We start from the raw sequence: 70,299 nt of genomic DNA, 5'->3' as shown, positions 1-70,299 counted from the left end.
GTAGTAAACGTGTGTAAACCTGGCACTTTGGGAAATACAGGCCAGAAAATCAGGAGTTTAAGGCCATGTTATAGTGGGGCCAACCTGAGCTACATGGAGACGTTGGCTAAAAAAAAAAAAGGCTGAATATGGTAGCACACTCATGAAATCCAGCTTTTGGGAAGTAGAGGCAAAAGGATAAGAGTTCAAGGCCATCCTTGGTTACACAGCAGGTTGGATGTCAGCTTGGGCTACATGAGACCCTGCCTCAAAAAACAAAAACAAACCCCAAAACCTCTACTCTATATTTCTATGAGTTCTATGGAATTTAGATCTCAGAACTTTCAGATTGGTATAGTCAGTAGACTAGTTGTTGGAGACATGACACATGTCTATTCACAGCAGATAAGGGCCAACCACAAACCAAAGAAACTATTCCACCTGTTTCAGTCCCTCTGTCCACGAGATAAAGCACTTGAACAAAAGCAGCTGGTGGGAAGAAACAGTTTACTTTGGCTTACATTGTTGAGCAGAGCTCCATGATGGCAGGGGACAGCATGGCATGAGCAGACGCTGGACATCACCTCTGCCAAGCAGGTGGACAACAGTGCAGAGAGTGAGCCAAAGTCTAGCAAAGGGGGAGCTGGCTATGACACCTCTCAGCCTGCCCCTGACAACACACCTCCTTCAGCAAGGCTCCTTCCAAGTTGCCATCAGCTGGGAACCAAGCATTGGAAACACACGAGTTAAAGGGGGACATAGAATTCAAACCACCATACCATCCAAGTCTAGCCCAAACTATGAACCAAGAAGTTTACTGGAGTTACGTACATGAGCAGTGAGGAGTTACTTACCAGAGCATGGGTGACAGTTCACCGGCCCTTCATTCCTAGAGTACCTTGTCCTCTTCTTCAGAAATTGTTTACTACTTCTAGTAACTGGATACCAGCTTTGTGAATCATAACTTTCTGAGCCTCCTGAGTTTAGGTGTCTTCCTGAGTCGTGTGTGTGTGTGTGTGTGTGTGTGTGTGTGTGTGTGTGTGTGTGTTGTATGCATATGTGTGTACACATGCATGCACCCTGTGTGCACACACGTGGAGGCCAGAGGAGAATGTCAGATGTCCTCATCTACATTGTTCCCTAAGATGGAGTTTCTCACTGAACCCAGAGCTTCCAGTTTTGGTCAGACTAACCAGTGAGCCCCAGAAATTACCTGGTCTCTGCTCTCCACAAGACTGGGTTATAAGCATGCACAGCCAGCCATGCCCAGATGTTTATGTGGGTGCTGGGAAATCAAACTCAGGGTGAATCAGGCTTTCATGTTTCCACAGCAATGGCTCCTGCCCACTGAGGCATCTCTCCGGCCCCTTCCTGAGTCTCATGAACCTCCATCTTTCCTCTATGAGAGAGTGTTTCAATTCGGAGGAAAGAGCTACATGACATTATTGAACATTCATTTGTGGAAGTCCCCCAGTCACTTCAAATCCAATATGCCCAAAGCTAACCTCATCTCATGACAAATCTCCTTTCTCAGATTTATTAACTCTGAACTGCAACCTCTTTATAGCCATTTGCCTGGAAACCTTTTTCTCTTTGTCATTGTTTGAAAAATAATAGCCTGTGTGTAACTGCTAATACCAAAGCATTACAAATTATATCACTTACAGATTAACCAGGCTGAAGAGAATAGAAAGATAAGGACAAGTTAAGCGCTTGCCGGTGAAGCCTAAGGACCCTGGTTCGAGGCTTGATTTCCCAGGACCCATGTTAGCCAGATGCACAAGGTGGAGCACGCATCTGGAGTTCATTTGCAGCGGCTGGAGGCCCTGGCATGCCCATTCTATCTCTCTCTCTCAATCTCTCTCTCTCTCTTTACCTCTTTCTCTGTCACTCTCAAATAAATAAACAAAAATAAGTTTAAAGAAAAGAAAAGAAAGATAAGGACTAAACCTCATGGATAACAGGACAGTGGTGGCTCATGCCTTTGATCCCAGCACTTGGGAGGCAGAGGTAGGAGGGACACTGAGTTCGAGGCCAGCCTGAGACTATAGAGTGAGTTCCAAGTCAGCCTGGGCTACAGTGAGACTCTACCTCAATTTTTTTTTTTTTTTTTTGCTGGGGGTGGTAGCACATGCCTTTAGTCCCAGAACTTGTGAGGCAGAAGCAAGAGCCTTAGAAGAAGGCCAACCTTGGCTACATAGTGAGTTCCACACCAGCATGAACTACCCGAGATGACCCTATCTGAAGAAAACAAAGCTGTAACAACGATAAATTTAAGCACCAAATGTTAAGAGTCTTTATTTCAGGATCAGAGTGATTGTCAGGGCAGAAGTGGGTACTTCTTCAGAAAGGTGGGCATCCGGACATGCCAAGAGGTGGGCAACAGCTAACATGGTACCCTCTGGGCATCTCATGGTTCTCCTGGCAGCTGTATTACTATTATTTTGGGGGGGCTTCTGGGACCCATGGGCAGCGGAGTGATGTGTGGATCCTGCACCTGGCTCTCTAAGGGGTGGCTATTAATTCTCCAGTCTATTCCCAGTGGCAATGATGGCATTACTCTACCCTAGCCATTTGCCCCAATTTAAGTTTAGAAATTACCGGTTTGGGGGCTGGAGAGATGGCTTAGTGTTTAAGGCTCTTGCCTACAAAGCTTAAGGCCCCATGTTCAGCTCTTTAGGTTCCATGGAAGCCAGACGCACAATGTGATACAAGGGCACAAGGTAGCACACACATCTGGAGTTCAATAGTAGTGGCTGGAGGCCCTGGCAGGCTAATTCCCTCTCTCTCTCTCTTAAAAAAAATTACAAAAACAAGGGCTGATAAGATGGCTTAGCGGTTAAGTGCTTGCCTGTGAAGCCTAAGGACCCCAGTTCAAGGCTCCATTCCCCAAGACCCACATAAGCCAGTTGTACAAGGTGGTGCATGTATCTGGAGTTCGTTTGCAGTGGCTAGAGACCCTGGTGCACCCATTCTCTCTCTCTCTCTCTCTCTCTCTCTCTCTCTCTCTCTCTCTCTGTTGCTCTCAAATAAATAAATAGATGAAAATAAACAAATTTTTAAAAAAATTACAGAAAAAGAAATGACCAGTTTCCATGATAGCTGAACCTGTGTTCAAAATGTTAATAAAGCCAGACATGGTGATGCACACCTTTAATCCCAGCACTTGGGAGACAAAGGTAAGATGATCACCATGAGTTCAAGACTACATGAGACTATTTGGTGCATTATAGGAGAAAAGAAAGAATCCCAGTTTCATAAAGTAAATACTATTCGAGCTGGGTGTGGTGGCACACACTTTAATACCCGCACTTGGGAGGCTGAGGTAGGAAGGTCACGGAGTTTGAAGCCAATCTGGAACTACAGAGTGAGCACCAAGTCAGCCTGGGCCAGAGCGAGAACCTACCTCGAAAAAAATAATAATAAAAATTATTTAAAAAAAGAATAAAACCAAGGAGGAGAAGGAACAAGAGGAGGATGAGGAGGAAGAAGAAGAGGAAGAGGGAGGAGGAAAAGAAAGGGCTAGAGAGATGGTGAAGCAGTTTTTAACCTGTGCTTGCTCTGCAAAAGCCTGATGGCTTGGGTTCAATTCCCCACGTAAAGCCAGATGCCCAAAGAAGCATGTGTGCTGGAGTTTGTCTAAAGAGGCAGGAGGCTCTGGTGCACCCAGTTTTTCTCTCTCCCTCTCTCTCTCGTTACCTGGCGGGATTCCCCAGTACCCACATACAGCCAGGTGCACAAAGTAGGGCAGCTCTTTTTCCTTGCAAATAATTAAATAATTTTTAAAAGCGGCTAGGCATGGTAGCACAAACCTTTAATCACAGCACATCAAGTTGGGAGTTTTGGGTGAATAAGAGTACAAAGAGAGGATTTTGTAGGCACATCCCTTGCATGCAGTGATCCATTTTCCCCACCAGAGGACTGTCTAGCCCAGCCTTTTCAGTCATTAAATATGAGGAGTTGTATGTGGCCTTTTGGTGTTTTGTTTGTTTTTCCAGGTAGAGTCTCACTCTAGCCCAGGCTGACCTGGAATTCACTCTGTAGTCTCAGGGTGGCCCCCAACTCATGGCGATCCTTCTGCCTCTGCCTCCCTGGGATTAAAGGCGTGCGCCACTGGGTCTGGCTGCATGTGGTCTTTTAAACCTAGGAGCAAAATGTTTGGTAAGAGATTTTTTTTTTTTCTGAGGAGTCCTAATCTGCAAGTACTTTGGATCTTGTTCATAACAAGAAAAAGGTCTTAGCGTGGCATGATAGCACACACATTTAATCCCAGCATTTGGGAGGCAGAGGTAGGAGGACTGCTGTGAGTTCGAGGCCACCGTGAAACTACATAGCAAATTCCAGGTCAGCCTGAGCTACAGTGTAACTCTACCTCAGAAAACAAACAAACAAAAAAAAAAAAAAAGGAAAGAAGAAAAAGTTCTATTATTGTGTTTCTATTATTTTCCTGGCTATGAAGCAATAATATGCCTTGCATTGTCTCCTAAGACACCCCAACCCCCAACATACACACAATACTAGGACTGAACCCAGGTTCTCATACATGCTAGGCAGACATACTATCTCCTAGTTGTTTTGTTTCTCGAGGTAGGGTCTTATCTAGCTCAGGCTGACCTGGAATTCACTCTGTAGTCTCAGGGTGGCCTCCACTCATGACCATCCTCCTACCTCTGCCTCCCAAGTGCTGGGATTAAAGGCGTGCGCCACCACATCCAGCAAACACTACTTCTTGTATTACATGAAAGATTTCCAGTATCTAGAGCCCTGACCTGCTAGTTGGAGCTCCTAGCTGTGAATGGGAAAGGCATGATCAACTCATAGCTTGGTGATTATTCTAGACTTTGCCAGGAGTCAGCAGTCAGCAAAGCATAACCAGAGAAAGAGAAAGAAGGGGGGCGGGGACTCAGAAGCTAGCCAAAGGGGCTGCTGGGCTGGCTTGTGCTATGTTGGGGCCTTTGTCCTACTGAAATTGTCCACACAATGCAGCGTGGCTACATGCTGACCTGGCATTCTGAATGTGGGGCTGGGATAGACATTTTACATGATGGAAACAGAGATGGAGGGCCACCTGTCCATGGGGCCCATATTTCCATTCATTTACATTGAAATCATTAGAGACAATGTCCAATAGATGATAATAAACCATGTTTTATATGTGATTAACTTACAAATCATCTCATTTATGCTGTAAGGCAGATAATTTCCATGTATATATTGGGCTACAGGTGTGGCTCAACCTGCAGAGTGCCTGCCTAGCATGCATGAGGACCTGGGTTCAGTCCCAAGCACTGTAGATCCCAAGCACAGTGACATATGCCTATAATCCCAGAACTCAGAAAGTGGAGGCAGGAGGATCAGAAGTTCAAAGCCATTCGCTGCTAGACATTATAAGTTTAAGGCCAGACTGAGATACATGAGATCCTGGCTACAAAAGATGATAAATGGATGAATAGATAGGTAGGTAGGTAAATAGGTAGGTAGATAGATAGATAATAAAAAGTTACTTAACTTTTGGGCTGGAGAGATAACTTAGTGGTTAAGCGCTTGCCTGTGAAGCCTACGACCCTGGTTCGAGGCTTGATTTCCCCAGGACCCACGTTAGCCAGATGCACAAGGGGGCACACACATCAGGAGTTCATTTGCAGTGGCTGGAGGCCCTGGCATGCCCATTCTCTCTCTCTCTCTATTTGCCTCTTTCTTTCTCTGTCTGTCGCTCTCAAATAAATAAAAATAAACAAAAATAAATTTAAAAGTTACTTAACTTTTTATTGAGAACCTCCACACATATACACAATATTCCATGATCATAACCCCTTCCCACCATCCCCCTTTGTCCTCACCTAGCCCAGGCTGACTTGGAATTCACTATGTAGTCTCAGGCTGGCCTCAAACTCCTTGAGATTCTCCTACGTCTGCCTCCTGAGTGCAGGGATTAAAGATGAGCACCACCACACCTGGCTCCCCAGCTGTATTATGATGTCATTGTTTCCCCCTCCTGTTATGTAGGTCTCAGCCACTGAGAGGTTATAAGTGCCAGGGCTACTTTGTGTATGGAAGACAGTCTTGCAAAGCTCTCCTCCAGGGATAGAGATGTCTCAGTGTGGAATATTCCATGTTTTCTTCTTCTTAGCACTTTGGTGAATTTTCAATCTTCCCAGTGGTCACTTCCACCTGAAAAGAGAAACTTCTTTAACCAAAAGTGAGAGTAGTATTAATATGTGGGTGCAAATATAAATAGAGGGCAGTTTGGTGGGCATAATATACTCATTTAGTCAGATCACAGTAGCAGCTTCCCCCCTAGGATTTACGACCTCCCCAGCAATAGCCTTTGATTATTATTTTTAAACATTTTTTGTTTGAGAGAGATTCAGAGAATGAATGGGCGTACCAGGGCCTCCAGCCACAGCAAATGAACTCCAGATGCATGTACCACCTATGCATTTGGCTTATGTGGGTACTGGAAAATTGGAGGCATGCACTTTATCTTTCAAGCCATCTCTCCAGCCCAGCCATAGTCTTTTTTAAAAAAATTAATTAGTTTATTTTTTCAAGGTAGGGTCTTAACTCTTAGTCCAGGCTGACCTGGAATTCACTATGCAGTCTCAGGATGGCCTTGAATTCATGGTGATCCTCCTACCTCTACCTCCTGAGTGCTTTATTTATTTATTTTTAATTTTTATTTATTTATTTATTTTGTTTTTTTCAAGGTAAGGTCTCACTCTAGCCCAGGCTGACCTGGAATTCACTATGGAGTCTCAAGGTGGCCTCAAGCTCACAACAACCCTCTTACCTCTGCCTCCCAAGTGCTGGGATTAAAGGCTTGCGCCACCACACCCTGCTTCCAAGTGCTTTTTAAATTTACTTGCAAGGAGGAAGAGACAGGGAGGGAATGGGTACTCCAGGGCTTTTAGCTGTTGCAAATGAACTCCATGTGCATGCAATACTTTGTGCATCTGGCTTTATGTGACTACTCAGAAATCGAACTCAGGTCATTAGGTTTTACAGACCAGCATCTTAACTGCTGAGTCATCTTTCCAATTCCCCATTATAGGCTTTTGACTAGGTTTTCAGTACTAGCAGGAATTCCCTCCCCTGGAGTGAGCCTGAAATCCAAAACGGACCTTTTTAATTGAAGTAAACTTTGGATCATTGGCCCAGGAATATCCAGAGTTTGAAAGGTTGATCATTAGTCATCAAAAGATCATGCTGGCTGGAAAGATGGCTCAGTGGTTAAGACTTGCCTGCAAAGCCTAATGACCTGAGTTTGATTCCCCAATACCCACATAAAACCAGATACACAAAATAGTGCACATACCTGGAGTTTGTTTGCAGGGGCTAAAAGCCCTGACATGCCCATTCTCACAGTCTGTCTCTCTTCTTTCCCTCTCTTTCTCTTTCTCTCTTTCTGCTTGCAAATAAAAAAATTTTTTAAATATTTTTTTAAAGCCAGGTGTGGTGGCACACACCTTTAATCCCAGCACTCAGGAGGCAGAGATAGGAGGATTGCTGTGAGTTTGAGGCCACCCTGAGTTTACATAGTGGATTCCAGGTCAGCCTGAGTTAGAGTGAGACCCTGCATCTAAAAACCAAAAACTAAAAAAAATTAAGCTGAGTGTGGTGATGCACGCCTTTAATCCCAGAATTTGGGAGGCAGAGGTAGAAGGATCACCGTGAGTTCAAGGCCACCCTGAGACTCCATAGTGAACTCCAGGTCAGGCTGGACTAGAGTGAAACCTACCTCAAGGAAAAAAAAGATTCATGGGAGCTGGGTAGATGGCTTAGTGGTTAAGACCCTTGACTACAAAGCCAAAGGACCTAGGCTCGATCCCCAGGACCCACGCAAGCCAGGTGCACAAGGTGGTGCATGCATCTGGACTTTGTTTGCATTGGCTGGAGGCCCTGGTATGCTCATTCTCTTTCTTTCTCTCTCTCTTTCTCTCTATTTGCCTGCTTTTTTTTTTTTTTTTTCTCGCTTTCTCAAATAAAATAATTTAGCCAGGCATGGTGGCTCACGCCTTTCATCCCAGCACTTGGGAGGCAGAGGTAGGAGGATAGCCATGAATTCAATGCCACCTTGAGACTACATAGTGAATTCCAGGTCAGCCTAGGCTAGAGTGAAACTCTACCTGGAAAAACAAACAAACAAACAAAATGTTTAGCTGGGCATGGTGGTGCACACCTTTAATTGCCATGAGTCTGGACTTACAGGATGAGTTCCAGGTCAGCCTGGTCTGGAGTAAGACCCCGCCTCTGAAAAAAAAAAAACACCTAGTAGATAAAAATATTACAAGGAGCATGGTGTGGGGGCGCACGCCTTCAGTCCCAGCACTCGGGAGGCAGAGGTAGGAGGATCACCGTGAGTTCGAGGCCACCCTGAGACTCCATAGTGAATTCCAGGTCAGCCTAAGCTAGAGTGAGACCCTACCTCGAAAAAACAACAACAAAAAATGTTGGAATGCCTAGAAAGAACCCCAACTATAAGAGTGGAGGGGGGGGTCGCGGTTAAGGTGCTTGCCTGCAAAGCCAAAGGACACAGGCTCAACTCACCAGGACCCACGTAAACCAGATGCATAAGGTGGTGCATGTTTCTGGAGTTTGTTTGCAGTGGTGGGGGTGCTGGCATGCCCATTCTCTCTCTGTGTCTGTATCTCTCTACTTGCAAATAAATAAAGAATAGATACATATACATATATATATTTAGTTTTTCAGGGTAAGGTTTCATCAGGCTGACCCTGACACACCCATTCTCTCTCTCTCCCTCTCTTTCTCAAATAAATTAATAAAAAAGAATGGAGTGAGGGCTGAGGAGATGGCTCAGTAATTGAAGGCATTTACTTTGTAAAGTCTGCCATACCAGGTTTAATTACCCAGTACCCATGTAAAGCTGGCTGCACAAAATTATGTATATGGGGCTGGAGAGGGCTCAAGAGTTAAGGTGCTTGCCTGTAATGTCTAATGACCTGGGTTCGATTCCACAGTACCCATGTAAAGCCAGATGCACAAAGTAGCACATGCATCTGGAGTTCATTTGCAGTGGCAGGAGGCTCTGGCAGGCCCATTCTCTCTCTCTTTCTCTCTGTCTGTATCTCTCTACATATATTCTTCATATATATATATTAGTTTTTCAAGGTAAGGTTTCATCAGGCTGACCTGGAATTCACTATGTAGTCTCAGGGTGGCATTCAACTCATAGCGATCTTATTACCTCTGCCTCCCGAGTGCTGGGATTAAAGGCATATGAGAAAATATTTTTGTTTGTCTGTTCGTTTTGTTTTGTTTTTTTGAGGTAGGGTCTCATCTAGTCCAGGCTGACCTGGAATTCACTATGTAGTCTCAGGGTGAGAGAAAAAAACATATACATATATATGTGTGTGTGTGTGTGTGTGTGTGTGTGTAATTTGTTTTGTTTTGTTTTTTTCAAGGTAGGGTCTCACTCTAGCCCAGGCTGACCTGGAATTCACTATGTACTCTCAGGGTGGCCTCGAACTCCTGGTGATCCTCCTACCTCTGCTTCCCGAGTGCTGGGATTAAAGGTGTATGCTACCATGACCAACAAATATTTTTTAAAATAATGCATATGGGGACTGGAGAGATGGCTTAGTGGTGAAGGTGCCTGCCTGTAAAGCCTCAGGACCCAAGTTGGATTTGCTTTCCTAGTACCCACATAAACCAGACACACAAGGTGGTACATGTGTTTGAAGATGGTTTGCAGTGGCTAAAGGCCCTTGTGTGCCCATTCTCTCAACCTGCCTCTTTCTTTCTCTCTCTCTCAAATAAATAATTTTTTTTTTTTGAGGTAGGGTCTCACTCTAGCCCAGGCTGACCTGGACTTCACTCTGTATTCTCAGGGTGGCCTTGAACTCATGGCAATCCTATCTCTGCCTCCCGAGTGCTGGGATTAAAGACATGCACCACCACGCTCTGCTTAAATATGTTTTTTAAATGTGCCAGGCATGGTGGCACATGTCTTTAGTCCCAGCCCTTGGGAGGCAGAGGTAGGAGGATCGTTGTGCGTTTGAGGCCACCCTGAGATGACATAATGAATTCCAGGTGAGTGTGGGCTAGAGTAAAACTCTACCTCAAAAAACAAAAACAAAACAAAACAAAACAAAATGCATATATCTGGAGTTTGTTTGTAATGGCAAGAGCCTCTGGTGCACCAATACTCTTTCTCTCTCCTTCACGCTCCACCCCTTTTTCTCTCACATAAATAAATAATTTTTTGGAGGGCGGTGTTTGAGGTAGGGTCTCACTCTAGCTCAGGCTGACCTGGAATTCACTATGTAGTCTCAGGGTGGCCTCAAACTCAGCAATCCTCCTACGTCTGACTCCTGAGTACTGGGATTAAAGGTGTGTGCCACCACGCCCAGCATAAATATTTTTTTAAAAAAGGGACTGGAGGGCTGGAGAGAAGGCTTAGCACTTTAAGCACTTGCCTGCAAAGCCAAAGGACCCAAGTTTGATTCCCCAGAACCCATGTAGGCCAGATGCACAAGGTGGCACATGCATCTGGGGTTTGTTTGCAGCAATTGGAGGCCCTGGCATGCCTATTCTATCTGCCTCTTTCTCTCTCTCTCTCCCTCTTTCTCTCTCAAACAAATAAATAATTTTTTCAAAAAAGGAACGGATTGAAGCCGGGCATGGTGACGCATGCCTTTAATCCCAGCACTCAGGAGGCAGAGGTCGGAGGATTGCTGTGAGTTTGAGGCCACCCTGAGACTCCTTAGTGAATTCTAGGTCAGCCTGGGCTACAGTGAGACCCTACCTCGTAAAACCAAAAAAAAAAAAAAAAAAAAAAAGAATGGACTGGAGTTTTACCAAATAGAGAACAAAGTAACAAGAAAAACAAAGACTATTGAGCATGGTGGCTCATGCCTGTAATCCCAGCACTTGGTAGGTGAGGTTGGCATATTGCTGTGAGTTTGAGACCAGCCTTGTCTAAAGTGAGTTCTAGGTCAGTCTGGGCTACAGTGAGACCCGGCCTGGAAACAACACAAAGAACATTGATGTGTGTCCTGAGTGACCCAGAAATTCCCCACGAACATGTTCCTTTGCAGGTTCCAGTGGCCCAGCCAGCACTCATAGCGTCAGTTATTCACTGTTTCTGGCAAAGGATTAGAATGCCTTCATCCTTCCTTCTCAGCAATCCGTCTGGTCATCTTCTAGAATTGTACTTATTTATTTATTTATTTATTTAAGAGCAACACAGAGAGAGAGAAAGAGGCAGAGCGAGAGAGAATGGGCGCGCCAGGGTCTCCAGCCACTGCAAACGAACTCCAGATGTGTGCGCCCCCTTGTGCATCTGGCTAACGTGGGTCCTGGGGAGTCGAGCCTCGAACTGGGGTCCTTAGGCTTCACAGGCCAGCGCTTAACCGCTAAGCCACCTCTCCAGCCCTAGAGTTGTACTTTAGCTCTTCTCTTAACCATTGGCTTCTGAAAGCAGTCTTCATGAGATGAGATACAGCAAGTGGAAGGATAGGTTTCTTGATTGATGGGCGGCATCATCAGACCATGCCCCTGGCTCAGGGAGCCTGGCTTAAAAGGACTAACGCAGAAGAAAACGTGGTAGGTGGGAGAACCAAGCAGGAGGAGTGGATGTCTGCGTGTGGGAATGAGTGAGAACAAGGGTTTAAGGCTCGGGGGGGAAGGACTGTGCCTGGGGCTGCAGATGAGGTGGAGGGTGAGGGTGCCCCTGTTGGAAAAAGAAGGAGACAAGCGGTGTTCCTCACCTCTCAGTGCCTCTTAGCCAGAAAAGCAATCTCAAACTGGAGGAGGCTGTCCAACAGACTGGAGACCATGCTAGCACAATACTGACTTGGGAGGTAAGAGTCCTGAGAATAGAAGCCGCCATTTCTCTTTGAGTTCATCCTTCTCATATTGAAAATCCAGACCTTCCCTTTCTTGTTTCATTGCTAAATAAATTCCAGTTTAGCACCTGGGAGGCAGAGGTAGGAGGATCACCATGAGTTTGAGGCCACCGTGAGACTGCAGAGTGAGTTCCAGGTCAGCCTGGACCCTACCTTGAAAAAAAAAAAAAATCCCAGTTTAACCAAGTAGTGGCTCATCCTCTCACGTCTTCCTTATTCTCATCTTCATTCCGTCTTCCTTCCGTGGTCCCAACTCAGATACTTGAGGGTCAAAAGACGTAGAATTAAGAGGCAGAGGCCTGGCTGGTAGCTTTGTTTTGCTGTATGGAGTTGCCCAAATCCAGGGCTTCCTGCATGCTATGCAAGTGTGCGCTACCACTTAGCTGCATCCTCTCCCCCCCCCCTTCTATTGTATTTTATTTTTTTCGAGGTAGGGTCTCACTCTAGCCCAGGCTGACCTGGAATTCACTCTGTATCCTCTGGGTGGTCTCGAACTCATGGTGATCCTCCTACCTCTGCCTCCCCAGTGCTGGGATTAAAGGCATGCGCCACCACACTCGGCTTAGTTTTTATTTACATGTGCTGCTGCTGGATTTTCGTTTTCAGTGTGTGTACTTGGTGCATGCACATGCGTGTTTGCAGGTACACACACTGTGTGTACGTGTGCTGAGGCCAGAGAAGAACATGGGTATCCCCTTCAGTCATGGAGTCTCTCACTGAACCCAGAGTGGACATTTTTGGTTAGGCTGATTGACCAGTTGACCAGTTAGCCCAGCCATTCTCCTATCTCAGTCCCCCCCTAGCACTGGGGTTATTAGTGCATGTGACCACGCCCAGCTTTGTGCGTAGTGTTAGGGATTGCTCAAATCCCTATGTTTCCACAGCAAGTGTTCTCTCCTGAGTCCTCTTCCCAGCAACCAGTGCTTGTTTTTTCTTAATTTTATTCATTTTTATTTTATTTATTTTTGGTTTTATTAATTGACAACTTCCATGATTGTAAACAATATCCCATGGTTCCTTCTGGGTCATCTCAAGGTTACTGCCATCTGAAAAGAGAAGCTTCTCTAACCAAAAGTGAGAGAAGCATTAATATATGGGTATGAACAGTAGAGAAGTACTTACTGGGCAGTTTGGTGAGCATAGTATATACTTTCAGCCAGACAGCAGCAGACATTAGACCCCTAGGGCTCATGACTACCCCTGTTGTAGGTTTTCAGTATCAGGGATGTGTTCCCTCTTATTTATTTTTGTTGTTGTTGTTGTTTAGGTAGGGTTTGACTCTAGCCCAGGCTGACCTGGAATTCACTATGTAGTCTCAGGGTGGCCTCAAACTCATGGCAATCCTCCTACCTTGACCTCCTGAGCGCTGGGATTAAATGCGTGCGCCACCATGCCTGGCTTCAGGATGGCCTCAAACTCACAACAATCCTCCTACTTCAGCCTCCTGAGTGCTGGGATTAAGGTATGTGCCGCCATGCTCAGCTATGATGCTGGGTTTTTTTAGGGGACAGCGGGAATGAAAAAGCATAAATAGAAAAGTGAAGATGACAGTGGTCACTGGAACAGACAGCCTGATCTTACCCTTCCCCTTCTTTGCCAGGCATGCAGAGGTGGTTTTGTTTGTGTTTTCTTTTGTTATTTTGTTTTTCTTTCTCTTTTTTTTTTTTTTTTTTGAGGTAGGGTCTCCCTCTAGCCCAGGCTGACCTGGAATTCACTATGTAGTCTCAGGGTGGCCTGGAACTCACGGCGATCCTCCTACCTCTGCCTCCCAAGTGCTAGGATTAAAGGCATGTGCCACCACGCCTGGCTCTCAATTTTTAAAAATATTTTATTTATTTATTTGACATAGAAAGAGGGAGAAGGAGAGAGAGAGAGAGACAGAGAGAGAGAGAGAATGGGTGCACCAGGGCCTCTAGCCACTGCAAACAAACTCCAGACGCATGCGCCTCCTTGGGCATCTGGCTAACATGGGTTCTGGGAAATTGAGCCTGGGTCCTTTGGCTTTGCAGATAAATGCATTAACTGCTAAGCCATCTCTCCAGCCCCCGGCTCTCATTTCTTTAGGCAGGGTCTCACTCTAACCCAGGTTGACCTGGAACTCTATGGCCTAGGATGGTCTTGAACTCATGGCAATCCTCCCACCTCTGCCTCTTCCTGAGTGTTGGGATTAAAGGCATGCACCACCACATCTGGCATCTCTCCCTCCCTCTCTCTCCCTCTCCCTTTCCTTCTCCCTCTCCCTCCCTCCCTCTCTCTCTCTCTCTCTCTCTCTCTCTCTCTCTCTCTCTCTCTATATATATATATATATATATATATATATATATTTTTTTTTTTTTTTTTTTTTTTTTAGTTTTTCAAGGTAGGGTCTCACCCTAGTTCAGGCTGACCTGGAGTCCACTATGTAGTCTCAGGGTGGCCTCGAACTCTCAATGATCCTCTTACCTCTGCTTCCCGAGTGCTGGGATTAAAGACGTGCACCACCATGCCTGGCTATATGTGAAAACTTTTAACTTATTATTTTTTTGTAGGAAAAAAGGGTTTATTTTGGCAAATTGGTTATTTTTAGGTTGGGCCTACTCCTGTAGCCCTGGCTGGCCTGGAACCCATGATGTAGTTCAGGCTGGTCTTGAGCTAACAGTAGTGCTATCTCTAGCCTCCTAAGTGCTGGGTTTACTGCAAGCTGCCATGCCTTGCTATGACGTTGGTTTGGGAAAGAGTTGCTGCCTTGATCATTCTCACGCTGACCTTTGTAGGGTAGTCCTCGAGGACCCATGGAGCTCCATGCTGGGCATGAGTCTCTCGCTTGCTGCTGGCCCTGGCATTGAGAGCTGGCGCTGGTGTTTGGTGAAGGCCCGGGCAAGTCCAGCTCTGACCTAGCACTGCTTCACTATTTCGTGCGCTGCTTTGCCCTCTCCAAGGGCTGGCTTACATTCTGACCTGCAGCACCAGAGCCACCCTGGCCCTCGTTCCCTCCTACCTGCTGCTACTACCCTGGGCAGCTGGAGCCAGCTGCTCACCCGGCAAGTGATGGACCCTGCTCGAGTAGAACGACACTGAGCAGGTAATGAGAAGAGTTGGCTGATGGACTACCAAGCCAAACACGGAGGGTGCTGTTCTGTTCAACTTTCTCATTCAGCTGCATTCAATATGAAGCAAATAGTCTCATGTGTTAGACTTAGCAACTTGCAAATTCCAATGACTTTCTGGAGATCTTCTGCTCAAAGCTTTCTAGATGGGTTGTGTTTGAGTCAAGTGCCCCCCCCCCCATAAACTCATGTATTCTGAATGCATGATCCCCAGCTGATGGCAATTTAGGAATTGGAACCTTGTTGGAGGTGTGCTGTTGAAGGTGGGATTATGGGTGTTATACCAGCTTCCCCTTGTCAGTATTTGGTACACCCTGCTACCTGATGTTGGCCAGGAGGTGAAGTCCAGCCTCTACTCATACCAGATTTCCCCCTGCCATCATGGAGCTTCCCCTAGAGTTTATAAGCCAAAGGAAACCCTTTCCTCCCATAAACTGTGTCTGGTTGGATGTTTGTCCTAGCAAGGAGAAGCTGACTACAACAGGTTGGATTAGTTAACTACCCATCACTATCATAGGCAATTACAAATTGTTACAAATGGACTTCTAAAGAGAAAAGTTCTGTTTGGGCTCATGTCTCGAAAGGTTCCAGGCTAAGATTGAGTGAGCCCATTGCTTAGTGCCTCTGGTGAGGGAAGCAGTAGATCGGGATGCCTGCTCACCTCAAATCAGGAAACACAGCAAGAGAGGAAAGGGAAGACTCAGTGTCTCATAGTCCACTTTGACACCCTGCCATGACCTAAAGATTTCACACAAGGTTTACGTCCTAAAGGTCTTACCACTTCTTTAATGCATGGACCTTTGGAGGACGCTATTTATACTCAAACCACAGCATGGGTGGTGGAGCCCAAGAGGCGATGAGAGGGATGCTGTGTCTTCCCACACTTGGTCCCATAGAGGAGCAGCAACAGACTCTGGGCATAAATTTTCTTCCTCTTGTTTCCTGTGGCTTTCAGCAGTGACAGGAAGCAGGTGGGACAGGCCACCAGAGGGTGTCTCAGCAACTTCTGGATCGCTAGCATTGACGGGATTTCCTACCCATACCAAGCAAGGGCTTGGGTAACACTAGATTGCACTTGTCAAGGGAGACACAGCCTGATTTTTTTGCTTTTTTCCCCCAAGGTAGGGTCTCACTCTAGCCTAAGCTGACCTGGAATTCACTATGTAGTCTCTGGCTGACCTTGAACTCATGACAATCCTCCCCCCTTGGCCTCCTGAGTGCTGGGAGTGCATGGTGCACCACCATGGCCAACTAGTATTTTCGTGTGTGTGTGTGTGTGTGTGTGTGTGTGTTCTTTTTTTTTCAAGGTGTGGTGTCAGTGTAGCCCAGAATGACCTGGCACTCCCTCTGCAGTCCCAGGCTGGCCTTGAATCTACGGTGGTCCTCCTACCTCTGCCTCCGAAGTGTTGGGATTAAAGGCATGCACCACCATGACTGGCTAACAAACTCCAGAAGCATGCACCACTTTGTGCATCTGGCTTTACATGGGTACTGGAGAACTGAACCTGGGTCATTAGACTTTTCAGGCAACTGCCTTAACCACTTAACTACTGAGCAACCTCTCCAGCTGAAATTTTTTTTTTAATTTGAGAGAGAGATAAAGAGAGAATGGGCGTGCCAGAGCCTCCAGTCATTGCAAATGAACTCCAGATACATGCACCACCTTGTGTATTTGGCTAACGTGAGTCCTGAGGAATCAAACCTGGGTCCTTTGGCTTTGCAGGCAAGTGCCTTAACCACTAAGCCATCTCTCCGACTGCAAAACTTTTTTGTGTGTGTGATTTTTCAAGGTGGGGTCTCGCTCTAGCCCAGGCTGACCTGCAATTCACTCTATAGTCTCAAGCTGGCCTCAAACTCATGGTGATCCTCCTACCTCCACCTCCCAAGTGCTGGGATTAAGTGCCACCACACCCAGCACTTTGAAGTTTGTTTGTTTGTTTGTTTGTTTTTGTCATTGTGAATGGTGCTGCTCTAAATACTCTTGTGCATGCCTCCTGGTGTATGTGTAGAAAAATTCTTGGGTCATAAAACTTATGCTTATCCTAATTTACATTCCCACCAGCAGTTATAACTCTCTCTGTCACTTTATATCCTGACCCTCACTTGCTCAAACATGTCTGTTACCGAAGTCTTAGCACCATGACGTGCTCTTCTTGCTCCTGCCTGGAGACCTTTTCTGGAATGAGCATGAACGCTGTGCTCTTCCTCGAGCTAGCAGGGATGCCTGGAACCTGGTAGCAGCACTGGGTGAGAGGAGCCAAGGCTGAAGTTCCCGAAGGGAGGAGACCAGAGCTTCTAGAACACGGGAGAGACTCCTAGGACTGCTGATTGGCTCTTTCTCTTTCATGAAAGCAGACCCCTCTGTGCCCTCTAATCTCGGTAACGCTAAGTAGGGTAGAGGCCTTCCACCTTCACTGTAGGACTTTTCCCATCCAACCCCAAGATGGCTTTGTTGGAGGAAGACAAAAGCACAGGCCCTTATCTGCGTTCCCCCTCTCTCCTCACAGGTGGGCTGGATGGGACACTCTCTGTGGAAGAACCAGTTTCTGCTTTCTTCTGGCGCTCCCAGGAAAAGCTGTGTCTTGCATGATTTGCCATTGTATGGAAGAGGTAGATTCAATCAGTATGCCCTATTTTGCCTTCTCTACACACAACTCTCTCTCGTCTACGCCCCATGTCCTTCCCTCAGCGAAGTCCACACAGCTGAACCTCTTTCCCAAAGATTTCTTGCTCCATTTTTAACCTTTCTCTCTCTCTTTTTATATTTTATTTATTTATTTGGGAGGGAGAGAGAAAGAGGAAAATATGGGAGAGAGAGAGGAGAGAGAGAATGGGCACACCAGGGCCTCCAGCCACTGCAAATAAACTCCAGACACATGGGCCACCTTGTGCATCTGGCTTACATGGGTACTTGAGAATTGAACCTATGTCCTTAGGCTTCGCAGGCAAAGCCATCTCTCCAGCCCAACCTTTGGTTCTCTCCTTGAGCAGACCGCTGTCCCAGACCTTTCCCTGGGGATTGAGGCTCAGCACTCCAGTGCCTCTACCACAATAGTTTGGGGGACTATCAGATGCTCCCATTGTTTCATAGGATGACTGTTTCCTTCCTTAACCACTTCCTGCTATATATAGCTTGTGAATTAGAAGATGTACAAACTGATTTTGAGGTTTGATTTCTTTTCCTCCTCCTAGGCCTCCAAACCCATTCCTACCACGTGCTTCTTCCCAACCATGTCTGTCTTTGTGGTTTAAAAGGCCAGGCTGAGAGTTTGGAAAGGGAGGTACTGGCATGGGCTGGGGGTAGGGAATCTGGGCTTGGAGAAAGACAGACACAGCAGAACCATTCTGCTCCAGAGCTGCAGGGTCCACAGATTCCAGTCCAAACTAGCCAATGGGAGAGGGCCCTCTAATCCCAGGGCCTAAAGAATTCTCTTCAGTTATCCAATTTCCCTGCTGAACCCCATTCCTTATCCCCACCCCCACTCTTACCCCTGACAGACTCAGGAGCCCGAGACCCCCAGAAGCACAGCATATACCCCCCAAAAAGTGAGCTCAGCTTGACTACCTTCAAAGATCTGAGGAATGCTCTAGAGCAGATGTCAGTCAAGGCTGTGAACCCCAACTTTGATACCAACGGACAGGACTGTTCCAGTCCTAGGCCAGGAGCCTCATAGTCCCAGCTCATGGCCCTCTCAACTCTTCTCCCTGCTAAGGAGAGAAGGAAAAACCAGCAACTCCATCAGATGTTTGAGAATGGATTCGGCCCTCCACAGCTGTGAAGGGGTTAAGAGGCTGGGCCAGCTACCTCAGTCTGCCCCTCCCAGGGATTAAGAGTTCTCTATAAAGGGGACTGTCCACCCAGAGCAGTCCAGGGGTTATTAGGGACCCAGGCACTGTGCCCATCCTCCTTGCCATGTGGGAACTGCGGTCTGCCTCCTTCTGGAGGGCCATATTCGCTGAGTTCTTTGCAACCCTCTTCTATGTCTTCTTTGGGCTGGGGGCCTCACTGCGTTGGGCCCCAGGACCCTTACATGTCCTGCAAGTGGCTTTGGCCTTTGGCCTGGCCCTGGCTACACTGGTGCAGACTGTGGGCCACATCAGTGGAGCCCATGTCAACCCTGCAGTCACTTTTGCCTTCCTTGTGGGCTCCCAGATGTCCCTCCTCCGGGCCTTCTGCTATATGGCAGCCCAGCTCCTGGGAGCTGTGGCTGGAGCCGCGGTGCTGTACAGTGTCACCCCGCCTGCTGTCCGAGGAAACCTAGCACTCAACACGGTAAGGGGCAGCTGAGAGTGCTGTCTTGATGGTTGATGGTTGCCCTGGTAGCTTCTTCACTGTGTGTGTGTGTGTGTGTGTGTGTGATCTACAAAGGACTTGGAGGGATAGGGAAGGCATAGAGACCTCCACTGAACATCAAGAAACCTAAATTCGAGGCCGGGCGTGGTGGGGCATGCCTTTAATCCCAGCACTTGGGAGGCAGAGGTAGGAGGATTGCAGAGAATTCGAAGCCACCCTGAGATTACACAGTGAACTCCAGGTCAGTCTAAGCTAGAGTGAGACCCTCCCTTGAAAAACCAAAAAAAAAAAAAGAAAAGAAAGAAAGAAAGAAAGAAGAAACCTGAGTTCAGATTCCAGCCTTCCTTCCAAATTCTTTTTTTTTTAAATTTTTATTAGCATTTTCCATGATCCTTCCAAATTCTTAAGGAAACATTTTACCTTACAGTACGCCTCACGTTCATCATCTAATCATTTCCATGACAAAGGATCAGTGTTAGGAGATATTAACACACAAATGCATTGATTATGAAGGGCTTTTAGATCCTTCCTCTCCTGGGAATTGATGCTTTAAGGGGCCTTCCTGCCTGGGAAGCCTCGTGGGTATAATGCCATGGCAATGCTAACGAGCTGCCTCCCTTCTTCCTCCTCTGCCCAGTTGCATGCTGGGGTGAGCGTGGGCCAGGCCACCACTGTGGAGATCTTCCTGACGCTCCAGTTCGTGCTCTGCATCTTTGCCACATACGACGAGAGGCGGAATGGCCGTCTGGGCTCTGTGGCCCTGGCCGTTGGCTTCTCCCTCACCCTGGGGCACCTCTTTGGGGTAAGCGGGCGAAGTGGGAAACTTCTTACTCAAGGTTTTTCCCCAGAGGGAGTATTGGTGGTCCTACCCACTGTGGGAGCCCCTGGGCACTAGGCAGCATGTCCTTCCCCACTTGCTCCTGGCTGAATATAATGCGTGCTGTGAGGCGAGAAGCTGGGCGGCGTGCAGGGGAGCCTCAGTTGTGACCATGTCTCTTGCAGATGTATTACACCGGCGCAGGAATGAATCCCGCCCGCTCCTTTGCTCCTGCCATTCTCACCCGGAACTTCAGCAACCACTGGGTGAGTGAGGGGGCAGGGGCAAGATCCTACAGCCCTTGGGGTTGGAGCTGGGCAGCAGGGAGTAGGTGTGGCTCCTGTTTGCCATCTGGACACACTGGCTGTTCGGCCAGCACCTAAGAGAGTTGTTAGAGAACATGGAATGCTGGTGTGTGCACTCTGCGTTATGTTGCCCATAAGAGAGGCTCTTAGCTGGGCAAGTGCGTGCAGTGCCAGCGCTTGGGAGGCTGATACAAGAGGATTGCTTGAGCCTAGGAAGTTAGGTCTGGCCTGAACAACATAGCAAGACCTCATCTCTAAAATAAACATACAGAGAGGCAGACAAACACAAGGAGCCCTTACTTGTATTATCCTAACCCTGGTTAGTTAGAGATTATTAACTGAGCATACGCGGGATGCCAGAACTACAGGTGATGAGGGGTACAACTAAATCTGAAGACAAAACCTTCTGCCTGTCCCCCCGCCTCCCAAATCAGGATGTGTGTGACAGTGATGGACCTAGGTCTTAACCCAGTTCCAACACTTTACTTTACCAGCCTTGTGTGACTCTGGGTAAATAAATCATCCTTTGCCTCAGTTTTCATCTGTAAAATGGATTGTTATAGAAATAAATGTGGAAGTTATGTAAAGCATTTGGCCAGATTCTGGTATGGAATAAGTCCTCAATAAATATTGATTATGCTTATGTTGTTTTGGCTATAGGCAAGCCAAACATATGAAAACTATTTTAAAACCTCTTAAGCTAGGCATGGTGGTGCACGCCTTTAGTCCCAGCACTCAGGAGGCAGAAATAGGAGGATCACTGAGGCCAGCCTGAGACTACATAGTGAGTTCAAGGTCAGACTGGGGTACAGTGAGACCCTACCTCAAAAAAAAAAAAAAAAAAAAATCTTCAAAGCTGCACCACCTTCCCCCGCCCCCAGGTAGGGTCTCACTCTAACTCAGGCTGACCTGGAATTCACTATGTATTCTCAGGGTGGCCTCGAACTCATGGCAATCCCCCTACCTCAGCCTCCCAAGTGCTGGGATACCATATCCAGCGATGCACAACCATTTTTATAGCAGCATTATTTACAATAGCCAAGAGATAAATGCAAACTTAATTTCCTTTGCTAGATAAATGGATAAATAGAATGTGAACATACATACATAGAATATTATTCAACCTTTAGCTGGGCATGGTGGTGCATGCCTTTAATCACAGCACTTGGGAGGCAGAGGTAGGAGGATTGCTGTGAGTTCGAGGCCAGCCTGAGACTACATAGTGAATTCCAGGTCAGCCTGGGCTAGAGTGAGACCTTACCTTGAAAAAAAAAAAGAATATTATTCAACATTTAAAAGAAAGGAAGCTCTGACATGCTGCATCATCAATGAAACTTAAAGAAATTATGCCAAATGAAATAAGGCAGTCACTAAAAGACAACTCCTGTATAATTCTACATACGTGAAGTGGCATATTCAAATTCAGTGAAACAAGGTAGCATGTGGCGCATGCCTATAATCCTAGCACTTAGGAGGTGAAGGTGGGAGGATTATGAGTCCAAGGTCATTGATAACACATTAAGTTTGGGGTCAGCCTGGGCTATATAAGATTCTGTCTCAAAACAAAAGGGGCTGGAGAGATGGCACAGGCTCCTCCTTGTAAAACCTCATGGTCTGGGTTGATTCCCCAGTACCTGGGTTTGATTCCCCAGCACCCACATAGCCAGATACACAAAGTAGCTTGTGTATCTGGAATTCCTTTGCAGTGGTAGGAGGCCCAACTTTGCCCGTACTCATTCTCTCTCTCTGTCAGCCTCCTTCTCTCCATATCTCTCACAAATAAGTAACTAAAAATATTAAGATAAACAAAGAAACAAAAACAAAATTCATAGAAACATAAAGTAGAAAGGTAGTTGTTAAGGGCTGAAGTAGAGGGGGAATAGGCATTTTAATACCTATAAAAATCTCAGTTTTAGCCAGGTGTGGTGGCATACATGTTTAATCCCAGCACTCAGGAGGCAGAGGTAGGAGGATCAGGATCGCCGTGAGTATGAGGCCACCCTGAGAATACAGAGTGAATTCCAGGTCAGCCTGGGCTAGAGTGAGACCCTACCTTGAAAAACAAAACAAACAAACAAAAAAACAAATTTCAGTTTTATAAAAACTGTGAAACAAATTCTGGAACTATGTGAATATTATCTAACACTACTGGGTTTGTGCATGTAAGAGTGTTTAATAAGCCAGGCATGGCTCATGCCTAGAATTCCCACACAAGGGAGGACGTGCAGAATGGCCTGAAGCTTCAGCCTACACCAGGCTGCACCATGAGAGTGAGGCCAGCCTTGGCTATAGAGTGAGGTCCTGTCTTCAAACAAACAACAACCAATGTTAAATGAGGTGCATTTTAGGTCTTGTATTGTACATGGTGACAGACACCTGTAACCCCAGCACTCGAGGTCATCCGGGGGACTACAGGGTGACTTGCAGGTCAGCTTGGGCTAGAGTGAGACCCCACCTCAGAAAAAAATACGTAAATATTTCACCACGATTTACAATTTTTTTTTCCAAGAAATATATAAACTAGTGAAAAATGGGGCAAGAGATGGCTTAGCAATTAAGGCGCTTGCCTGCAAAGCCAAAGGACCCAGATTTGTTTCCCCAGGACCCATGTAAGCCAGATGCACAAGGTGGTGCATGCATCTGGGGTTTGTTTGCAGTGGCTAGAGGCCCTGGCACAACCATTCTCTCTTTCTGCCCCCCCCATAAAGAAATAAATAAAAATAACGTAGTGCAAAATGATAACACATGAATTTGCATGCACTAAGAAGGTAGAGAATAAAGGGAGACTGAGGTAGGATTACCATCAATCAGTTCAAGGCCATCCTGGGCTAAAAAGTGAGTTCCAAATCAGTTGAGTGTGGTCATGCACTCCTTTAATCCCAGCACTGGGGAGGCAGAGGAAGGAGGGTCACCAGGAGTTTGAAGTAACCCTGAGACTACAGAGTGAATTCCAGGTCATCCTGAGCTACAGTGAAACCCTACCTTGAAGAAACAAAACAAACAAGAAAAAAAAAAAAAAAAGAAAAGAAAAGAAAGAAAGAAAACATTAAGGACATTAAGAGGCTAAGACAGGACTGGGAGCATCAGGTTAGTTTGAAGTGAGCCTGAACAAGTCTCCTAAATAAATACATAAATAAATAAGTAATGTATTTTGGACTTCAGAGGGCTAAAGAGATGGCTTAGAGGTTAAGTACTTGCCTGTGAAGCCTAAGGACCCCAGTACCCACATAAGCCAGATGCACAAGGTGGCACATACATCTGGAGTTCATTTGCAGGGGCTGGAGGCCCTGATGCGCCCATTCTCTCTCTCTCTACCTCTTTCTCTCTCTCTCTGTTGCTCTTAAATAAATAAATAATAAAAATAAAAAATAAAAAGAGCCAGGCATGGTGGCCCACACCTTTAATCCCAGCACTCAGGAGGCAGAGGTAGGAGGATTGGCATGGATTTGAGGCCACCCTGAGACTACATAGTGAATTCCAGGTCAGCCTGGGCTAGATTGAGACCCTACCTCGACCCTACCTCAAAAACAATAACAAAAGCTAAAAGAGGCAGATGAGGTAGCACATGCCTTTAATCCCAGCATTTTGGAAGCTGAGGTAGGAGGGTCAACATGAGTTTGAGGCCACCCTAACTACAGAGTAAATAATGGGTCAGCTTGAGCTATAGCTGGAAAAAATATAAGAGAAAAAAGTCTAAAATATGCCTGGAGAGATGGTTCAGTGGTTAAGGCACTTGCCTGCAAAACCTAAGGACCTAGGTTCAGTTCCCCAGTACACATGTAAGCCAGATGCACAAAGGGTGCATGCTTTTGGAGTTTGTTTGCAGTGGCTAGAGGCCCTGGTGCTCCCATTCTTTCTATCTGCCTTTCTCTCTCTCCAGCAAATAAATAATAAAAAAATAAATAAATCTCTGGGTCAGAGAGATGGCTTAGCAGTTAAGGCACTTGCATGCAAAGCCAAAGGACCCAGGTTCAATTCCCCAGGACCTATGTAAGCCAGGGGCACAAGGTGGCGCATGCATCTGGAGTTTGTTTCCAGTGGCTGGAAGCCATGGTGTGCCCATTCTCATTTCTCTTTCTCTCCCTCTCTACTTCTTTCTCTCTCTCTCTCAAACAATAAATAAAAATAATTAAATATAAATAAAATAAAAATTATAAATAAAAATAATTTAAAAAAATTTTTAAAAATGGAAGAAAATTAAATAACCAGTGAATCAAAATGTATCCAAAATGGGAGTTATTGTTAGGGTGTGGTGGCATATGTCTTTAATTCTAGCACTTGGGGGGCTGAGTTAGGAAGACTGTTGTGAATTTGAAACAAATCTGGAATTACAGAGTGAGTTCTAAGGTCAGCCTAGATTAGAGTGAAACTCTGCCTCAAAGAAGGGGGCTAGCTTTTGAGGTACAATAGGATACTATAGTCTAGAATTTTAAAACAATAAACCAAAACACCTGGGGCTGGTGGTGTTGGTTAGTGGTTAGAGCACATGATCAGCATACAGAGACCCTGGGTTCAATCCCTACTACCTACCACAAAAAACAACAATAAAAAACCCACACTTGGGGCTAGAGAGATGGCTTAGCAGTTTAAGATGCTTACCTGTAAAGCCTAAGGACCCAAGTTTGATTCCTCAGTACCCATGTAAGCCAGATGCACAAGGTGGCACATGCATCTGTAGCTCATTTGCAGTGGCTAGAGGCCCTGGTGTGCCCATTCTCTCTCCCTGTCTGCTTCTCTCTCTAAAATAAATTTGAAAAAAATTTAAAAATCCATACTGATTTTTGCATAGACAGTGCCTAATTGCTTGTTTCTTCCTTAAAGGTCCCCAAACCTGAGTGTTCCTTTTCTCTTCCCACAGGTGTACTGGGTGGGCCCCATCATTGGAGGGGGCCTGGGAAGCCTCCTGTACGATTTTCTCCTCTTCCCCCGGCTCAAGAGTGTTTCTGAGAGACTGTCTATCCTCAAGGGTGCCAGACCCAGTGACTCCAATGGACAGCCAGAGGGTACAGGGGAGCCTGTTGAACTGAAGACCCAGGCTCTGTAAAAGCTCCAGTTGAAAAGAGGGAATAGAAAGTGTCTGCAGTAACATGGAGGGGACAAACCAACCCCTGGATGAAGAAAAAGACTGTGGGGAGGGGCATGTACTTCTTTATTTTTTAACTTAATGTGTATTTTTCCTTCCTTCTTTCTTTCTTTCTTTTTTTTTTTTTTTTTCTTTTGCTGTGTGAAATCTTTCAAGCTGCATTCACAATCTGGTTGGTGCAAACTTCCCTTCCTCCCCATCCCACTGACCTTCGCCGTGTGTGTGTGTGTGTGTGTGTGTGTGTGTGTGTGTGTGTGTGGTTGTACATATGAATGTGGGTGAGTGTGGCTGTGTCTGAGTTTTGAGACACAAAAGCTAGGGAAGGGAAAACAGGTGTCCGTGTATATGTCCCTCCCTCAGCTCAGTTAGTGAGCAGAGGAACCAAGGCCTTAACTTTCGGGCTTTCTGCTTGACACAGTCAAGTTTCTGGCTCTTGTTTCTAAAGGAGCAGGGGAGCCAGGAGTCACTCCTCTGAGGAGGCAGGACAGAAATGGGGGAGATGAGGTATTCCAATGGTTGGGAGAAGGGACCCAAGGGCGGTGGGCGGGAGAGGAAATGAAGGTGTTAGATTCAAATCACTAAAAGTTTGTAAGAAGTTAATGGGAGCAAGCTTACTTATCTCAGGGATGCTGGCCCCAGGGGTGGGGCAGGGAAGCAGCTCTGAGAAAAGTGAACAGTGGACTTGAGCAGTTCTGTCAAACCACGTAAATCTGTCTCCATCCACCGGCTAGGTTGTGTGCTCATTCGCAGGCCCTGGACGAGGGATCTCCCAACCTAAAAAGGGGTTGAGCAAGCGAGTCTAGAAAGATGAAGCGGCTTAATAGGTCTGCCTGATATCTCCTGGCAGATGGTACTTTATAAAGCCCCAGAACTGCTCTCTAAGTTGAAAACGGGAAAGCTGATCCCTGGAGCAAATTTATGGGCGAGGAATGGCACAATGAAACTCGGTATTATGTATAATTAATATATGCTAATAAAAACAACTTGAAAAATTTACAGGAGTGGGGGCAAGGAAGGCGAGGTTTTTTGCTTTCAGAAAATTATTTAAAGCAAATCACAACTCTCCGAATGACATCTCGGTATTTTTATCACTAGCTCCATGGTGTTTTCTTTTTTCTATACCTTTTTACTTTTCTCCCATCGATCCTTCCATCTCACTGAAAATTTCTGCTAACTCTCCCTCATGCCCCATATCTTGATTCCTTCTATTCAAATCCTTGATCATTTTTTTTTTCCAAGCCCTATCTTTTGTTGGTAAAATAAGACTGTCAGCAGAAGCCCAGGTGACCCACAATTGAACGACAAATATTTATTCACTGCTGGTCTTTTCTTTCGGAGCCTGCACGCGTCACCCAGCTTTCAACTTGGAGCTATAGTACGGCCTATACACCCCTAACTCCAGCCGACATCGCAAGCTCACCACTTCCCACCCCCAAAATAAAACAGAACTTTTCTAATGACCACTTAAGACTTTGGAATAGTCCACTTGGCTGGAAGGGGAACCATGTTTGCAAATTCGCCCTCAGTCCTTGACGCCTATCTCAGCTCCGCAGGAAATCCACAGTGCTGTGACTCTGAGCCTGCTCAGTGTAGGGGACATTCTCGGATGAAACGCCCCTCTTCTGTTTCCCTCCTTCTTACCGCATCACCTCCACTCCGCGCCCCTCTCGCTCGGAGGCAGTGGACCCGGCCGCCCGCCCCGCCCCGCTTCCCGCGCAGGCGGGCTCTGGTCCCAGGCAGCCGGGTGGCGGGAAAGGCTGCAGCCCGGAGCTGCTGGGCGCTGCGGGCTCCGCGGGGCTCCGGAGGACCCGCGGCGAGCGGGCGGGTGAGTGTGGCGGGCTCGGGTCCTCCCGAAGCCGCCGGGCACCGCCGGGTAGGGCAGTGCGGCTCCCGGGCCGCGGTCCCGGCGCGCGGGTCAAGCGGAGGGGGCGGGGCGGGGCGCGGCTCCGCGCATGCGCGCCGGCGCTCGGCTCTCCCGCGCCGCTGCGTTCTCCCGTGCGGCCCGGGGCTCCGAGTCTCCCGAGCAGAGCAGGTTTCCCGGGGTTGCCTCTTTGGAGCTCTCCATCCAGTTCAGACTCGAGAACATAAGTGCGAATCGGAATTCACTGTCCGCTTGATTTAACACTATCTAGTCCAGGCTGGCCTCGAACACGTGATGCTCCTCCTACCCCAGCCTCTGGAACGCCAGGTTATAGGCGTGAGCCACCATACCAAAAATTGCATTCTGTAGAATGAGCTGCTGCTTTTTCTAATCCCCGGGTAAAAATTGGGGGTCTGGAGGATACGTCCTGGGTTTGGGATGGTAGCTAGACCAATAGCCATTAATTAAGCTCCTTCCCTTGAGTCTCAAATTTTGTTCTTTCTTTCTTTCTTTATTTATTTATGTATTTATTTGAGAGAGGGTACGCTGGGGCCTCTAGCTGCTACAAACGAACTCCAGACGCATATGCTACGTTGTGCATCTGGCTTACGTGGGTCCTGGGGAATCGAATCGAGCTCCTTTGGCTTTGCAGGCAAGTACCTTAACTGCTAAGCCATCTCTCCAGCCCGAGTCCCAAGTGTTTGCCTTTGGGACTACCACTATTTCCTTTTTTAAAAAAAAATATTTTATTTTATTTACTTACTTTGAGGGAGGTGTAGGTTTTCAAAGTAGGGTCTTACTCTAACCCAAGCTGACCTGGAATTCCCTGTGTAGTTTCAGGGTGGCCTTGAACTCATGGCGACCCTCCTATCTATGCTTCCCAAGTGCTAGAACTGAAGGCATGTTCTTGGTCCCACTATGCGCCTTTTAAAAAGTCAAGTCAGTTTTTTTCCCCCCTCCTCAGAACCTCACTCTAGCCCAGGCTGACCTGGACCTCACTCTTGTTCCAGGCTGGCCTCAAACTCACAGCAATCCTCTCCTACCTCTGCCTCTCCGAGTGGTGGGGTTAGGGATTAAAGGTGTGTAAGCCAGTTGTTTTTACTTTAACTTTAAAACTAAACTCCATCTTGGTCATTCAGTCATGCTTACTTAGGTGGACTTATGCCTTTCACAAGTCAGGTCCCAACCACTTGGCCTCATTTTCTTACATTCCTGACGTTTTTCTCATCCCTTTCGATTGAGTCCGAGTGGCAAGGAAAAGATGTGTTGTCATCATTCATCCCACCTCACTACTTGTGCTTTTTTTTTGGTTTTTCAAGGTAGGGTCTCACTCTAGCCCAGGCTGACCTGGAATTCACTATGGAGTCTCAGGGTGGCCTTGAACTCACGGCGATCCTCCTACCTCTGCCTCCCGAGTGCTGGGATTAAAGGCGCGCGCCACCATGCCTGGCTACTGCTTGTACTCATGCTGTTCTCTCTACTTAGAAGTTCTTGTTGCTTTTCTGCCAGATAATTGTCTTTGAGCACTGAACTCAGTTGCCTTGAGATCCAATTTATGCAGTCCTCCTGGGCCAAGTCAGTCACTTCCTCCTTTGTGTGCCTAAAGTATTGCACCTTTCTTTATTACAACTAGTGGTATTCAACAATTTGAATAAAAGGTTATTGAGCTCCTGATACGTAGTACGCATGGTGCTCAGTGTACAGATAAGAGCAGGATAAGAATTTCTGCCATTGAGGAGCTCATGGTCTGATAGGAAAAACATACAAATGTAACTTCTGCAGGTACCATGACAGTCCTCCCTGGCTCCTCACTGTGCACTCACCACCACAGGTCCTGGTGCCTCTGATTTCCAGTCCAGCCCTTCCTGCCTGTGGAGACTTGTCTACTTCAGACAAGGAAAGCATTTATTGAGCACACCTACATTATGTGGGGTATTGATGATTCCTGGGATCAAAGAGTTGACATTTTAGTGCAGTTGTTAACAGGGAATTGAGTTAGAATATTTTGAGGAACATTTATTCCTTTTTTAAAAAGATATTTATTTATTTATTTACTTGAGAGAGAGAGAGAGAGAGAATGGACGTGCCAGGGCCTCTAGCCACTGCAAACGAACTCCAGATGCATGCGCCCCCTTGTGCATCTGGCTTATGTAGGTCATGGAGGGTCAAACCAGGAGCCTTAACCGCTAAGCTGTCTCTCCAGGCCACGTTTCTTCCTTTTTTCCCCATGCTGAGAATTCAGCCCACAGCCTGTGTACAGGCAAGTGCTCTACAACTGTATTCCAGCCCTTCTTGTTCTGCTGTGACAGAGTCTACCTAAATTGCTCAGTCTTGCCTCTAACTGGAGAGCCTCCTGCTTCAGCCTCCCAAGTGACTAGAATGACAGGCTTTTGACTAGGTTTTCAGTATCAGACATGGATTTTCTCAAATCTAATCAGAGAACAGTTGATTAACTCCGTAACAAATATGTCACTATTGCACTAGTGAGCACATCTTGCCTGACTGACTGGTTGTGTGGCTTGCTGGGCCCACCAGAGACTTTTCTCTCCTAATGGGCTGCATAGGACTTCCCAGCATTATGACCATGAGTGTGAGGGGGAGGTGGTGTCCATCTCAGTTCTAGCTTGAATTCTTGGTACCTTGCCGCTAAAGCATGTGGTATCTTTGGGCACAGCATTTGCACTTCTGCCCAAACTCTTTATTTGTTTTTTTTCATTTTTTTTTTTTTTTTTTTTTTTTTCGGGGCAGGGTCTCACTCTGGCCCAGGCTGACCTGGGGTTCACCATGTAGTCTCAAGGTGGCCTCAAACTCATGGCAGTCCTCCTACCTCTGCCTCCCTAGTGCTGGGATTAAAGGCGTATGCCACCTGGCTTGTTTTGTTTTGTTTTGTTGAGGTAGGGTCTCACTTTAGCCCAGGCTGACCTGGAATTCTCTATGTAATCTCAGGGTGGCCTTGAACTCATGGTGATCCTCCTACCTCTGCCTCCCAAGTGCTGGGATTAAAAGTGTGTGCCACCATGCTGGCTCCAAACTCTTTTCATTGCTGAGCCATTGCCTTACCTCTTCTCTCCTCTGTCCACCTTCCCTGTGTTTATTTGTTTTTGAGACAGAATCTCATGTAGCCCTGGCTGACCTTGAACTCCTGATCCTCTTGCTTCCACCCCCCAAGTACTGGGATGCTAAGGGCTGCTGTAGTTACAGATGGGAAGTATCATGCCTTCAGTAGGTTTTAGATAAATGAGAAAGAGCAACCATCTGAAGGAGAGAAAGTGACTGATCAAGATCTCAAAGGCAGCACTGGGGGCTTAGCTCATTGGTAGAGCACTTGGCCTATCATGTGCAAGGCTCTGGGTTCAAACCCCAGCTCCACAGCAGTATCATACAGAAAACCATCAAGCCTGACATGATGATACACACTTGTGATGAGTTAGAAGTTCAGTCAGTCTTAGGGACTGAGAGATAGCTAAGTAGTTGAAAGTGCTTACTTGCAAGTCTGCTGGCTTGGTTTTGATCCCTCAGATACACAAACGAAGCTCTGGGCATGTCCATGTCCTTTCTGCTTATAAATATATTAATACAAAAAAGTTAGCCAGACGTGGTGGCACACGCCTTTAATCCCAGCACTCGGGAGGCAGAGGTAGGAGGATTGCCATGAGTTTGAGGCCACCCTGAGAATACAGAGTGAATTCCAGGTCAACCTGGGCTACAGTGAGACCCTACCTCGAAAAAAAAAAAGGTAAAACACACACATGCACACAAAATTGAGCTTTAATCCCAGCACTCGGGAGGCAGAGGCAGGAGGATTGTTGTGAGTTCAAGGCCACCCTGAGACTACAGAGTGAATCCCAGGTCATCCTGTGCTAGGGTGAGACGCTATCTTAAAAAACAAAACAAAACAGAAAACAAAGTCAAGCTGGATGTTCCTTCCTTCAGCTTGGATTTGGGAGGTAGGATCACTGTGAGTTTGAGGCCAGCCTGGGCTAAAAGTGAGACCCTACATGGGTGGGGGGGAAACTCAAGTCCGCCTTAGCTATAAGGAGTTAGTTCAGAGCAGTCTGGGCTACATGAGACCGTACCTCAAAACAACCACAAAAACAAAATACCACACACATGCAAACAAATGAAAAAAAGGTGCAGAGGGGCTGGAGAGATAGCTTATCACTTAAGGGGCCTGCCTGTAAAGCCTAATGACCCAGGTTTAATTCCCTAGTACCCATGTAAGGCCAGATGCACAGTGGCCCATGCGTCTGGAATTCTTTCACAGTGGCTGGAGGCTGTGTCATGCTCATTCTCTCTCATTTCCTCTCTGCTTGCAAATAAATAAAAATATTTTTAAAATAAATAGAAGTCTTATATTATGAACAGAGGTAAGCGTGTGTGTTTGAAATACTTATGATTTTAGGCTTGCATAGAGGGAGTTGTGCTTACTCATTGATGATGGCCTCAATTGTTCCCAAGCGGAATGGGACAGAGACTCCAGCTGAGAGGCATCAGAAGCAGTGGGGTAGAGGGGGTGGAGGATAATGGTGAAAATTAGTATCAGCTTTCCTGGAAAGGAGAAGAAGCCGACCAAGCCGAGGGCCCTCCTTAGAGACCCTGCTTAGATTGGAAGCTTTGCATTTGTATCACCAGGGTGGATTGGAGATGTGGTTGCATTGCTTTGAGCTTGTGGTTTTTTGCAAAGTAGATACAGTGAAAAGAAGGGGTGGCTGCACTGGAGGGAGGTTAAATGCAGTGATGGCACTGTAGGATGCGTGTACCCCTCCAGTGATGGCACAGTAGGATACCTGTGGTTCCTGGCCACCCTGGGATGCATCAGTTTCCCAGAGGCACCCAGGCAACTGCGGAGCAGGGTCTTGAGTGGCTGTGAGTGCGACGGGAAGAAACACCCCGGAGACTGTGTCAGAGGACAGCTCGTTTATTTGTTGGGGGAATGGGTTTATAAGCGTTCTTGTAGTGGCAGGCAAAGGTACAACTGGTCACAGGAGGACTGGCTGTGTGAAGGCTACTGGCCGATACCTCATTAACATATCGGGACCTTCCAGGTAGAAACAGAAACCTAAGTCTTATCAGGACGTCCAGGTGCTCCAGGCAGAAGGAGGGAGCAGGCCCTACTTCTGCTAGTTTCAAGGTTAGGTTACTGGTCTCAAAGCAAGATTATCAGGGTCTAGGCCTGAAGCTTCTAGTCATGCCTGACAGCTCAGGCTTACTTTAGCTTCCGGTGGCCTGGGGCCTATAACAGTGCCCAACAGATACTTGCCCCTCCAGTGACAACATATTAGGATATGTGCCCCTCCCATGCCCCTTCAGTGATGGCGTAGTAGGTACGACATGTGCCTTTCCAGTGACAGCATGGTAGGATATGTACCCCTCCCGTGATGGCACCGTAGGATACATGCCCCTCCAGTTTGCCCGGTTTGTTTTCCAGGTTGGAGATCTTCAGTGCTCCCTGGTTTATGTTCCAAAATGCTTTGTTTGTTTCTCAAGGTACAGTCTTGCTCTAGCCCAGTCTAACCTGGAATTCATTATGTAGTTTCAGGCGGCAGTCCTCCAACCTCTGCCTCCCAAGTGCTGGGATTAAAGGCATGCACCACCATGCTTGGCTGTATTTTTAAAAATTATTTATTTTTATTAACAACTTCCATGATTATAAACAATATCCCATGATAACTCCCTCCCTCCCTCCCCCCACTTTCCCCTTTGAAACTTCACTCTCCATTATATCCCTTCCCCCTGTCAATCAGTCCCTCTTTTATTTTGATGTCATGATCTTTTCCTCCTATTTTGATGGTCTTGTGTAGGTAGTGTCAGGCACTGTGAGGTCATGGGTATCCAGGCCATTTTGTGTCTGGAAGAGTGAATTGTAAGTAGTCCTACCTTCCTTTGGTTCTTACATTCTTTCTGCCACCTTTTCTGCAGTAGATCCTGAGCCTTGGAAGGTGTGATATAGATATTGCAGTGCTGAACACTCCTCTGTCACTTCTTCTCAGCACCATGGTGCCTTCTGAGTCATCCCAAAGTCACTGCCATCTGAAAAGAGAAGGTTCTCTAACCAAAAGTGACAGTAGCATTAATACATGGGTATGAACATTAAGAGAAGTGCTTACTGGGCAGTTTGGTGAGCATAGTATATACATTCAGCCAAACAGCAGCAGACGTAACATCCCTAGGGCTCATGACTACCCCTGTTGTAGACTTTCAATTTTGATTTTCTAAAGATATTTTAATTTATTTATATTTGCAAGCAGAGAGCAAGATAGAAGAGAGTCAGAGAGAGAGTGGGAGCACCAGAGCCTCCATCTGCTATAAACGGACTCCAAATGCATGAACCACTTTGTAAATCTGCTCTATGTGGGTAATGAAAATAGAACTCAGATCATTAGGTTTTGCAGCCAAGTGTCATCTTAACCACTAATATGTCTCTCCAGCCCTGTTTTGGGGTTTGATTCATTTCTCTAGCCTGACCCCCCCCCCCCCGCCTTTTTTCTTTGAGACAAGGACTCACCAAGTTACCTAGGCTGGCCTTGAACCATTCTGTAGCCCAAGTTGTCCTTGAACTTGCTTATGCCTCTTACATACTAAGATTATAGGCTTGTACCACCATTTGTGGCAACTTCTTTTTGAGATATTTTCTTTTTTATTATTTTTTATTTTTATTAGCATTTTCCATGATTATTAAAAAACCCATGGTAATCCCCCCCCCACTTTCCCCTTTGAAATTTCATTCTCCATCATATTACCTCCCCATCACAATCATTGTACTTACATATATACAATATCAACCTATTAAGTACCCTCCTCCCTTCCTTTCTCTTCCCTTTATGTCTCCTTTATAACTTACTGGCCACTGCTACTAAGTATTTTCATTCTCACGCAGAAGCCCAATCATCTGTAGCTAGTATCCACATATGAGAGAGAACATGTGGCGCTTGGCTTTCTGGGCCTGGGTTACCTCACTTAGTATAATCCTTTCCAGGTCCATCCATTTTTCTGCAAATTTCATAACTTCATTTTTCTTTACCGCTGAGTAGAACTCCATTGTATAAATGTGCCACATCTTCATTATCCACTCATCAGTTGAGGGACATTTAGGCTGGTTCCATTTCCCAGCTATTATAAATTGAGCAGCAATAAACATGGTTGAGCACGTACTTCTAAGGAAATGAGATGAGTCCTTTGGATATATGCCTAGGAGTGCTATAGCTGGGTCATATGGTAGATCAATCTTTAGCTGTTTTAGGAACCTCCACACTGATTTCCACAATGGCTGGACCAGATTGCATTCCCACCAGCGGTGTAGAAGGGTTCCTCTTTTTCCACATACCCACCAGGATTTATGATCATTTGTTTTCATGATGGTGGCCAATCTGACAGGAGTGAGATGGAATCTCAATGTAGTTTTAATCTGCATTTCCCTGATGGCTAGTGACGTAGAACATTTTTTTTAGATGCTTATATGCCATTCGTATTTCTTCCTTTGAGAATGCTCTATTTAGCTCCATAGCCCATTTTTTGATTGGCTTGTTTGATTCCTTATTATTTAACTTTTTGAGTTCTTTGTATATCCTAGATATTAATCCTCTATCAGATATATAGCTGGCGAAGATTTTTTCCCATTCTGTAGGTTGCCTCTCTGCTTTTTTCACTGTGTCCTTTGCAGAGCAAAATCTATGTAATTTCATGAGGTCCCAGTGATTAATCTGTGGTGTTATTGCCTGAGCAATTGGGGTTGTATCCAGAAAGTCTTTGCCAAGACCAATATGTTGAAGGGTTTCCCCTACTTTTTCCTCTAGCAGTTTCAGAGTTTCAGGTCTGATGTTAAGGTCTTTAATCCATTTGGACTTAATTCTTGTGCATGGAGAGAGAGAAGAATCTATTTTCATCCTTCTGCAGATATATATCCAGTTTTCCCAACACCATTTGCTGAAGAGGCCGTCTTTTCTCCAATGAGGATTTTGGGCATTTTTATCGAATATCAGGTGGCTATAGCTACTTGGGCTTACATATGGGTCCTCTATTCTGTTCCACTGATCTACATGTCTGTTTTTGTGCCAGTACCACGCTGTTTTTGTTACTATGGCTCTGTAGTATAGGTTAAAATCAGGTATGGTGATACCACCAGCCTTATTTTTTGTTGCTCAGTATTATTTTATATATTCGAGGTTTTTTTGTGATTTCAAATGAATTTTTGGATTGTTTTGTTCTATTTCCATGAAGAAAGCCTTTGGAATTTTGATAGGGATTGCATTAAATGTGTAGATTGCTTTTGGTAAGATTTCCATTTTCACAATATTGATTCTTCCAATCCAGGAACAGGGGATGTTTCTCCACTTTCTAGTGTCTTCTGCAATTTCTCGCTTGAGTGTTTTAAAGTTCTCATTGCAGAGATTCTTTACTTCCTTGGTTAGGTTTATTCCAAGGTACTTTATTTATTTATTTATTTTTTTGATGCAATTGTGAATGGGAGTGATTCTCTGATTTCATCCTCTGTGTGTTTGTTGTTAGCATATATGAAGGCTACTGATTTCTGTGTATTTATTTTATATCCTGCTACATGGCTATAGGTTTTGATCAGCTCTAACAGTTTGCTAGTAGAGTTTTTAGGGTCCTTTATGTATAGAATCATGTCATCTGCAAATAATGATAACTTGATCTCTTCCTTTCCAATTTGTATCCCTTTTATATGTGTGTCTTGCCTTATTGCTATGGCTAAGACTTCCAGAACTATATTGAATAAAAGTGGGGACAGTGGACACCCTTGTCTTGTTCCTGATTTTAGTGGAAAAGCTTCCAGTTTTTCCCCATTTAGTAATATGTTGGCTGTAAGCTTGTCATAAATAGCTTTTATTATATTAAGATATGTTCCTTCTATTCCCAGTCTCTGTAGGACTTTTATCATGAAGGGATGTTGGATTTTTTCAAATGCTTTCTCTGCGTCCAATGAGATGATCATGTGATTTTTGACCTTCAACCCGTTTATATATTGTATTACATTTATAGATTTGCGTATATTGGATCATCCCTGCATCTCTGGGATAAAGCCTACTTGGTCAGGGTGAATGATTTTTTTTTTTTTTTTTTTAATTTTTATTAACATTTTCCATGATTATAAAATATATCCCATGGTAATTCCCTCCCTCCCCACCCCCACACTTTCCCGTTTGAAATTCCATTCTCAATCATATTACCTCCCCATTACAATCATTGTAATTACATATATACAATATCAACCTATTAAGTATCCTCTTCCCTTCCTTTCTCCACCCTTTATGTCTCCTTTTCAACTTACTGGCCTCTGCTACTAAGTATTTTCATTCTCACACAGAAGCCCAGTCATCTGTAGCTAGGATCCCCATATGAGGGAGAACATGTGGCGCTTGGCTTTCTGGGCCTGGGTTACCTGACTTAGTATAATACTTTCCAGGTCCATCCATTTTTCTGCAAATTTCATAACTTCATTTTTCTTTACCGCTGAGTAGAACTCCATTGTATAAATGTACCACATCTTCATTATCCACTCATCTGTTGAGGGACATCTAGGCTGGTTCCATTTCCCAGCTATTATAAATTGAGCAGCAATAAACATGGTTGAGCATGTACTTCTAAGGAAATGAGATGAGTCCTTTGGATATATGCCTAGGAGTGCTATAGCTGGGTCATATGGTAGATCAATCTCTAGCTGCTTTAGGAACCTCCACACTGTTTTCCACAATGGCTGGACCAGATTGCATTCCCACCAGCAGTGCAGAAGGGTTCCTTTTTTTCCACATCCCCGCCAACATTTATGATCATTTGTTTTCATGATGGTGGCCAATCTGACAGGAGTGAGATGGAATCTCAATGTAGTTTTAATCTGCATTTCCCTGATGACTAGTGACGTAGAACATTTTTTTAGGTGCTTATATGCCATTCGTATTTCTTCCTTTGAGAACTCTCTATTTAGCTCCTTAGCCCATTTTTTGATTGGCCTGTTTGATTCCTTATTAGTTAACTTTTTGAGTTCTTTGTATATCCTAGATATTAATCCTTTATCAGATATATAGCTGGCGAAGATTTTTTCCCATTCTGTAGGTTGCCTCTTTGCTTTTTTCACTGTGTCCTTTGCGGTGCAAAATCTTTGTAATCTCATTAGGTCCCAGTGGTTAATCTGTGGTTTTATTGCCTGAGCAATTGGGGTTGTATTTAGAAAGTCTTTGCCAAGACCAATATGTTGGAGGGTTTCCCCTACTTTTTCCTCTAGCAGTTTCAAAGTTTCCGGTCTGATGTTAAGGTCTTTAATCCATTTGGACTTAATTCTTGTGCATGGCGAGATAGAAGAATCTATTTTCATCCTTCTGCAGATATTTATCCAGTTTTCAAAACACCATTTGCTGAAGAGGCTGTCTCTTCTCCAATGAGTATTTTTGGCATTTTTATCGAATATCAGGTGGCTATAGCTACTTGGGCTTACATCTGGGTCCTCTATTCTGTTCCACTGATCTACATGTCTGTTTTTGTGCCAGTACCATGCTGTTTTTGTTACTATGGCTCTGTAGTATAGGTTAAAATCAGGTATGGTGATACCACCAGCCTCTTTTTTGTTGCTCAGTAGTATTTTAGATATTCGAGGTTTTTTATGATTCCAAATGAATTTTTGGATTGTTTTTTCTATTTCCATGAAGAAAGCCTTTGGAATTTTGATAGGGATTGCATTAAATGTGTAGATTGCTTTAGGTAAGATTGCCATTTTCACGATATTGATTCTTCCAAGCCAGGAACAAGGGATGTTTCTCCACTTTCTAGTGTCTTCTGCAATTTCTCGCTTGAGTGTCTTAAAGTTCTCATTGTATAGATTCTTTACTTCCTTAGTTAGGTTTATTCCAAGGTATTTTATTTTTTTTTGATGCAATTGTGAATGGGAGTGATTCTCTGATTTCATCCTCTGTGTGTTTGTTGTTAGCATATATGAAGGCTACTGATTTCTGTGTATTTATTTTGTATCCTGCTACATTGCTGTAGGTTTTGATTAGCTCTAACAGCTTGCTAGTAGAGTCTTTAGGGTCCTTTATGTATAGAATCATGTCATCTGCAAATAGTGATAACTTGATTTCTTCCTTTCCAATTTGTATCCCTTTTATGTGTGTCTCTTGCCTTATTGCTATGGCTAAGACTTCCAAAACTATATTAAATAGAAGTGGAGACAGTGGACACCCTTGTCTTGTTCCTGATTTTAGTGGAAAAGCTTCCAGTTTTTCCCCATTTAGTAATATGTTGGCTGTAGGCTTGTCATAAATAGCCTTTATTATATTGAGATATGTTCCTTCTATTCCCAGTCTCTGTAGGACTTTTATCATGAAGGGATGTTGGATTTTGTCAAATGCTTTCTCTGCATCTAATGAGATGATCATGTGGTTTTTGTCCTTCAACCCATTTATGTGATGTATTACATTTATAGATTTGCGTATGTTGAACCATCCCTGCATCTCTGGGATAAAGCCTACTTGGTCAGGGTGAATGATCTTTTTGATATACTCTTGTATTCTGTTTGCCAATATTTTGTTGAGAATTTTTGCATCTATGTTCATGAGGGAGATTGGTCTGTAATTTTCTTTTTTTGTTCTATCTTTGCCTGGTTTTGGTATCAGGGTGATGCTGGCCTCATAGAAGGAGTTTGGTAGGATTCCTTCTTTTTCTATTTCCTGGAAAAGCTTAAGAAGCAATGGTGTTAGCTCTTCCTTAAAGGTCTGGTAAAATTCAGCAGTGAATCCATCTGGGCCTGGGCTTTTTTTAGCTGGGAGATTATTGATAACTGTTTGGATCTCCACATTTGTTATAGGTCTATTTAAGTGATTAATCTCATTTTGATTTAATTTTGGTAGGTCATATAAATCAAGGTACTCATCCATTTCTTTCAGACTTTCATACTTTGTGAGATATTTTCTTGACTTATATTCCCCAAAATGAATTTACTGGTTTAAAGGGTATGACCCAGGATAATTCAGATTCAGCAAGTATCTGTTGCATGCTCAGTATATACCATACTTTGCTGTGGGTGTGCATTGCTGCCTGGAGCAGGGAATAAACACAATGGAGCCTGCCCATGTGGAGCTTCCCTTTTGTTGAGTTGGCTATTGTTTTTTAATTATACAACCACTACATAAATCAACTACTTCTTTTTTTTGTTTTTTTGAGTATACTAGGAAAGACAGCATGTTTCCTGGTTTTATTAAAGTACAAATATAAGATGTACATAAGCTGTTTATTCATTTTCTTCACTGTGCAGCCTGGCGTTGGGATTGGTGACTCTAATAGCCAGCTGGGCCGCTCTTTCCATAGTGGCTTTGCGGTCCTTCGCAGAACCGTTGTGAGCAGTCTTAGCACAGTGAGATCTGCTGCACATTGGGAGCACTTCCAGCTCCTTGACACTGTGGACCGGGAACTTCCGGAAGCCACTGGGCAGCGCGTGCTTTGTTTTCTTATTGCTCCCATAACCAATGTTGGGCATCAGAATTTGGCCTTTGAATCTTCTCCGCACTCTGTTGTCGATACCTCTGGGTTTCCGCCAGTTATGCTTAATTTTGACATATCAGTCTGACTGGTGCCAGATGAACTTCTTGGTCCTCTTTTTGACAATTTTGGGCTTCACCAGAGGTCTCAGGGCAGCCGTGAAGCCGAGCAGAAGATGGCAGCCACCTCCGCTTTTGAGGGTCTTGCTCTATCTACTCCAGGTCAACCTGGAAATAACTATGTAATATCAGGCTGGTCTTGAACTTCTAACTCAGCTGTGTTGAATGCTGAGATTAAAGGTCTTTGCCAACACGCCTGGAGGCAGGTTTTATTTTATTTTATTATTTTAATTTTTTTTTTTTTTTGAGGTAGGGTCTCACTCTAGCCCAGGCTGAACTGGAATTCACTATGTAGTCTCAGGGTGGCCTCGAACTCACAGCGATCCTCCTACCTCTGCCTCCCAAGTGATGGGATTAAAGGCGTGGACCACGACGTCTAGCTCATAGCCCATTTTTTAATTGGGTTGTTTGATTCTTATTTAATTTTTTTTGGTTCTTTTTATTTATTTATTTTTTTTTATTAATTTAATTTATTAGTTTTCTTTTCAGTAAATACAGGCAGTTTGGTACCATTATTTAGGCTCATCTGTGATCTACCCCCTCCCATTAGACCCTCCTTATTATTGAAAATGGGTCGTGCATTGTGGAGTTAGCCCCCAGTTATTAGTATGATAAATGTCTCTGAAAATCATGACCCAACATGTAACTCTGACATTCTTTCCGCCCCCTCTTCCGCAAGATTTCCCTGAGCCATGTTTGGTTCTTTTTATATCCTATATATTAAATCCTCTATCAGATGTATATATAGCTGGCAAAGATTTTCTCCCATTCTGTAGGTTGCCTCTTAGCTCTATTCACAGTGTCCTTTGCCGTACAAAAGTTTTGTGATTTCATGAGATCCCAGCAGTTAATCTGTGGTTTTAGTACCTGAGCATTTGGGGTTGTTTTCAGAAAATCCTTGCCAAGAGCAATATGTTGAAAGGTTTCCCCTACTTTTTCCTCTAGCACTTTCAGAGTTTCAGGACTTAATTCTTGTGCATGGAGAGAGATAAGGATCTATTTTCTTCCTTCTACAGATACGTATCTAGTTTTCCCAACACCCTTTGCTGAAGAGGCTATCTTTTCTCCAATGAGTATTTTTGTCAAAGATCAGGTGGCTATACCTACCCAGATTTACATCTGGGTCCTCTGTTCTGTTCCATTGATCTACATACCTGCTTTTGTGCCAATGCCATGCTGTTTTTGTTACTATGGCTCTGTAGTATAGGTTAAAATCAAGTATGGTGATACCACCAGCCTTATTTTTGTTGCTCGAAATTGTTTTAGATAGACAAGGTTTTCTGTGCTTCTAAATTAATTTTTGGATTTTTTTCCCTATTTCCATGACAAATGCCATTGGAATTTTAATGGGGATTCCATTAGATTTGGAGATTGCTTTTGGTAAGATTACCATCTTCACAATATTGATTCTTCCGATCCAAGAACAAGGGATGTCTTTCCATTTCCTAGTGTCTTCTGCAATTTCTCACTTGAGTGTTTTACAGTTTTCATTGTAGAAATCCTTCACTTCCTTGGTTAGATTTATTACAAGGTACTTTATTTATTTATTTACAAATTTTTTTTTGTTCATTTTTTATTTATTTATTTGAGAGTGACAGAGAGAGAGAGAGAAAGAGACTGAGAGAGAGAGATTGAGAACAGGCGCGCCAGGGCTTCCAGCCACTGCAAACAAACTCCAGATGCGTGCGCCCCTTGTGCATCTGGCTAACATGGGTCCTGGGGAACCGAGCCTCGGACCGGGGTCCTTAGGCTTCATAGGCAAGTGCTTAACCACTAAGCCATCTCTCCAGCCCATTTATTTACTTATTTATTGATGCAATTATGAATGGGAGTGATTCTCTGATTTCATTCTCTGTGTGTTTGTTGTTAGCATTTAGGAAGGCTATTGATTTCTGTGTATTTATTTTGCATCCTGCTACATGGATATAGATGTTTATCAGCTCTAACAGTTTGCTGGCAGAGTGTTCAGGGTCCTTTATGTATAGAATCATGTTATCTGCAAATAATGATAACTTGATCTCTTCCTTTCCAATTTGTATCCCTTTTATGTGTGTCTTTGCCTTATTGCTATGGCTAAGACTTCCAGTACTATATTAAATAAAAGCAGGGGCAGTGGCCACCCTTGTCTTGTTCCTGATGTTAGTGTAAAAGCTTCAAGTTTTTTTCCATTTAGAATTATTTTGGCTGTAAGCTTGTCATAAATTGCTTTTTTTTTTTTGTTTGTTTTTGTTTTTGTTTTTCGAGGTAGGGTCTCACTGTGGTCCAGGCTGACCTGGAATTAACTGTCATCTCCGGTGGCCTTGAACTCATGGCAATCCTCCTACCTCTGCCTCCTGAGTGCTGGGGTTAAAGGCGTGTGCCACCATGCCCAGCTATAAATCACTTTTATTGTGTTGAGATATGTTCTTTCTATTCCCAGTCTCTGTAGGACTTTTATCATAAAGGGATGTTGGATTTTTTCAAATGCCTTTTCTGCATCTAATGAGATGATCATGTGATTTTTTTTTTTTTTGTCCTTCAGTCCATTTATATAATGTATTACATTTATCAATTTGCATATGTTGAACCATCCCTGCATCTCTGGGATAAAACCTACTTGGTCGGGATGAATGATCTTTCTGATATATTCTCTTTTTTTCCAATTTTTATTAACAACTTCCATGATTATAAAAAATATCCCATGGTAATACACTCCCTCCCCCCACTTTCCCCTTTGAAACTCCATTCTCCATCTGATATGTTCTTATATTCTTTTAGCCAATATTTTGATGAGTATCTTTGCATCCATATTCATGAGAGAGATCAGTCTGTAGTTTCCTTTTTTTGTTTTGTCTTTGCCTGGTTTTGGCATCAGGGGAATGCTGGCTTTGTAGAAGAAGTTTGGTTGGATTCCTTCTTTTTATATTTTATGGAAAAGTTTAAGAAGCCTTGGTGTTAATTCTTCCATGAAGGTCTGGTAAAATTCACCAGTGAATCCATCTGGGCCTGGGCTTTTTTTAGTTGGGAGATTTTTGATAACTGCTTGGATCTCCATACTTGTTATAGGTCTATTTAAGTGGTTAATCTTATCTTGATTTAATTTAGTTAGGTCATATAAATCAAGGTACTCATCCATTTCTTTCAGATTTTCAAACTTAGTGGAGTATATGTTCTTATAGTATGTCCCTATTATTTTTTGAATTTCTCTGGTATCTGTTGTGATGCTGCCTTTTTCATCTCTAATTTTATTAATTTGTGTCTCTTCTCTCTTTCTTTTGGTCAGATTTGCTAAAGGTTTATCAATCTTATTTATCCTTTTAAAAGAACCAACTCTTTGTTTCATTGGTTCTTTGGATTGTTTGTTTGTTTTGGTTTCTATTTTATTAATTTCTGCCCTAATCTTTATTATTTCTTCCTGTGTACTGATTTTTGGTTTGCCTTGTTCTTGTTTTTCCAAGGCTTTAAGGTGAAGCATTAACTTGTTTTCTTGTGACCTTTCTAATTCCTTAATATAGGCACTTAAAACTATATATTTCCCTCTTAGGACTGCTTTCATTGTTTACCAAAGGTTTTGGTATGTTGTGTTCTATTTATCATTTGACTCTGAATATTTTGATTTCTTTTTCGATTTCTTCATTGACCCATTCATCATTTAGTAGTGCATTGTTTAGTTTTCATGATTTTGTGTATGCCCTATAGCTTTTCTTGCTATTGATTTGTAGTTTGATTCCATTGTAGTCAGATAGAATACAAGGAATTATTTCAATTTTCCTGTATTTGTTAAGATTTGCTTTGTGTCCTAATATATGGTCTGTTTTAGAGAATGTTCTATGTACTACTGAAAAGAATTTGTATTCTGCAGCATTTAGATGAAATGTCCTGTGGATATCTGTTATGTCCATTTGTACTATGACCTCATTTAATCCAGATGCATTTCTGTTTACTTTTTGCTGGGATGACCTGTCAGTTGATGAGAGTGGGGTGTTAAAGTCACCCACCACCACTGTGTTTGGTGTTATCTGTGACCTTAGTTCTAATAGTGTTTGTTTGATGAAGTTAGGAGCCCCCATGTTAGGTGCATATATGTTTAGGATTGTAATGTCCTCCTGTTGGAGTGTGCCTTTAGTCAATATAAAGTGACCTTCCTTATCTTTCCTAACTAATGTTGGACTGAAGTCTACCCTGTCAGATATTAGGATAGCAACCCCTGCTTGTTTTCTAGGCCTATTTCTTTTCTTTTCCCTTTTTTTTTTTTTTTATTAACATCTTCCATGATAATAAAAAAAAAAAAAAGTCCCACAGTAAGGCTCTCCCTCCCTCCCACTTTCTCCTTAGAAACTCAATTATCCATCATATGCCCTCCCCCTCACAATCAGTCTCTCTTTTATTTTGATATCATGATCTTCTCCTCTTATTATGATGGTCCTATGTAGGTAGTGTTAGGCACTGTGAGGTCATGGATATCCAGGCCATTTTGTGTCTGGGGGGAGCATGTTGTAAGGAGTCCTACCCTTCCTTTGGCTCTTACATTCTTTCTGCCACCTCTTCCGCATTAGACCCTGAGCCTTGGAAGGTGTGATAGAGATATTGCAGTGCTGAGCACTCCTGTCACTTCTTTCCAGCACTATGATGCCTTCTGAGTCATCCCAAGGTCACTGCCATCTGTAAAGAGAAGATTCTCTACCAAAAGTGAGAGTAGCGGGCTGGAGAGATGGCTTAGCGGTTAAGCACTTGCCAGTGAAGCCTAAGGACCCCGGTTCGAGGCTCGGTTCCCCAGGTCCCACGTTAGCCAGATGCACAAGGGGGCGCACGCGTCTGGAGTTCGTTTGCAGAGGCTGGAAGCCCTGGCGCGCCCATTCTCTCTCTCTCCCTCTATCTGTCTTTCTCTCTGTGTCTGTCGCTCTCAAATAAAAAAAAATAAATAAATAATAAATAAAAATTTTAAAAAAAAAGTGAGAGTAGCATTAATATAAGGGTATGAACATTAAGAGAAGTGCTTACTGGGCAGTTTGACAAGCATACTATATACGTGTAGCCAGACAGCAGCAGACATTACCCCCCTAGGGCTCATGACTACCGCTGTTTAACGTTTTCAGTATCAGGGATGTATTTCCTCCCATGGAGATGGCCTCCAGTCCAATTACAGGGCAGTTGGTTTCTACCATGACAAGCGTGCCACTATTGTAATGGTTGGCTCATTTGGCCTGGCTGGCCAAATATAAGTCTTGCATTGTCCACTGTTGAGTATCTTCACTGGTGGTTTTTCTTTCTCCCATAGAACTGCATGCAGAATGGCTTCTTCCAGCTTTTTGTCTAGGCCCATTTTCTTGAAACACCATTTTCCAACCTTTTACCCTAAGATAGTGTCCATCCTTTGTAGAAAGGTGAGTTTCTTGGAGACAACAAATTGAAGGATCCTGCTTTTTAACCCAGTCTGCAAACTGATGTCTTTTGGTTGGGGCATTGAGGCTGTTGATATTAAGAATTATTGTTGAAAGGTGTGTATTTATTTTTGCATTTTTATTGTTTTGTAGTTCTTCTGGTTTTACCTTTGTTTTCTTGTGTTAACTAGTATTTGAGTATGGTTTGTTTTTTCCAAGTTCCTTTTTTGAAAAATTTTTTTTGTTTTTATTTTTTTTTATTTATTTGCGAGCAACAGACAGAGAAAGAGGCAGATAGAGAGAGAGAATGGGCATGCCAGGGCCTCCAGCCACTGCAAACGAACTCCAGACGTGTGCGCCCCCTTGTGCATCTGGCTAACATGGGTCCTGGGGAATTGAGCCTCGAACCGGGGTCCTTAGGCTTCACAGGCAAGCGCTTAACCGCTAAGCCATATCTCCAGCCCTTTTCCAGGTTCCTTATATGTGTTTTTCTTTCTCTTCAGCATGGAGGATTCTTTCAAGTATTTTCTGTAGAGCTGGTTGTATCTTCAAATACTCCTTTAGACTGCTTTTATTGTGGAATGTCCTTATTTCTGTGTCTATTTGAGATCTGGCATGTTCAGCATGGTATAGACACTGCAACTCTGTCTATTTGAATGGATAGCTTTGCAGGATAAAGTAATCTTGGTTGACAGTTGTTATCTTTCAGAATTTGGAATACATCATTCCAAGCCCTTCTGGTTTTGAAAGTTTTTGTTGAGTAATCTGCTGTGATCCTGATGGGCTTGCCTTTGTATGTGACTTGAGTTTTCTGTCTAACTGCTTTCAATATATTTTCTTTGGTTTGTATGTTTGGTAGTTTTATTATAATATGGCGAGGAGAGGTTCTTTCCAGGTTTTGTGTGTTTGGTGTTTTGTTTTTGTTTTTGTTTTTGTTTTGATTTTTTGAGGTAGCGTCTCACTCTAGCCCAGGCTGACCTGGAATTCACGATGTAGTCTCGGGGTGGCCTTGAATTCACGGCAATCCTCCTATCTCTGCCTCCCAAGTGCTGGAATTAAAGGTGTGTGCCACCACACCCGGCTGTTTGGTGTTCTAGAGGCTTCCTGTATTTTCATTGGCATCTCCTTCCCAATTTGAGGGAAGTTTTCTTCTATGATTTTGTTGAAAACACCTACTATGCTTTTGGAATGAAATTGTTTTTGTTTTTGTTTTATTTAATTTTTTCTCAAATTTTTTCTAAATTTTTTATTTATTTATTTGAGAGCAACAGACAAGAGAGAAAGACAGATAGAGGAAGAGAGAGAGAATGGGCGTGCCAGGGCTTCCAGCCTCTGCAAACGAACTCCAGACGCATGCGCCCCCTTGTGCATCTGGCTAATGTGGGATCTGGGGAACTGAGCCTCGAACCGGGGTCCTTAGGCTTCACAGGCAAGCGCTTAACTGCTAAGCCATATCTCCAGCCCTTCTCAAATTTTTTAAACATTTTCCATGATTATAAAAAATATCCCATGGTAATACCCTCCCTCCTCCCTTTTCCCCTTTGATATTCCATTCTCCATCATATCCCCTCCCTATCTCAATAATTCTCTCTTTTATGGAATGAATTTCTTTTCCTTTTACTATACCCTGAATTCTTATGTTTGATCTTTTCATAGTGTCCCAAATATCTTGAAATTCCCATTCATACTTTGCTATTAATTTGTCTTTCTCTTTGTTAGACTGCATTAGATCTGCCACCTTTTAGTTTATATATTTTGTCCTCTCCTTCGTTCTACTGGTGAGATTTTTCTACAGAGTTTTTTTATTTCATTGACTGTGTTCTTCATTGCTAGTAATTGACTGGTGTTTCTTTATTATCTCTATTTCCTTATTTATGTCCTGTATTGAACTCCTTATTTCATTAAATTGGTTTCCTGTGTCTTCTTTCATTTCTTTGATTTCCTCTTTGATTTCTTTGAACATATTTATAATCATTCTTTTGAAATCTTTCTCAGGCATTTCCTCTAAATCACCTGTGCTGGGTGCTGTGTAGGTGAGCTCCCTTCCCCAAGTCTCTGGTGCTTGCTGGTGCTTGTGCTGGCAGTGGGGAAAGGGAGGCTGTCGATGGTGGCTGAAGTTCTCCTGCTGGTCCTCTTCCTCACCAGCTGCTCCTTCATCTTTCCCTGCCGTCCTGCTTCACGTTTCCCGACCTTGCGATCAGGCCGGTGTGAGTGGAGAATCCCCTCACTTGGCTTTTCCTGTGGCTCAGGCTCAGCCTGGCGGCCGTGGCCCCGCGGCCCTGGTTCCACCGCTGCTGGAGCCGCTTCTGCCTGCTGGTGTGGGCTCCAGGCGCTCTGGATCTCTCCTACTTTTCTGTTGCAGTTCATATTTTCTTACACTCCTCACTTTTTAGTAGAAGAGTGTATTTTGCTGGGTTTATTTTTGGCTTTTTCTCCCCTAGGCTGCTTTGGCATTGTCCCTACACTGCCATCTTGACTGTAAGTCTGTGGTAGAGCTTTTGCTTAGCTTGTGCAAGACTCACTGGGTTTGGTCCTCTGCACCACAAAAAAATTAATTACGGCTAGTCATGGTGGCGCATGCCTTTCATCCCAGCAGTCAGGAGGCAGAGGTAGGAGAATCACTGGGAGTTCAAGGCCATCCTGAGACTACGAAGTGAATTCCAGGTCAGGCTGGGCTAGAGCGAGGGCCTACCTTGAGCCCTCCTCTCCCCCAACAAAAAATAAGCTTGTCATGGGCCTGGGAGCAGCACATTTTGTTGTGACAAAGTGAAGCCTCGGAGGATCTTTTGAGCATGGTCCTGTCCTGGTCCTCTCCTTTTTGCAGGAAGACCCTACAGTCCTCTTTCCCTCACCCTGCAGGCCGTGTTGTTTTCAGCTGCTCTGTCTCCATCTCCCGTACTCCCCGTTGCCTGGTCCGCTGATGTGTGAACTTACACACAATGAACTGTGAACTTCTAGCCACCTGCAGCGCCCTTGGGTACTTGGAGGGAGACACTTACCACAAGGAGCCAGATTGTTTAGGTGAGTGCTTCTTTGAGGAATCTGAATTAAGAAATCTGTGTGTTTCTCAAGCTGTGGGTATAGAAAGCCCATGAACTTCGATGGAGTCACTTGTAAGGTTTCAGTACATGTTTTCTTCTACCTCTGAAGAGAGTGTGAAGGATCTGATCCGCTACTTGCGGCACGAGGATGACACGCGAGACGTGCGGCGGCAGCTGGGGGCAGCGCAGATCCTGCAGAGCGACCTCCTGCCCATCCTCGTCCAGCACCGCCAGGACAAGCCTCTCTTTGATGCTGTCATCAGGTTCATTCCTCAGCTTTTTAGGTTTCACCACGTACAGCGTTTGTGTTCGAGCTAATTGGTTCTAGTGTTTGTGTTTGGCGAGGAAACCTAACTGTGTCTTACTTCCTTGTCTCCTTAGACTGATGGTGAATTTGACACAGCCGGCCTTGCTCTGTTTTGGCACTGTGCCTAAGGAGCCCAGTGTGCATCACCACTTTCTGCAGGTGCTAACTTATCTTCAGGCCTACAAAGAGGTGAGGCCTTCCTTCAGAAAGGCCCCAGATCAGAGTTTGGGGAAGGGAGGAAGTTGGGGATGGGCACTACATAAGATCTAGTCTCTGCTCCACAGGCCTTTGCCAGTGAGAAGGTTTTTGGAGTTCTCAGTGAAACCTTGTATGAGCTGCTACAGCTGGTGAGTGAGTCCACACCCTACTGATCCCATGGACAGTCAACCCCTTACATCTCCGTCCTAGGCAGAGGGGGAAGTGTTGGGTCTGGAAAGATCCTTAGGCTGCTCCATAGTCTTTAGCTGGATTAGAACACTTTGACTTATTTATTTATTTATTTCATTTTTTTTTTCAAGGTAGGGTCCCACTCTAGCCTAGGCTGACCTGGAACTCACTCTGTAGTCCCAGGCTGTCCTCAAACTCACAGCAATCCTCCTACCTCTGCCTCCTGAGCGCTGGGATTAAAGATGTGTGCCACCATGCCTGGCTTTTTTTTGTTTGTGTTATTTTCATTAACATATATTAACTTAAGTATATATGGATTTCATTGTGACATTTTTATACATGTATGTAGTTGTTGTTGTTTTCGAGGTAGGGTTCCACTCTAGCCCAGACTGACCTGGAATTCACTGTGTTTTCTCAGAGTGGCCTCGAGCTCACAGTGATCCTCCTACCTCTGCCTCCGGAATGCTGGGATTAAAGGCATGTGCCACCACACCCAGCTTGATGATCTTTCTTAAGATATTTACATATTTATTTGAGAGAGAGAGAGAATGGGTGTGTCAGGGCCTCTTGCCACTACAAACAAACTCCATATGCATGTGCCATGTTGTGCATCTGGTTTTACATTGGTACTAGGGAATTGAACTTGATCAGGCAGGCTTTGCAAGCAAGTGCGTTTAACCACTGAGCCATCTCCCCAGCTCGTGTGGGTGATCTTGAACTTCTGATCCTTCTGTGTCCATCTCCTACATACTAGTATTACAGGTGTATCTCTGTGCTTTCAAATAACCTGCACCTCTTCTACCTCTGCTTTCTGAGTAGCTGGGATTACAGGTTTGCTCCAGGAGACTTGGCTTTTTTTTTAATCCTGATTCTCAGACTTCAGTCCTATAGCCAGTTAAATATCACTGACTTTCTACAGAGAGTCTCTCCGTCTTAATTCTCTCCTTGTGTCTAGGGCTGGGAGGAACGTCAAGAAGAACACAACTTGTTGATTGAAAGGATCCTGCTGTTGGTCAGAAATATTCTCCATGTGCCAGCTGACCTTGACCATGAGAAGGTAAGGAGGGTTTGTGGGATGCTTGTCTTCACAAGCCTGGGGAAATAACCTTGGCCAGAGGGGGAGTTGGAGGCCTTCAAGGGTAGGCTGTGGAGCTGAATATGTTCCCTTCCTCCCCTCCTGTTGTCACCCAGAGGATCGATGATGACGCCAGTGTCCATGACCAGCTTCTCTGGGCTATTCACCTCAGTGGCCTGGATGACCTGCTCCTTTTCCTGGCCAGTTCATCTGCTGAGCAGCAGTGGAGTCTCCATGTGCTGGAGATTGTCTCTCTTATGTTTCGTGACCAGGTAAGACCTTGGCCGACTGTCCCTTTTCCTTCCATCTGTGTACTTCCCTCCACCCGTGTGCTGCTCCTCTCCGTGGACAGAATTGCTGTTGTAATGATGGTGAATCTGGAGAAGGCCGGTGCTGAGCCGAGCAGTCATGCCTTCAGTACAGAACCTCATCTTTTTGTTTCCTTCACTCTTTGCATTCCTGGTAGGAGCAGACTCAGGGTAAGAAATGACTGCCCTTCCGCTTCTACCCTCCTTGCTCCAAATCTAGAACCCTGAGCAGTTGGCAGGTGCAGGGCAGGGACGCCCAGCCCAGGAGCGAAGCGCAGATGTGGCAGAACTGGAGGAGCTGCGCCAGCGAGAGATAGCGGAGAGGAAGACTCGGGCTCTTCAGCGGGGCAACAGGTGGGTGACGGATGCTCTGCTGTCCCGGCCCTACGAGGGGATGCTGAACACACGCGGGCCACTTCAAGGCTGGATAACGTTTTGAAGCCTTAAGTCATTCGAGCTGCTAATGAAAAGAGTTGACCAAAGCTTCCAGAGAACAAAGGAATAACTTTGGACTCTTACTTTGTTTTCCTTGCAGGCATTCTCGATTTGGGGGCTCCTACATTGTCCAAGGGCTGAAGTCCATTGGGGAGAGGGACCTCATCTTTCACAAAGGCCTTCACAATGTGAGTATTTGTACATCTGGGGTGGGGACACTATAGAGGTGACTATCTCTGGAGTTACAGCCTCTCTGTTCTCAGGCTTAGAACACAGGTGACAGCAGAGCCTTTGGCATTAGCCACACTGTCTTCACTGGTGACTTCACTAGTACCCGCAGCGAGGCCCTTCTGAACGCTTCTTCTGAGAAAATTGTAGCAGCCAGGATGTGGAACAGTGGAAGGGCAGGGAGGTGGTGAGGACAAGCTCTAACCCCAGCCCACATCCCCAGCTCCAGAACTACAGTTCAGACCTGGGAAAGCAGCCCCGAAGGGTGCCCAAACGTCGGCAGGCTGCCCGGGAGCTGTCCGTTCAGCGCCGCTCTGCCCGCAACGTGAGGCTCTTCCTCAGGGACTTCTGCTCTGAGTTCCTGGAGAACTGTTACAACCGTCTCATGGGCGCTGTCAAGGTGAGAGCCTGAGGGGACAAGGGGACAATTCGGGATGGGATAGAGAGGTAGGCAAAGAGGTGCCATGGCTAGCAGTGGTTAACAAGGACCATCTGCCAGGGAACCCAAGAGAGACCCCTGGGAGACCACAAAGGTTCTTAAGGAATTGGTTCTGGAGGGCTGGGAAGGTGGCTCAGTGGATAAGGCATGAACGCCTGAGTTCTGATCCGCAGAGCCCACAGAAAGCCAGATGCAGTAGCCCTAGTGTGGAAATCCCCATGAGCCTCTGGTGTGCTGGAAAAAGGAAAATCCCCTGAGGGCTGGCGATGGAAACTAGCCTGTAGAAGACATTGATGACCCATAGACTCTTCCTCAAACAGGTTGAAGACAAGGACTGACACCCAGGTCATCCTATGACCTACACTCACAATCACACACACAAACTAAAAATAAAGTAAAGTTTTTAAAAAGGCTCTGGAGAAATTGCCCCAGAGGAAGGGGAGGGGAATGTGGCCAGACCTGGGGAAAGCGTACTACAGAAACTGGAAATTGTAGGTCCTAGAAAACAGGTCCGCCATCTTCATAGGGGAAGAAGGCGTTGGAAGGCCTGAGGCACTGGCGTTCTTTTTCTGGATGTTAGGATCACCTGCTTCGGGAGAGAGCTCAGCAGCATGATGAGACCTACTACATGTGGGCCTTGGCTTTTTTCATGGCCTTCAACCGAGCTGCCTCTTTCCGACCTGGCTTGGTTTCGGAGACCCTCAGCGTCCGTGCCTTTCACTTCATTGAGCAGAACCTCACCAACTACTATGAGATGATGCTGACCGACCGCAAAGAAGCTGCCTCCTGGGCACGCCGGTGAGTGGACAGGCCACCGGGGACCCCGTGGACAACCTGGCCAGCCAAGAGTCTGAACACATGAACTTTGGGTGGTGATTCAGGCTGAGGTGGTCAGGATAGGGTGCAAGGATAGCGGGTCTGGTTTTGGAAGTGCTCTTGTAGAGATGACACTTGCAATTGCCAATTGTCCTTCACGTCACCTCTTGCCCTCACCTGACAGGATGCACCTGGCTCTAAAGGCCTATCAGGAGCTGCTGGCCACAGTGAATGAGATGGACGTGTCTCCCGATGAGGCCGTGAGGGACAGTAGTCGCATAATCAAAAGTGAGGCCCTGGCCTGGGCCCTGATCCCAGCCTTCCCTTCTCTTCATTAGGATCTCATTCTTCCCAGTCCCATCTTTATCTCTCCTTTTTCAGGTTTCCCAGACTAGTCCGTCCATTCCCTACTCTCCTCTGTTCCTAGATAACATTTTCTACGTGATGGAGTACCGAGAACTGTTCCTGGCACTCTTTCGAAAGTTTGACGAGAGGTACCAGCCCCGTTCTTTTCTTCGAGACCTGGTGGAAACCACCCACCTCTTCCTCAAGATGCTGGAGCGTTTCTGTCGGAGCCGTGGGAGTCTGGTGGTGCAGGTACTAGGCAGTCCCAGGCTGGGGAAGAGGTCAGGACTCTTCTCGCATTTTCTACAACTTAAGTTGGTCTGTTAGAAGTACTCTTGCCAGGCATGGTGGCACACACCTTTAATCCCAGCACTTGGGAGCAAAAGTAGGAGGATTACCATGAGTTCGAGGCCACCCTGAGAGTCCATAGTGAATTCCAGGTCAGTCTGGACTAGAGCAAAACCCTTTCTTGAGAAAACAAAACAAAAAAAAAGTACTCTTAATTCTGGGCCAGAGAGGCCTGTGGTGTTGCCAGTGTGAGTCTCCCATAGTTTCATTCTCCCTCTAGAGTCCTCCTACCTACCTCTGCCTTTGTGCCAGGTAAGCTGGACACCCAGCTTCTGGTGCATTCTTCTGTCTCCATGTCCTTTCTTGCCCATAGATGTGGCTGGAATTAGAAACTCTTGTTGGTGTCTGGTTTCTTACATGAATGCTAGAATTCCAAGTTCAGATACAGACACATCAAGCATTTTATCCATTGAGCCATCTTCCTAGCCCTATTTTACTTTGTTTTTGGTTTTTCAAAGAAGGGTCTCACTCTAGCCTGGCAGCAGTCAGCTTCCTGAATGCTGGGATTAAAAGCATGTGCCACCACACCTGGCCCTAGCCCTATTATAAAAGATTTGTACTGTATTTTGTACCAGAACCTTCCTATAATTCTAATAGCTACAGCTTAAAAGTCTTTTTAGGGCTGGAGAGATGACTTAGTGGTTAAGGCACTTGCCTGTCAAGTTCAAAGACCCAGGTTCAATTCCCCAGGACCCATGTAAGCCAGATGTACAAGGTGGTGCATACATTCGGAGTTTGTTTGCAGTGGCTAGAGGCCTTGGTGTGCCCATTCTCTCTCTCTCTCTCTGCCTCTTTTTTTTTTTTTTCCGAGGTAGGATCTCACTCTAGCCCAGGCTGACCTGGAATTCACTATGAGCCTCAGGCTGGCCTCAAACTCATAGCGATCCTCCTACCTCTGCCTCCTAAGTGCTGGGATGAAAGGCGTGTGCCACCATGCCCGGCTTTTCTTTCTTTCTTTTTAAAATATATTTTATTGATAGAGAGAAAGAGGCAGAGAGAGAAAGAGAATAGGGTGTGTCAGGGCCTCCAGCCACTGCAAATGAATTCCAGATGCATGTGCCCCCTTGTGCATCTGGCTTACATGGGTCCTAGAGAATTGAACTGAGATCCTTTGGCTTTATAGGCAAACTCCTTAACCACTAAGCCATCTCTCCAGCCCTCTCTGCCTCTTTCTTGCTCTCAAATAAATAAAGTCAAATAGAGGCCAAGTGTGGTGACACACACCTTTCATCCCAGCATTTGGAAGGCAGAGGTAGGTGCATGGTTGTGAGTTTGAGGGTACCCTGAGACTACATAGTGAATTCCAGGTCAACCTGGGCTAGAGCGAGACCCTACCTTGAAAAACAAAACAGTCAAATAGTATGGATAGAAAATGATTTAAGGCCCTTATAATCAAATACACCAAAGATAGTAGCATAAACTTTGGAGTCCAGGAGATACGGACTTGAATACAGACACTAGTAAGATCTGGACAAGATGCTTAACCGCTTTGCACATCTGTACTAATGCTCTTGTGGGGATTATATGAAAAACATAAACAAAAAGCAAAACCTGCTGGGCATGGTGCCGCATACCTTTAATCTCAGCACTTGAAAGGCAGAGGTAGGAGGATCACCATGAGCTCGAGGCCACCCTGAAACTACACAGAGAATTCCAGGTCAGCCTGAGCTAAAGTGAGACCCTACCTCGAAGGAAAAAAAAAAAAAAAACACCCAAAAACCTTAGGCACAGTATCTGACACATAGTAAGCTCTAGATCAATGACAGTGCCTACTGTTACTGATAATAACCATAGAGCCCAATTCCTTCTGGAAATATTCTTGGCACTGTTCTTTCTGACGGAATTTTTTAAATACATTTTTAATTATTTATTTATTTATTTGAGAGTGACAGAGTAAGAGGCAGATAGAGATATATAGAGAATGGGCACACCAGGGCCTCCAGCCACTGCAAACAAACTCCAGACGCATGTGCCCCTTTGTGCATCTGGCTAACCTGGTTCCTGGGGAGTCGAGCCTTGAACTGGGGTCCTTAGGCTTCATAGGCAAATGCTTAACCGCTAAGCCATCTCTCCAGCCCTCTGACAGAATTTTAAAAACTGTTTTATTTTTATTTATTTATCTGAGAGAGAATGAGTGTTCCAGGGCTTCTAGCCACTGCAAACAAACTCAGACTTTTGCACCACCTTGTGCATCTGGTTTATGTGGGTCCTGGGGAATTGAACCGAGGTCCTTTGGCTTTGAAGGCAATGCCTTAGCCACTAAGCCATCTCTCTGGCCCCTTTCTGACATAATTTTAAGGGCTGGAAAGATGGCTTAGTGGTCAAAGGTGCTTGCTTGCAAAGCCTGACAGTCTGGGTTCAGTTCCCCAGTACCCATGTAATGCCAGATACACAAAGTGGCACATACCCCTGAAATTTGATTTCATTGGAAGGAGGCCCTGGCATGCCCATACTCAGTCTCTCTCTGAGTTCCACCCCTTACCCCTGTCTCTCAAATAAATAAGTAAATATATTTAAAAAGGGCTGGAGAGAGCTGGGCATAGTGGTGCACCCCTTTCATCCCAGCACTCAGTAGGCAGAAGGATCACTGTGAATTCGAGGCCACCCTGAGACTACATAGTGAATTCCAGGTCAGCCTTGGCTAGAGTGAAACCTTACCTTGTAAAAAAAAAATGTGGGGTGGGGGAGATAGCTCAGCAGTTAAGGCACTTGCCTGCAAAGCGTAGCAACCCAGGTTTGCATCCCTAGTACCTATGTAAAGCCAGATGCACAAGGTAGTGCATGCATGTGTCTGGAGTTTGTTTGTATTAGAGGCCCTGTCATGTCCATTCTCTCTGTCTCTTTTCTCTCTCTCTCTGGTTGCAAATAAGTAAGTAAAAAATGCTTTTTTTTTAGGTCTGTAGAGATGGTATGGTGGTTTGATTCAGGTGTACCCCATAAACTTAGGTGTTCTGGATATTAGGTTCCCAGCTGATGGCAATTGGAAATTAAAGCCTCCTGGAGGCGGTGTATTGTTGGGGGTGGGCTTCTGGGTGTTACAGCGCTTCCCATGCCAGTGTTTGGCACACTCTCTTGTTCCTGTTGTCCACCTTATGTGGGCAGGGGCTCACTCTAGCCCAGGTTGACCTGGAATTCACTATGTAGTCTCAGGGTGGCCTCACACTCAGCGATCCTCTTACCTCTGCCTCCCAAGGGCTGGATGAAAGACATGCGCCTCCGCACCCAGCCTGTGAGCCATCTCTAGTCCCATCTTTAGCTTTTCTGCTATCTTCATACAGTTCTTTCTCCATAGAACAAACGAAAGAAGAAAAGAAAGAAGAAGAAGGTTCTAGACCAAGCTGTTGCTTCTGGTAATCTCCCAAGTAGCCCAGAGGAGTTGGAGGCTATGTGGCCAGCCCTGGCAGAGCAGCTACAGCAGTATGCTCAGGTAGGTAGTTGCAGAAACTCCCCCCCTTTTTTTTTTTTTTTTTAAAGGAAGTGCTCTGGGTAGGTAGTCTGCTTTTTCTGTAACTCTGTTCCCATAGCCTTGTCTGCCTCTAGGATCCGAAGCTCAGTGTCGACTCCGTGGTTCCCTTTGATGCAGCCTCAGAGGTGCCAGTAGAAGAACAGCGGGCTGAAGCCATGGTGCGAATCCAAGACTGTCTCTTGGCTGGCCAGGCCTTACAAGGCCTGGCCCTCCTAAGGTCTGCCCGGTAAGAATCCTGCCCATTCATCCTTGGACTTCAGGGATATGATGAGCCCTTCACTGAGGTACGCAGTTCTCTTTAGTATCAACAAAGGCTCTGAGCTCAGTGCTGAATGCTTACACCTGGCTTTGTTTGACTAGTTGGAGGTGGCTTTTTTTTTTTCTTTTTTGTCCCCCAGAGGTAGGGTCTCACAGTAGCCCAGGCTCACTTAGAACTCACTTGTAGTCCCAGAAAGCACAGTTAATTGGGGAGAGATGGCTCAGCAGTTAAAGGCACTTGCTTGCAAAGTCCGACAGTCTGAGTTTGATTCCCCAGGACCCACAGAAAGCCTGAAGCACAAAGTGACAAATGTGTCTAGAGCTCATTTACAGTGGCAAGAGACCCTAGTGGTCCCATATTCACCTGTCTCTTCCACCAATAAATGAATAACTTAAAAAATTGCCAGGCATGGTGGCGCATGCCTTTAGTCCCAGCACTTGGGAGGCAGAGTTAGGAGGATATCATCATGAGTTCGAGGCCACCCTGAGATTACATAGTGAATTCCAGGTCAGCCTGGGGTAGAGTGAGACCCTACCTCAAAAAACTAAAAATATATGTGCATGTGTGTGTGTGTTTGTGTTTGTGGCTGGAGAGATGACTTAGCAGTTAAGGCACTTGCCTGAAAATCCTAAGGACCCAGGTTCAATTTTTCAGGTCCCACATAAGCCAGATGCACAAGGTGATGTACATGTCTGAAGTTCGGTTGCTGCATATAGAAGCCCTGGTGCACCCATTCTCTCTTTCTCTTCCTCTTTCTGTCTCAAATAAAAATAAATACACAAATATATAAATAAATGAGCCAGGAATAGTGGTATATGCCTATAATCCCAGCACTTGAGAGGCAGAGGTAAGAGGATCACTTTGTGTTCAAGGCCAGCCTGAGACTACATAGTGAATTCCAGGTCAGCCAGGGCTAGAACGAGACCCTACCTCAAAAAACAAAATAAATAAATAAGAACTACAATATATCTCCTTCCCAAGGTTCATATATTGATGGGATTGACTTTTTAGTTTCTCTGTTATGTATGGAAATATTATATCTCCTTTTTATTATACATACTGACTTATAGTATGTTTTTACTTTTCATTGTATTTGAACATCATTTCTTATCAGATATATTTCTATAATCATGGTGGTCTTTAGATACCATCATGTAACTGAACATTTGTTCAGCCAAACATCAGCATACAGATTATTTGCATTTTTCTTCCATGATTTTCATTTTGTTGTGTCTTATGAGAAAATTTTTTTCTAGGGTTGGAGAGATGGCTTAGCAGTTAAAGACCCTTGCTTACAAAGCCTGCATACCTAGGTTGGCTCCAGGTTCAATCCTCCAGTACCTTCATAAAGCTAGCTACACAAAGTGGCATGTACATCTATAGTTTGCAGCAGCAAGAGGCTCTGGCATATCCATTCATTCACAATTCATTGTCTCTCCTTCGCCCTTGTTCTCACTGTCTCTGCTTGCAAATGAATAAATAAAATATATCTTTAGTTGGGCATGGTGATGGTAAGAGGATCACTGTGTGTTCAAGGCCACCCTTAGACTACGTAGTGAATTCCAGGTCAGCCTGAGCTAGAGTGACACCCTGCCTTGAAAAACTGAAAAATACACACACACACACACACACACACACACACACACATTTTATTTATTTGCAAGGAGAGAGAAAGAAGGGAGACAGAGAGAATGAGTACACTAGGACCTATAGCCACTGCAAATGAACTGCAGATGCATGTGCCACTTTGTACCTCTGGCTTTACATGGGTACTGGGGAATTAAACCCAGGTAGTTAGGCTTTGCAGGCAAGCACTTCAACTGTTGAGCCACCTCTCTAGCCCAAATGAGCTATTTTTTAAATAATTATTTTTTTGAAGTAGGGCCTCACACTACTAGCCCAGGCTGACATGGAATTTACTATGTTATCTCAGGGTGGCCTTGAACTCACAGTGATCCTCCTACTTCTGCCTTCTGAGTGCTGGGATTAAAGGCATGTACCACCACACCCAGCTTATATTTTTTTTAATATTTTATTTTCATTTATGTACTAGAGAGAGAGAGATAATGGGTGTGCCAGGTCCTTCAGCCACTGCGAATGAACTCCAGACATTTCTGCCACCATGTGCATCTGGCTTATATGGGTCCTTAGGCTTCGTAGGCAAGCACCTTAACCTCTTAAGTCTTCTCTCCAGCCCCACATAATTTTTTTTTATTTTATTATTTATTTATGAGAGAGAGGCAGATAGAAAATGGGCACATCAGGGCCTTCAGCCACTGCAAACAGACTCCAGACGCATGCACCACGCTGTGCATCTGGCCTACATTGGTAATGGGGAATTGAACTCAGGTTGTTAAGCTTGGCAGGCAAGCATACCTTAACCACTGAGCCTTCTCTCCATCCCAAAATATTTTTCAAAAAAGACAATTTTTGCCAGGTGTAGTGGCACACACCTTTAATCCCAGAAGTAGGAGGATTGCTGTGAGTTTGAAGCCAGCCTGGAACTACAGAGTAAGATCAAGGTCAGCCTGAGCTAGAGTGAGACACTGCCTCAAAAAAAAAATCCCCCCCACCTTGAGTCTTGTTTCATCTCTAAGGTAAAACAGGAAATAAGTCTAAATCCTATTCCCATTTCTAATTACAGCTCAGATTTCTGGTTAAAGCTTTTTTTTGTTTGTTTGTGTTCCAGGGAGGTATGGCCTGAAGGAGATGTGTTTGGCTCTCCAGACATTTCCCCAGAGGAAGAGGTGCAGTTACTGAACCAAATCTTCTCTGCTCAGCTTCCCCGTGAGTCTCCATTTCACACATCTCTCCTCCCAGCTCTGCTCCAGCATTAGCACCAGCACCAGCGTGGCAGAGACCCAGTAGCCCTCTCTATTTGTGTAGGGCAGCAGGGACCAGCAGAAGGAGAGGCAGAGGAAGAGGAGGAGGAAGAGGAGGAAGAAGAGGAGCTGCAGGTGGTCCAGGTGTCAGAGAAGGAGTTTAACTTTCTGGACTACCTGAAACGGTGCGGGATGAGAGGGCAGAGTTGTTCCCTGGTGGTGACTGTGCGGCTGTGAGTTCGAACAGTGTCTACCTGGTGCTAACCAGCCTCCCCCGTGTTTTGGTGCAGCTTTGCGTGTTCAACTGTTGTACGAGCCTATGTGCTTCTGCTGCGGAGCTACCGGCAGAACAGTGCCCACACGAACCACTGTGTGGTCAAGATGCTGCACCGGCTGGCCCATGACCTCAAAATGGAAGCCCTACTTTTCCAGCTCTCACTCTTCTGCCAGTTCAATCGCCTGCTTTCTGACCCTGCTGCTGGAGCTTACAAAGTGAGGGACTAGCAAGGAGTGGGCTCTGGAACTGAGTGGATGGTTGTCAGCGGCTAAAAGAGGCTAAGGTGTCAAGAGCTGAGAGATGAAAACCCGGTGAGGCAGTGAGCAAGAAGGTTCATGCAGCTGAGTGAGGAGGGATTAGAGGAGAGAAGGCCAGTGATGAGAAAGCAGTGAGTGAGGCGGGGACAAGCTGGGAACGGATAGAGACCTGTAACCCCCCTCAAATAAACATTAAAATAGGTGCATCCATTTGGGCCAAGGTACCTTAGTAACTTTCCTCTCTTATAATAGGAGCTAGTGACTTTTGCCAAATACATCCTTGGCAAATTCTTTGCATTGGCCACAGTCAACCAAAAAGCTTTTGTGGAGCTGCTATTCTGGAAGAACACAGCTGTGGTTCGAGAGATGACCGAGGGCTATGGCTCCCTGGACAGTGGGTAAGCTTGGGGCTGGGAAAAGATGAGCAGCTGGGGGTGATGATGCAGAGTCCCAGAGGGTCAAAGCCAGTGAGGGAGTGTAGCTCGGGGGTAGAGCATTTGACTGCAGAGGGCCCATGTTGGAAGAGCTTGCAGATCATTTGGCCTAATGATTCTTTCCCTTTCAGAACTAAGAAAGTATGCCTACAAGGTGAAGTGCTTGAGCTAAGATCTCCCAGGTGGAACAGGGTCTGGATCCTGTCTAGTCTAGTTTCACTCTCTATCACCAGTGGTCACAGAGTTGGACTGTGGTGAGAGTGAGGTTGTCCCCCAGCCTGCGTGCCTTCAAAAATGTGCTAGGAGCCAAGCTGGGTATGGTGTTTCATGCCTATAATCCCAGTACTCAGGAGACTAAGGCAGGAAAATCAAAAGTTAAAGGCCAACATGGCTGCATAACAAATTCAAGGGCAGCCTGGGCTATTGGGCTATAGAATGAGACCCTGTCTTAAAAATGTGCCAGGAAAACAGGTATGGTGCCTCATGCCTTTAATCCCAGCCCTCTGGGAGGCAAAGGTAGGTGGATTGCTCTGAGGTCAAGGCCATCCTGAGACTACATAATGAATTCTAGGTCAGTCTGGGCTGGAAAGCAAGACCTTACCTCGAAAAAACAAAACAAAATGAAAGTTGGGAAAACAGGCATGGGTGCATGCCTTTAATCCCAGCACTAGGGAGGCAGAGGCAGGAGGATTGTTGTGAGTTTGAGGCCACCCTGAGACTACATAGTGAATTCCAGGTCAGGCTAAGCCAGAGTGAAACCCTCCCTCAAAAAACCAGAAAATAAAAGTTCTGGGAGCCAGGTATGATGGTGCACACCTCTAATCCCAGCATACAGGAGACCCAGGCAGGAAGATCACTGCGAGTTTGAGGCCAGCAAGGGGCTACAGAGTGAGTTCCAGGTCAGCTTGGGCTAGAGTGAGACCCTGTCTTGAAAAAGAACAAACAAAAAAGTGTTCAGGGAAACCATAAAGATTCACAGAAGTGCTTGTTTTCCCTTGTTTGTTGCTTCCTCTCCTTTGCCACTGTTGTCTTTTCCCCATGATACTCTGAGCCTTGGAGTGGCAGGTTCCATAGGCCCAAGATCAGTCCATTTTCTGTGGAAAGAGTGAGAGGAAGGAAACCTATCAGGCCTCTGCTTCTTGGCTGCTTTCAGTCACCAGTGTCACCCTCTTGTTCCTTTCAGAATTTACAGGGGAGGACCTTTCATCCTTATTATTACTTTTTTTAATTTTTGGTTTTTGAGGTAGAGTCTCACTGACCTGGAGTTCACTCTGTGGTCTCAGGGTAGCCTCGAACTCACAGCAATCCTCCTACCTCTGCCTCCTGAGTGCTGGGATTAAAGGCATGCGCCACCATGCCCAGCTTGTCCTTATTATTTTTTTAATGCTGGAGAGATGGCTTAGTGGTTAAGGTGCTTGCTGGCAAAGGCAAAAGACCCAGGTTTGATTCCCCAGTACCCACATAAAGCCAGATACACAAGGTGATACATGAGTCTGGAGGTCATTAGCAGTGGCTGGAGGCCCTGGCATGCCCATTCTCTCCCTCTTTCTCCTACTGTCTCTATCTGTATCTTTCTCTCCCACTTTAAATAAATAAAATATTTTTTAAACTTACTAAAAATTTATTTGGAATTGGAGAGATTACTTAGTGGTTAAGGCACTTGCCTGCGAAGCCTAAGAACCCAGGTTCGATTCCCAGTACCCACTTAAGCCAGATGTATAAGTGGCACATGCATCTGGATTTGTTTGCAATGGCTACAGGCCCTGATGTGCCCATTCTTTCTCTCTCTCACTTGCTGTCTCCCTCCCCCCCTTTTCTCTGGCTCTCTCTCTCTCAAATAAATATTTTAATAAAAAAATTATTTATTTGGCCTGGAGAGATGACTTAGTGGATAAGGCACTTGCCTGTGAAGCCAAAGGATCCAGGTTTGATTCCCCAGTACCCACAAAAGCCAGATGCACAAGATGGCACATGCGACTGGAGTTTGTTTGCAGTGGCTACAGGCCCTGGTGTACCCAATTCTCTCTCTCTCTCTCTCTGCCTCTTTCTCTCTCTTTCAAATAAATATGAAAATATTTTTTTTAATTTATTTATTTATTTGCAAGCAGAGTAAGAGAATGTAAGAATGAACATGCTGGAACCTCTTGCCACTGCAAACTCCAGACACATGCTCCACTTTGTGCATCTGGCTTTACATAGGCACTGGGGAATTGAACCTGGGCCATCAGGCTTTGCAAACAAGTGCTTTCTCTAGCCCTGGTCCTGTGTTTTTTGGGACAGCAACCTCCATATACCTGTTTTCCTCTCACCATACAGGTCTTCTGGTCGTAGAGCCCCTGTGTGGAGCTCAGATGAAGAGGCCCAGCTTCGCGAATTATACCTCACCCACAAGGATGTGGAAGGTGTGAGGTTTTGAGATCTGAAGGGTTTGTGTAGAGGGCCTGAGCTCCAGACACCCTCTTCACTGATCCACTCCTTCCCCCAGGTCAGGATGTGATAGAAACCATCTTGTCACACCTGAAAACACCTCGAACACGCAAGCAGGTCATCCACCATCTGGTACGGCTGGGTCTGGCTGGCAGCATCAAGGACTTCCAGAGGTAGAGGCGCAAGCTCTGGAGGGAATGGGGGCGGGGAGTTGTCGGTTTACTTCTGGGCTGCCTCTGGCACTGACACTTCCCACACAGGAAGGGAACCCAGATTGTGTTGTGGACAGAGGATCAGGAGTTGGAGCTGCAGAGGCTTTTTGAGGAGTTTAAAGACTCTGATGGTGAGTGAGGTGGGCACTCAGGGAACTGCTGAGATGAGGGCCAGGCTGTCCACTTCTTTACCCCTCCTCGCACTGTAAGAAGAGCTCGCCCCATCCCTCCTGTCCTCTAGCCACATTTGAGATAAACCAAACAGCTTCTGCTTCCCTTCCTCAGTTTCTCTTTGAGTGTTCACATACTCTCTGCAGATGTCCTCGGTCACATCATGAAGAATATCACCGCCAAGCGCTCACGGGCCCGGATCGTGGATAAACTGCTGGCCCTGGGGCTGGCGACGGAGCGGCGGGAGCTGTACAAGAAACGGAAGAGGTCGGCACCGCCACCCTCCAGCATGGTAGCCGTCTTACCCTAAGCCATTCCCTCTAAATGCTTCCTTGTCTACTCCACCTAGAGTCCTCTCTGCAGACTAGCTCTACCAGGTGGTCAAAAGCAAAAAAAAATCTCAAAAACTGTGGCCTTTTTCTTTTGGGGGGTGCAGTTTGAGGTAGGGTCTCACTCTAGCCCAGCCTAACCTGGGATTCACTATGTAGTCTCAGGGTGGCCTTGAACTCATGGCGATCCTCCTACCTTTGCCTCCTAAGTGCTGGAATTAAAGGTGTGCGCCACCACACCCAGCCTGTGGCCTTTTTTCATCCCTTTGTCCCCAATGAATTTTAGCCCAATGAAGAGGAATCCCTGAAGGATTTTTGGCAGGAAGATCTAGAAGAAGAAGAAGAAAACTTGTCAGAGGAAGAGAGTGAAGAGGAAGCAGAGAAAAAGGAGGGCTTAGGAGTAGAACAAGCTCGGGCTAGCTCATTTCTCTCTGCTGCAAACCTTGGCCACAGCTTGCATCAGGAAGGTGAGGGCTCTGACCAGAAGCAGTACCTCACATAGAGGGTTGAGAAGAGTTTAGGGACCAAATGCAGCTTTCTCTGTTTTCCTTAGGCTTTTCTGCTCCCCTCCTCTGGCTCCAGAATTGCCTGATTCGAGCAGCAGATGATCGGGAAGAAGATGGTATAAAGACAGACAAGGGTTTTCAGGGGTGCTAGACCTGGTTGTGGACTGGAGGACCTGTTCTTCACATCTTTACCTTGTAATTTCTGGCTGTGTTCTAGGCTGCTCCCAGGCAGTCCCGTTGGTGCCACTGACAGAAGAAAATGAGGAAGCAATGGAAAATGAGCAGTTCCAGAAGCTGTTGCACAAGCTAGGCATTCGGCCCCCCAACTCAGGGCAGGCAAGTCCAACAGCCAGTGTCAGCTAGAGCCTGGGTCCTGCTCAAAACCCACTCGTTGCCTCTGCCCTCACTGCCTTTCATCACTGACCCAAGATTCCTGCAACAGCCTTCACACTAACCTTCCTCTCCATTCTCCCCTTCCTAAATCCATGCTACACATTATCCCCAGGTTTCTCCATCTAATACAGTTTTTTAAAATATTATTTATTTGTTTGTTTGTTTATTTACTTGAGAGAGAGAGAGAGAAAGAGGCAGAGAGTAAAAGAGACAGAGAGAAAGAGAATGGTATGCCAGGGTTTCCAACCATTGCAGATGAACTCCAGATGCATCTGGGTACTGGGGAATCACACCTGGGTCCTTAGGCTCTGCTGGCAAGCACCTTAAGCTAAGCCATCTCTGCAGCCCTAAAATATAGTTGTGATGATAACACTTCCCTGTCTGAACCACTTGGTGGTTCCTCATTGCTTGCAGGACACAATCTACAACCGCCAAGTGGCAGCCCCTTGACTATTCCGTCCATGCCCCCTACTTTGTACCCTTCAGATGGTAGGCTTTTCCATGCTTGTCCAGTCATTCTTGCCAACCCTTCAATTAAAAGGCTCCAGCCACACATACAAGGTGGTATGTATAAACACAGAAAGGCACACACACACTCCTCCACCCATCTTCATGTTGAATCTGAACCCAGCCTGCAAGAGTCAACTTAATGTTCTTTGTTGTTGTTGTTGTTTTTCTTTTTTGAGGTAGGGTCTCGCTGTAACCCATGCTGACCTGGAATTTACTCTGTAGTCTCAGGGTGGCCTCGAACTCACAGCGATCCTCCTACCTCTGCTTCCCTAGTGCTGGGATTAAAGGCATGTGCTACCGCTGGGCAGTGTCATGTGCCCCTTTAATCCCAGAACTCTGTAGGCAGAGGTAGGAGGATCGCCGTGAGTTCAAGGCCACCCTGAGGCTCAGAGTGAATTCTGGGTCAGCCTGAACTAGAGCAAGACCCTACCTCAGCCCCTCCCCCCCCAAAAAAAGGTGTGTGCCACCATGCCCGGCCTTAATGTCCTTCTTCAGGAAAGCAGTCCTGTCACTCTCCCAGTTAGGCAGAGTAATTATTTTGGTGGCTGGGACATAGCCCACTGTGACGTACTCCAGCACACTCGTTCTTCCCTACCATTGATTCTGGGTTTCTTAAGAGTGCAGATCATCCCTGTTTCACTTTTAGATGATCAAGGTCCATTTATGCATTTATTCAGTTAACTGTGTTGACTGGGAACCTAGTGTTGTGGCAGTGGTCTAAGTTGTAAGTAGAGTTGAGTTTACAACTCTTGTGGAACTTCACCTATATAGGGTCACATTTATTCAATAAGTCATATAAAAATCTGGTGAACAGAGGCTGATCCTTCCCCTGGCAGTCATTTTCAACTGCTGTGCCCCTGTAGGAAACCTTCTGGCGAATCCCTGCCAAGCTAAGCTCCACCCAGCTCCGCCGAGTGGCAGCAGCTTTGAGTCAGCAAGAGGAGGAAGAGGAGGAGCTGCAGCCCGAGCCGCGAGGCCCCGGAGCGCAGAGTCCCGGCGAGGAGCCCGAGCACGGCGCCGGAGCTCCTCGGTCACCCGAAAAGGACGCGGGGCTGCTGTCCCCGGAAGGTGAAGAGCAGCTGCGCGCCTCCCTCCTAAGTACTAGCCCGCCCCGGCCCCGCTTCGCTCGCAGGCTGCACGAGGCCGGGCGCGTTAGCGTAGAGGGCCGGCGGGAGCGCTCGAGGCTGTCCAGCCTGTCTCCTACTTGTGTGCCTCCCGCAGTCGCCGCCCAGGGGAAGGGGCAGTGCACGGCGGCGCCCAGGAAGCGGCACGTGCTGGACAGTGACGAGGAGGACGGCGAGGGGCCCGGGAGCAAAGGTGGGGAACGTGCGCTTCCTCTCCCCCGTCCTCGGTCCCTTGCCTTACCCTCTGGCGCGCGTGGGTGTTTTCTCCTCGTGTCTCGCTCACCCCTGTCGTTCCCATAGCACCAGAGCCAGGAGCTCCCGTATTACACAAGAAGAAGCGCCTTCAGATTGAGGATGAAGATGAAGATGACTGAAAGACCAGATGCCTGGGATTAGAAATTTCGTTCTTAGAGATGTCTTTTCAGATGACCAATTTAAGTCAGAATTGGGAGAGCACAGAGTGTACTCTTACTAGATGGAAGACTGTACTTTTAGGCAAAGTTGGATGGACTCCGACATGCTCAGTCCTGGTCACCAGCACGCCCCGGCGCTGCTCCGGAGATGCAGGCTTCTTCCAGGAATAGTTTCTTTTGGTTACTAGGCTGCTTAGCCAACAAAAGGAGTGAGTGAAGTGTAGAAGACAGACTGGACCCTTCTCATAGGTCTATTCCTCTGGCTTTTTGCTGGAGGTGGGCCACAACACCAGACACCAACATAACGAATGAAAGGTTCACACCATTTTCAGAAGACATTGGATTCCTTCATTTTCTCTCCAGTAATCATCCCCAGACAGAAGATCATGTCCTGCAGTTGAGGTGGAGTTGGGGTGGGCTACTCTCAAAATGATGAACATACTTGATTTGTGTTTGTTATGAAACTAAACATGTACAATTAAAAGTTATTAATTTCTGGGGGCTTGAGTGATGGCTTAATGGTTAAGGAATTTGCCTGCAAAGCCAAAGGACCCAGACTCAATTCCCCAGGACTCATGTAAGCCAGATGTACAAGGTGGCTCATGCGTCTGGAGTTCATTTGCAGTGGCTGGAGGCCCTGACGCGTGCATTTTCTCTCTCTAGGTCTTTTTCTCTCTCACTCTCTCAAATAAATAAGTTAATTTCTTTTATAAAATACTTTGATTTGTGTGTGTGCATGCGTGTACACACACACATACACCAGAGCCTCCTGCCACTGCAAATGAACTCTTTTTTTTTTTTTTTTTTGAAATAGGGTCTTGCTCTAGCTCAGGCTGACCTGGAATTCACTCTGTAGTCTCAGGGTAGCCTCGAACTTATGACAATCCTCCTCTTCCTCCCACCCAAGTGCTGGGATTAAAGGCATGCACCACTGCACCTGGAAGCAAATGAAATCTTGTACCACGTTTTTCATCTAGCTTTATGTGGGTGCTGAGGAATTGAACGCTTTACAAAGGCTTTCCAAGCAAGCGCCTTTAGCAGCTGAGCCATCTTCCCAGTCCCAAAAGCTTCTACCTCTGCCTCCTGAGTACTGGGAGTGAAGGTATATACCACCACGCCTGGCTAAATATCCTTTTTTTTTTTTTTAAGGTAAGTGCACATAACAAAATTCACCACTGCAACTACTTTATAGTACATGATTCAGTCACATTTACTTATTTTTAAAAAATGAGGCAGAGCTGGACATGGTGGCACATACCTTTAATCCCAGCACTGGGAGACAGAGGTAGGAGTATCACTGAGTTCAAGTACACTCTGAGACTACATGGTAAATTCCAGGTCAGCCTAGGCTAGTGTGAGATCCTACCTTGAAAAAACAAAAACAAAGGAAATAAACCCTAAATAAATAAGCCATGTGTGGTGGCACTTGCCTTTAATCCCCACACTCGGGAGGCTGAGTTGGAGGATCACTGAGTTTGAGACCACCCTGAGTTCCAGGTCAGCCTGGGCTAGAGCAAGACCCAACTTTAGGGAGGAAAAAAAGTCGTCTCATCTACAGCCATGGAAGTCTCACCTCTGTTTTTTGGTCCAGTCTGAAAGTGGCTAATGTCCAGAGCCAGTTTCCAGGGGGTTATCATTTGAATAGCACTGCCCTTCACACAAGGCTGAGATAGCCCCCTGTTGAACGCCCAATTTCTGGCTTATAACTTGTACCAGACATTTGCGGAAGTGGTGCAGAAAAAGGGAAGGATCCTGAAAGGCCACAACTAGTCAGGTGACTGGCTCATTCATTGCAATAAAGAATAAAACAGAGGGGAGGAGAACAGCGCGTGCTACTGGGATATAATGGATATAATATGCTACTGTTTCACAAGATAATGGTCAAGAGAATGGAGAGAGGTGGCTTAGCAGTTAAGGCGCTTACCTGTGAAGCTGAAGGACCCAGGTTTGATTCCCTAATACCCACATAAGCCAGATGTACAAGGTGGTACATGCATCTGGAGCTTGCAGTAGCTAGAGGCCCTGGCATACCCATTCTTTCTCTCAAATAAAATATTTAAAAAAAAAACAAAACATGATCAGTAGGTCTCCTGAGGATCTTAAAAATCATTTTTTTAAATTGGGGGCTGGAGAGATGGCTTAGCAGTTAAGGTGTTTGCCTGCAAAGCCAAAGGATCCTGGTTCGACTCTCCAGGACCCACATAAACCAGATGCACAAGGGGATGTATGTGTCAAGTTCATTTGCAGTGACTGGAGGCTTTGGTGTGCCCGTTCTCTCTCTCTGCCCCTCTCTCTGTCTCAAATAAATAAAAATATTTTTTAAAAATTGATTTGAAGGGATAGGTAGGAGGGTTGCCATGAATTCAAGGCCAGCCTGAGACTACATAGTGAATTCCAGGTCAATCTGGGCTAAGAGTGAGACCCTACCTCAAAAACAAAATAAATAAATAAATTGAGCCTGGCATGGTGCTTCATGTCTTTAATCCCAGCACTTGGGAGGCAGAGGTAAGGACATCACTGTGAGTTCAAGGCCATCCTAAAACTACAGTGAGATCTGGGTTAGCCTGGGCTAAAGCAAGACACTGCCTCGAAAATATATATATATATATTTGAGAGTCTAGGGCCGCAGAAATTGCTCAGTGATTAAGACATTTGCCTGTGAAGCCTAACAACCTGGATTTGATTCTCCAGTACCTATGTAAAGCCAGATGCACAGTGGAGCATTCATCTGGAGTTTGTTTGCAGTGGCTGGAGGCCCTGGCACACTCATTCTTTCTCTGTGTCTCTCTTCTTTCTATCTCTCTTTGCTTGCAAATAAATGAAATATTTTTTAAAAAGTTGAGATTCAGGGGCTGGAGAGATGGCTTAGTGGTTAAGGCGTTTGCCTGCAAAGCCAAAGGACCCAGGTTTGATTCCCCAGGACCCATTTGAGCCAGATGCACAAGATGGCGCATGCAGCTGGAGTTGATTTACAGTGGCTGAAGGCCCCACCGTGCTCATTCTCTCTCTTAATCACTCTCAAATAAATATATAAATACTTAAATATTTTTCAGCTGGGTATGGTAGCACACACCTTAAATCTCAGAACTCGGGAGGCGGAGGTAGGAGGATCACTGAGTTGAAAGCCACCCTGAGATAACATAGTGAATTCCAGGTCAGCCTGAGCTAGAGTGAGACCCTACCTTGAAAAACCTATATATTTTTTTCCCAAAAAAATTGAGATTCTAATTAGGCATTGTGGTGCACATCTTTAATCCCAGCATTTGGGAGGCAGAGGTAGGATCACTTGAGTTTGAGGCCACCCTGAGATGACAGTGAATTCCAGGTCACCCTGAGATAAGAGTGAGACCCTACTCGAAAAAAAAAAAAAAATTGGAGGGGTTTTGTCTCAAAAGCAAAACAAAAATACTCTGGGCATGGTGGCATACCATTTAATCCCTGAATTTGGGATGCTAAAATAGGATAGCTGTGAGTTTGATGCCACCCAAAAACTACATAGTGAATTCCAGGACAGTTGGGGGCTAACGAAACCCTACCTTGAAGAAGAAAAAAAAAAAAAAAAAGTAAAGTTCAGAGTTGGTTCAGTAGTTAAGGTGCTTGCCTGCAAAGCCTAATTGCCCAGGTTCAATTCCCCAGTACCCAAGTAAAGCCAAATGCACAAAGTGGCATTAGCATCTGGAGTTCCTTTAGGATTCCTCAGCCTTCCAAGTGCA

General features: G+C 45.4%; 2 protein-coding genes and 1 pseudogene across 3 annotated transcripts; 2 read left to right on the top strand and 1 right to left on the bottom strand.

Annotated features, from left to right (window-relative positions):
* Positions 1-18,845: 18,845 nt before the first annotated feature.
* LOC101604121 (major intrinsic protein of lens fiber) lies at positions 18,846-25,392 on the top strand. Its single transcript, XM_045153479.1, has 4 exons — positions 18,846-19,205; positions 19,864-20,028; positions 20,229-20,309; positions 25,207-25,392. Exons 1-4 carry the CDS (start codon positions 18,846-18,848, stop codon positions 25,390-25,392), a joined length of 792 nt encoding a protein of 263 aa, XP_045009414.1.
* A 1,785-nt stretch (positions 25,393-27,177) lies between these two features.
* On the top strand, positions 27,178-67,087 carry Timeless (timeless circadian regulator). Of its 2 annotated transcripts, XM_045152460.1 has the most exons (29): positions 27,178-27,256; positions 48,117-48,278; positions 48,408-48,561; positions 48,680-48,794; positions 48,890-48,952; positions 49,948-50,049; positions 50,184-50,339; positions 50,596-50,729; positions 50,911-50,998; positions 51,262-51,438; positions 52,058-52,275; positions 52,478-52,581; positions 52,721-52,890; positions 56,279-56,413; positions 56,527-56,678; positions 59,401-59,498; positions 59,598-59,718; positions 59,824-60,025; positions 60,320-60,465; positions 62,818-62,903; positions 62,987-63,101; positions 63,189-63,271; positions 63,458-63,603; positions 63,927-64,107; positions 64,194-64,262; positions 64,364-64,482; positions 65,913-66,117; positions 66,271-66,366; positions 66,474-67,087. In XM_045152460.1, the coding sequence occupies exons 2-29, from the start codon at positions 48,197-48,199 to the stop codon at positions 66,545-66,547; spliced, it is 3,591 nt and encodes a 1,196-aa protein (XP_045008395.1). In that variant the 5' UTR covers positions 27,178-27,256; positions 48,117-48,196; the 3' UTR covers positions 66,548-67,087. The 2 variants fall into 2 exon arrangements, with proteins under 2 accessions (XP_045008395.1, XP_045008394.1); XM_045152459.1 differs by having other exon boundaries at positions 65,913-66,366.
* Positions 39,479-48,147, bottom strand: LOC123461540 (annotated as a pseudogene).
* Positions 67,088-70,299: the final 3,212 nt, after the last annotated feature.

Source organism: Jaculus jaculus, chromosome 6, assembly GCF_020740685.1.
Source record: "Jaculus jaculus isolate mJacJac1 chromosome 6, mJacJac1.mat.Y.cur, whole genome shotgun sequence".
In the NCBI taxonomy this organism is placed as follows: domain Eukaryota; kingdom Metazoa; phylum Chordata; class Mammalia; order Rodentia; family Dipodidae; genus Jaculus; species Jaculus jaculus.
Note: the sequence above shows the minus strand (reverse complement) of the source record. Positions and strands in the feature narration are given on the sequence as shown.

Excerpts from the sequence above, each read along its gene's own strand:
- LOC101604121 (XM_045153479.1), top strand. The coding sequence starts at position 18,846 with ATGTGGGAACTGCGGTCTGCCTCCTTCTGGAGGGCCATATTCGCTGAG. Across the intron at positions 19,206-19,863 it reads GAAACCTAGCACTCAACACG|TTGCATGCTGGGGTGAGCGT; the intron begins GTAAGGGGCAGC and ends TCCTCTGCCCAG. Across the intron at positions 20,029-20,228 it reads CCCTGGGGCACCTCTTTGGG|ATGTATTACACCGGCGCAGG; the intron begins GTAAGCGGGCGA and ends TGTCTCTTGCAG.
- Timeless (XM_045152459.1), top strand. The coding sequence starts at position 48,197 with ATGAACTGTGAACTTCTAGCCACCTGCAGCGCCCTTGGGTACTTGGAG. Across the intron at positions 50,730-50,910 it reads GCTCTTCAGCGGGGCAACAG|GCATTCTCGATTTGGGGGCT; the intron begins GTGGGTGACGGA and ends TTTTCCTTGCAG. Across the intron at positions 60,026-60,319 it reads CTGCTGCTGGAGCTTACAAA|GAGCTAGTGACTTTTGCCAA; the intron begins GTGAGGGACTAG and ends CTCTTATAATAG.